The sequence below is a fragment of the Suncus etruscus genome, chromosome 5, assembly GCF_024139225.1.
Source record: "Suncus etruscus isolate mSunEtr1 chromosome 5, mSunEtr1.pri.cur, whole genome shotgun sequence".
NCBI classification, from domain to species: Eukaryota; Metazoa; Chordata; class Mammalia; order Eulipotyphla; family Soricidae; genus Suncus; species Suncus etruscus.
Genome location: NC_064852.1, coordinates 21347209 through 21413345, shown reverse-complemented (window position 1 = coordinate 21413345; position 66137 = coordinate 21347209). Strand labels below are relative to the sequence as shown.

Here is a 66137-nt window from a genome sequence, read left to right as displayed (position 1 = left end):
AGGGGCCGGAGAGATAGCATGGAGGTAGCGCGTTTACCTTGCATGCAGAAGGAAAGTGGTTCGTATCCCAGCAGCCCATATGGTCCCCCAAGCCTGCCAGGAGCAATTTCTGAGCATAGACCCAGGAGTACCCCTGAGGGCTGCTGGATCTGACCCCAAAACAAAAAAACAAACAAAACAAAGAGTCTTTTAAGTCAATTACCACCAAAGGTCAGGCTTTTGGAATCACTGCAGGGGAGAGAAGGCCAGGTTGAAGGGTTTTCATAGTTGCATTAACAGCCAGGTTGGAGGATTCCCATATGCATTAACAGCTCTTAAATACAGATACTCCTCGCTTAATGACCACGTTCCATTAGGTAGTTAAGCGAATTGGTTGTTAAGCGAGGAACTTCATGTACTGTATACAGTAGTACAGTATATGCATAGTACTTGACAATAAAGTATTCTGAATAAGTAAAATAATGAGAAAGATCAAACTGAAAACTCCCACTTGTTTTAATTTGCATAGGTTGTGTAATTTACACACGGTACTGCAATGTATAACAGAATATAAAGTTATTAAAGTAGGTACATTAAAGCACCAAAACCCGGGCCCGGAGAGATAGCACAGCGGCCAACCCAGGACCAAAGGTGGTTGGTTCGAGTCCCGGTGTTCCATATGGTGCCCCATGCCTGCCAGGAGCTATTTCTGAGCAGACAGCCAGGAGTAACCCCTGAGCAATGCCGGGTGTGACCCAAAAACAAAACAAACAAACAAACAAACAAAGCACCAAAACCCACAGTACTGTACTGTAGAGTGTACAAGATGGAAAAAGAATATTTAAAATGAAATAATGGTGAAGAGATGGTCATATGTGTGAGCGGTCGCTAAGCAGGTAGGTCGTAAGCAAGGAGTATCTGTACACTAGAAGTGCCCACCTACCTCACTTCTTTTGGATGACAAAAACAGAAAAATTGCAGTCAGAAATTTATGTCTCAATGTGTCCCAAATTAAACTGCTCCTCTACCAAGTTTGTTACCACCTCTAATTTTGTATTGTTCATGGACCATCATATGGGTACATTGGAATTCCATTAGATGGGGATAGATGATGAGCACTGCACCCCAACAGCCCTAATCACAAAGGCAAAACCTCTGAGCTAGTGGCCTGGGAGGGGACTGGGCACGAAATGTGGTACTCATCCCCCATTGTCTGTGCAAATTGTGGCCCAGAGAAATTGCTCTGTATGGTAGCAAAGTAGCTTGCTGGTCTTCAGGGCCAATGCATTTCAGCCACCATGAACTTTGTCATATAGAGGATGAAGACAAAACACCACCTATTTCCTCCAGGCCATAAGATATATCTTTCAAGGCCCAACTACAGGGCCAGTGTTGTAATGATATCACAGAGACCTCTGTGCCTGTATCAGACATACCTTTAAATTTCTTGCCTCTAATCTCAAGACTTAACATTTGTTGTTCTTCTTATGTAACCTTAGCAATAAAGGCTATTAAAGGGGGGCCGGGTGGTGGCGCTGGAGGTAAGGTGCCTGCCTTGCCTGCGCTAGCTTAGGACGGACCGCGGTTCGATCCCCCGGCGTCCCATATGGTCCCCCAAGAAGCCAGGAGCAACTTCTGAGCGCATAGCCAGGAGTAACCCCTGAGCGTCACAGGGTGTGGCCCAAAAACCAAAAAAAAAAAAAAAAAAGGCTATTAAAGGGTTAACAGAAGCATGGGGATTTGTACTTTCAAATCATTGACCCTAATTGATCAGAAATGCTAGGCGTAAAAAAATGAAGTCATAATATCTGAACTATGTTCTCTTCTTTTTCAAAAGCCCAAACTGTCAGCATGTAAATAACAAGTATTATTTCTCCAACATAATAAGAGTCTATAATTCCTAGGTGAACAGAAATACCTTTGATAGTCAGACTGTTTCTCCCCATTAGCAAGCATACAGTGCCTGGAGTAATTGCCCTTTTATGTCAGATCTAAACTTGTGAGAACACTGGGCTAGTTTTATAGTTACAGTTTCAGGGCAGGGTGTATCTAATGCATAGGTCCTCTTAATAGCAGGTTTTAATGAGTCTGTTGATTGCATGTCTCTTGGCCTTGGCGAGGAAGCAGAATTATTGATGGCAATGTTCTTTGGTTTTATGGGCCTGGGATTGGCCCCTCACCAGTTTCCTGAGAAAAGGAAAGGTAAGGTATTGTGAGGGGGGGCCGGGCGGTGGCGCTAAAGGTAAGGTGCCTGCCTTGCCTGCGCTAACCTTGGACGGACCGCGGTTCGATCCCCCGGTGTCCCATATGGTCCCCCAAGCCAGGAGCAACTTCTGAGCACATAGCCAGGAGTAACCCCTGAGCGTTACTGGGTGTGGCCCAAAAAAAAAAAAAAAAAAAAAAAAACCAAAAAAAAGGTATTGTGAGGGGTTAGTTATAGGGAGAAGCCTGCATTCTCTATGAAAATTTCCCATATTTCTACAATTAAAACATCTGGCCTGAATTCATGAATCTGGGGTTTGACCTCTTCCCCAGTTTCTTTCTTTCTTTCTTTCTTTTTTTTTTTTTTCAATTTTTAGGCCACACCCGGTAATGCTCAGGGGTTACTCCTGGCTATGTGCTCAGAAGTTGCTCCTGGCTTGGGGGACCATATGGGACACCGGGGGATCGAACCTCGGTCCGTCCAAGGCTAGCGCAGGCAAGGCAGGCACCTTACCTTTAGCGCCACAGCCCGGCCCCTCCCAGTTTCTTTCTTTTTTTTTTTTTTTTTTATTTTTGGATTTTGGGCCACACCCAGTGATGCTCAGGGGTTACTCCTGGTTAAGCACTAAGAAATTGCTCCTGGCTTGGGGGACTATATGGGACATGGGGGAATCGAACCGCACTCCCCCAGTTTCTTGAGACATGATAAGATGAGAAACAATCCTTTGCCCAGTGAAGTCGTTTGCCATATTTCAGACAAAGTCTAGGTGGTCCTCTTTGAGGGGGTTATTTTTGGGTCCTCTGTATTCTTTTTTTTTTTTTTTTTTTTGTTTGGTTTTTGGGCCACACCCAGCGATGCTCAGGGGTTACTCCTGGCTGACTGCTCAGAAATAGCTCCTGGCAGGCACGGGGGACCATGTGGGACACCGGGATTCGAACCAACCACCTTTAGTCCTGGATCGGCTGCTTGCAAGGCAAACACCACTGTGCTATCTCTCCGGGCCCGGGTCCTCTGTATTCTTTAAAAAAAAAATAGAGGGGCCGGGCGGTGGCGCTGGAGGTAAGGTGCCTGCCTTGCCTGCGCTAACCTAGGACGGACCGCGGTTCGATCCTCCGGCGTCCCATATGGTCCCCCAAGAAGCCAGGAGCAACTTCTGAGCACATAGCCAGGAGTAACCCCTGAGCCTCACAGGGTGTGGCCCAAAAACAAAACAAACAAAAAAAATAGCCTGGTCAGTTCTGGTTCCCCCAAGTTTGCCTTTGCACGGGATAGGCCACCACAGTATTTACACATATTTGTACACTTGTCCAATGCTCAATGGATCTGACCTCCTACAAACCCACAGAAATTCCATAACATCTTCTCTTTCTCTATGAGGACATAAGATCACCTGGCAGTCCACATTGGCATTTTCAAAAGCCAACCAGTTTTTTGTTTTTGGTTTTGGTTTTGGTTTTTGGGTCACACCCAGCAGCGCTCAGGGGTTATTCCTGGTTTTATGCTAAGAAATCACTCCTGGCAGGCTCAGGGGACAATATGGGATGTCAGGATTTGAACCACTGACCTTCTGCATGTAAGGTAAAAGCCTTACCTCCATGCTATCTCTCGGGCTCCTAGCCAACCAATTTTTACCAGATACTATTGTTCTGCCTTGTTACTGATTCTACCCTAATCAATAATTGTACTACACCCTAGGGTGTGATCTGGTGATAGCATATTAGATTATCCCTTACTTGGTATTCTTCTCTCACCCTAGGGTGGGACCTGATTTTATTGACTTTGTCAAAATAAAAGCTTTGGGTCTGAGGAAAGCTGGGGCTCATTCTTTGGTCTTCTTCCACTGAGCTGTGCTCCATCTTAGGAACAGAAAGCTTTTGTGGTTTGAATTCCTTGCTTGAGCACTGGATTTCCTGAACTCATTCTTGTACCTCTTCTCTGTGTGAATTATTTCCTGCGGATCTCTGCAACTGGAACTGTTCCCCCTGCCCTAATTGGGCAGAGGAATGGGAACTGCCTTTCCTGTCTGGGAGCTCAGTGGGAATCAAACCTAAATCAATCTCCTAGAGAATGTGACTCTTCACTTCCTTTTCCTTAATCTGCCTCTGGACACATTCATTAATTTTCCAAGAAATCTGCATAAGGCTGAAAAATCTTTGTAAAACCACCTTGCATTTTTGTGGCTGCGTCAATTTTCTCCCAAGCACATAATGCAATCTCACAGATGTTCCAAAATATCACAGGGTAAAATTGCCTGCCATGGGGGTCTGAATAAGCCCTTTCCTTTATCAAAAGTTCATAGGACAGCTGAATTGGAGACATTTTTTTTGTTTTTGTTTTTTTGTTTTTGGGTCACACCCGGCCATGCTCAGGGATTACTACTGGCTCTCTACTCAGAAATCACTCTTGGCAGGCACGGGGGACCATATGAGATGCCAGGATTCAAACCACCATTCTTCCTGAATTGGCTGTGTGCAAGGCAAATAATACCCTACCACTGTGCTATCTCTCCATCCCTGAATTTGAGAAATTGACCTTCCATCATGACCTAGAGTATGAAGCTTGGTTTTAGCTTCCTCAGAAAACCACACTTTCCACTGCAAAACCTAAAAAGGCACTCAGGCATGTCTTAGTCACTGTATGAATATCCTGGGGGTCCAAAATCCAGGTAGTAAGAAATTAAATACAAAACACTGAAATTGGCCCATACTGTGAACAGTCAATTTATAATTTTTTTTGGTTTTTGGGTCACACCCCACCGTGCTCAGGGGTTACTCCTGGCTCTATGCTCAGAAATCACTCTGGCAGGCTCGGGAGACCATATGGGATGCTGGGATTCGAACCACCGTCCTTCTGCATGTAAGGCAAATGCCTTACCTTCATGCTATCTCTCTGGCCCCCAATTTATAAATTTTTAAAAAGATTTTAAATTGCCTGAGAGAGCCCATGTTCAAGCCCACATAGGCTGGGGTTTGGTTGTCTACCTGATGGGAGGGAGTGGGATAACCAGATCTCTGGCCCTCTCCAATAAGTGGTGGTGGGTATTCTTATGGTGCTGCCTCAGACCCAGTATCCTAGGAAGCTATGGTCGGCTCATTTCCTTATTTGTTTCATCCTGTGTATTATTTTCAGTAATTGTTGATTCCTTTAGTGTAGTACCAGTGGCTGGCTGTGGGTTACAAAAGCCTCAGGGCTTTTGGATCAAGTACATGTAACTACTGGGAAGGTGATTTTATTTTGAAGTTGGAAACATTTCAGAAAACTTGGCCTGTGCATTCCATAGTGCACAGTACATAAAAATTATAATGCCTACTTGGAGCACTACCCAAAAGACTAATATACAAATTATTACACCTGTATATGCTATATTGATTGTTGTAAGAAAGAAGATAGCAAGATATGTGGAAAGGGTCAGGGTCTCTCTATCCAAAGCCAAGCCATTGTCATAGCCTTGAACCAAACAGTAATTAGAGTCTTTATCCAATGTGGAATTATCTAGAGTAACTAGGAGATACACCCAGAAAACATCTCACCCATTGTTGAAGATGCCCCTGTTCATGACACCAGGTATAGTGGAAACCTCATACCCCAATCCCAGGGACATGGACCTGTAAGCAACAATGACACAGAAAATAAGCTACACAGGTTAGGAAGACAAACCAGGTTCAGGAACTTCAACACAAGCTATCTACAAAGAGGCAAAAGAGTACTGGCAGGAAGACAGGCTAATTGTGGGACAAAAGCCAGAAGTCTCTCTGACCCAAGGTCTTTATTAGGAAGTATAGGACTGTTGCAAGTCAGCCCCTGAAGAGGTTGACTGATGGATGGATGGAGGATGAGGTCTTTCTCCTCCAGCTCGGACCACACTTCTGTTACCCTGTTCAGTCGGTGGTTCTGAGGTGAATGCGGTGGGAAGAAAGCCAACAACAGGCAGTCAAGCTTCCGAAGAAAACAGCTCTTTATTCCATGAAGGGGCCGAAGCCAAAAGGCCTAAGAATAGGCCAGGAAAAAAAGCCTCCCGCCTTCCACAGACACTTGCTTTTATGCCCCAGAATCAGGTACCACCCAATGGTGGGAGCAGAATCAGGTACCACCCTAGGATGGGAGCAGAATGCCAGGTCACACCCTAGGGTAGGGCACAATCACGGCTCAAGGTAGGGTCAGTAACATAATAATCCCATGGAAATGTTTATATACACAACATAGGACTTCCCTGATGGGTGGAAAACAGGTAAGAGATAGGGGGCAATCCAGAGTTACTTCCCATCTCAGTGGGATAGGAGTTACATACAAAGAAGAATTAACCTGAATAAAGTTACTCCAACAGCAGGATATGGAGCACATCACTTACCAGGCCCATCCATCCCTGCTTTTCTTCTTGTATCTCCCTCCAGCCTAGGGATCCTCCCAACAATAGTCCTTCAGCACTCTGCCGCTCACGAGGTGTGGCTGGTCAGCTACCTGGTGCAGATCTCTCCCAAAATATCCTGTCCCAGAAGGCATCCAGAGCCAGAAGGGGATGCCCAAGTGACAGAGACACAGGACACAGGTATCACTGTGGCTGCAGGCCTAGACTCCTGAGCCAGAGATGGTACAAAGGCTGTTCTGTCTGTCATGGCAAGGACATGCCTCGGGATCTGAAGCCCTCTGATTGGTCCCAGGCAGGACAGTACAGGTGTAGCATCAGGGGCTAATGCCACAATTCCTCCTGGTATCTTGCCATAGCTCTGGGACCCCACATGTCACTAGCAAGCAAAGAACTGTTTTTACCAGCGTGTGGGCATTGTCAGTCTTCCCTCTGGTTGAAATGCAGCATGTGGGCCAGAGAGATAGCATAGCGGTAGGGCATTTTTGTCTTGCATACAGCCGACCCTGGAGGGACCCGGTTCAATTCCCGGCATCCCATATGGTCCCCAGCCTGCCAGGGCGATTTTTAAGTATAGAGCCAGGAGTGACCCCTGAGCATCACTGGGTGTGGCCCAGAGACCAATCAATCAATCAATCAATAAACTGAAAAAAAAATAAAGATTGGGGGGGCTGGGCGGTGGCGCTAGAGGTAAGGTGCCTGCCTTGCCTGCGCTAGCCTAGGACGGACCGCGGTTCGATCCCCCGGTGTCCCATATGGTCCCCCAAGCCAGGAGTGACTTCTGAGCGCATAGCCAGGAGTAACCCCTGAGCGTCAAATGGGTGTGGCCCAAAAACCAAAATAAATAAATAAATAAATAAATAAATAAATAAATAAATAAATAAATAAATAAAGATTGGGGCTGGAGTGATGGCACAGTGATAGGGCATTTGCCTTGCATGCAGCTGACCCAGGACAGATCCTAGTTCGATTTCCCAATGTCCCATATGATCCCCAAAGCCAGGAGCAATTTCTGTGCGCATAATCAGGAGTAACCCCTGAGCATCTCCAGTTGTGGCCCCCTCCCCCCAAAGAAGATGAGGGGCCAGAGAGATAGCACAGCAGTTTGTTTTGAACGCAGCCGATCCAGGACAGATGGTGATTCGAATCCCAGCATCCCATATGGTTCCCCCATTCCGTGTGCCTGCCAGCAGCAATTTCTGAGCACAGATTCAGGAGTGGCTCCTGAGCACCACTGGGTGTGGCACAAAAACAAAACAAAACAAAAGATGAAATGCGTCATGTATGGTTCAGTGCACTATGTTCCTATTTTACTGGAGGGGAGGGTTGCTGTGATCAAAATTCTTGTGTTTGTAACACAAAACCACTAATCTGAAAGGACCTATACATACCAATGTTCATGGTAGCATTTAGTCTAATAACCAAAATACGGAAACAGCCCAAGTGCAACTATCAGTGAATGGATCAAAAAGCATGATGGCTGGGGCCGGTGAGGCGGTGCTAGCCAAGGAAGGACCGCGGTTTGATCTCCCGGCATCCCATATGGTCCCCCCAAACCAGGGGCAATTTCTGAGGGCTTAGCCAGGAGTAACCCCTGAGCATCAAATGGGTGTGGCCTCCCCAAAACGAAAACAAAAAACAATACAAAACAAAAAAAAAAAGCATGATGTACGCTGACGACTCTGGGGCCTTCTCAGAATGGGTGAGGGTTGTTGCTCCTTTCTTTCTGCATGAACCACAGAAGCCCAGCGCTGTTACCTACACTCTCCAATAGAACCCAAATCCACAACTGAATCTTATCAAAATGCTAAGCCACTACATTTTTTCAAGATATCTAGGTCCTGGACTGCAGAGCTGCTTGCAGCTGTGTGACAACACCTCACATTTTCATAGTGTTGTCAGCTCAATAGGATCACAGCAAATCGACCAAGTTCAGGGAGCCTAAACAAGAATCCTACCAAGCTAAAGGAGCCTGAAGGGTAGGTAACACAGAAGCACAACTAGTACCAACCACAGTTCAGTAAATTTTTAGACACTGACTTTAGTACACCATGAAGAGAGAGAACAATTATTTCAAATTGACACTGATAGATCTAAGTTTTGATCATTCCATTTGCCTTTATGTTGCAACAGGCAATAGTACATTTATGCCCACAAGGGGGCAGGCTAGGGTGGTGAGTGAGAAATTGGGGCACTGGTGGAAGGCAGGCCACACTGTGAGATTGTTTGAACATTTAATCCTTAAAATGACCGTATTATGAACAGTTTGGTAAATCATAGTGTTTTTTATATATGTGTGTATATTATATATGTATATATAAAGTAGCATAGGGGTCAGAATTATAGTATGGTAGTGGGTAGGATGTGTGCCTTGCATGTAGTTCCATCCTGGCACCCTATAGGGTCACCTAAGCCCCATGAGGAATGACCCCTGAGCACCGAGTCAGGAATAAGTCCTGAACACTGCTGAACACAAAAACTGAACACAAAAACCAAAATTAAAAAGTGTTGGTCACAAAAACCAAAAACGAAAAAAAAAGGGGGGGAGCCGGAGAGATAGCATGGAGGTAAGGTATTTGCCTTTCTTTCTTTTTTTTTTTTTTTGGCCACACCCGGTAACGCTCAGGGGTTACTCCTGGCTATGCGCTCAGAAGTCACTCTTGGCTTGGGGGGCCATATGGGACGCCGGGGGATCGAACCGCAGTCCGTCCTAGGCTAGCGCAGGCAAGCAGGCACCTTACCTCTAGTGCCACCGCCCGGCCCCAGGTATTTGCCTTTCATACAGAAGGTCATTAGTTCGTATCCCGGCGTCCCATATGGTCCCCGTCCCTGCCAGGAGCAATTTCTGAGCATGGAGCCAGGAGTATCCCCTGAGCACTGCCGGGTGTGACCCAAAAACCACACACACACACACACACAAAAGTGTTGGTGCATATACACAATGGAATACTATGCAGGTCTAAGAAAGGACAAAAATTATGAAACTTGCCCTGACATCGATGAAACTGGAGTGAGTATATTATGCTGAGTTAAGTCAGTTAGAAGGAAAGGGATAGATACAGAATGATACAGAATATAGATGGACTTAAAGACACAGAGAGAGGAAGCAACAAAGGGCCAAAGGCAACACAATAGAACTAATCTACACAACTGAGTCAGGGGGTTGAAAAATAATAGCATGAGGCCAGAGCAATAACACAGTGGTAGGGTATTTGCCTTGCACACAGCCGGCCTGCGAAGGACCAGGTTCGGTTCCCGGCATTACATAGGTCTCCAGAGCCTGCCAGGAGCGATTTCTGAGCAGTGAGCCAGGAGTAACCCAAGTGCCACCGGGATGTAGCCCAAAATCCAAACAACAACAACAACAACAATAGTAACAGCATTGAGGGCTCTAGGGGATCTAAGTGGGTACACTGATAATGAGTGAGGTACTGAAATTATGTACAAACCATCATTAATAATACTGTAAATCAGGGGGCCAGAGAGGTAGCATAGCAAGGCATTTGCCCTGCACGTGCTCGACCTGGAACAGACCTGGGTTCGATTCGCTGTAAATTCGAGCTGGAGCAATAGCGCAGCGGTAAGGCGTTTACCTTGCACGCAACCAACACAGGATGGATGGTGGTTCGAATCCCAGCATCCCATATGGTCCCCGAGCCTGCGAGGGGTGATTTCTGAGCACTGAGCCAGGAGTAACCCCCGAGCACCGCTGGGTGTGACCCAAAAACCAAAATAATAATAATAATAATAATAATAATAATAATAATAATAATAATAATAATAGTGTAAATCAGTACTTTACTAATAGTGGGGCTAAAGAACTAGTACAGTGCGTAGAGCTATTGTCCTGCACACAGCGAACCTGAGTTCGATCCCTGGCATCCCATCTGATCTTCCAAACTTTCCAGAAGTGATTTCTGAGTACAGGAGTCAGAAGTTCTGAGGTTACTCCTGAAATGTTGGGGTTATTCCTGGCTCTTTGTGCAGAAATTGATGTGGAACCATATGGGATGCTGGGGATGGAGCCTGGACCCAGGTCGGCTTTGTGGAAGGCAAGCACCTTACCCACTGTGCCACCTTGACAACTCCACAAAAGTAAAATTTATTGTGCTACGGGACTGGAGCGATATAGCATAGCGGGGAGGGCGCTCGTCTCGGGTTTGATCCCCTCATGCGATAGAGTCCCAGGAGCATCGCATGATTTCTGAGCTCAGAGCCAGGAGTAACCCCTGAGGACATTTTTAGGGTGCGGCTTAAAAATGAAGTCGTTTTGATAAGTTTACGTTTTTCTTCTCTCCAATGCTTCAGCACTAGGAAACCCGCGTCCCTCAACCCCTAAATCCCAAGCCCCCAGGGCCCGGAGAGATAGCACAGCGGCATTTGCCTTGCAAACAGCCGATCCAGGACCAAAGGTGGTTGGTTCAAATCCCGGCGTCCCATATGGTCCCCCGTGCCTGCCAGGAGCTATTTCTGAGCAGACAGCCAGGAGTAACCCCTGAGCACTGCCGGGTGTGGCCCAAAAACCAAAAAAAAAAAAAAAAATCCCAAGCCCCCAAACCCCCAAATCCTGGCCAGGCCCGCGCCATCAGGTTCCTGCACAGAGGCCTCAGTATCGCGACTTGCCCCGTAGAGGCACCGTCTGGCCCCGCCCCTCCACTGATAACCACGCCCCGTTTGTGTAGCCACGCCCTCGTCCTATAGCCCCGCCCTCCCCGGCTCGTCCGCTCAAACAATGTGCCCCGCCCTACCTCGCTCGCTCCGCCCACCCCCGGCTCTTTCCGACCTAGCTCCCGACCACTCGGCCCACCTCTCTTAAATAACCACGCCCTCCTTCGATAGCCCCGCCCCATACTCAGAAAGCCCCGCCCCTCTCGACATCACTCCTGCAGCATCTGCCCCGCCCTACCTCGAAAGCCCCGCCCATCCCCTGATCTTTTCCGACCTCGCTCCGAATCGCCCCGCCCCTCACCGGATTGCCCCGCCCGTCCTCGCCTATTGGTTCCACGAAACAGGAAGTACCCGCCCCTCGGCCCTCGCGACCAATGATCGGCGGGAGGAGGAGCTCCTGGGGCGCCGGAAGCGACGAGAGACGTCGAGTCGCCGCGCCGGGTACTCAGTAGCAGCCGCGGAGCCGCCGGACGGACCGCCCCGCCCCGCCATGGCCGAGAGCGACTGGGACACGGTGACGGTGCTGCGCAAGAAGGGCCCCACGGCCGCGCAGGCCAAGTCCAAGCAGGTGTGAGGCGGGGGCGCGGCCCGGGGGCGTGGGGGCCCAGGTGTGTGTGTGCGATCGCCTCCCGCGCCGCGCTGACAGGTGGTGTCCGCGGGCGGCGGGGAATGTCCAGGCGCCCCGCGAAGGGCCGAAGGCAGGCTGGGCCCAGGCAGAGGGGCCAGGACGGAGACGGAGCCGCCCGGGTTGCCCACCGCACCGCGCGCTTCTGCAGGCTGGGAGTGCAGTGGGCCTGCGATTGCTCCGGAGCGCCTCGGGGTGCTGGGAACTGATGGGAGGAGCTTGGGGTTCGTCTGTGATGTGGGTTGTGATCCGGGCGTCACCACCCCCGCTGACCCGCAGCCAGCGATCGCCCCCCGCGGTTCCTACATCATGTGCACGGAAACCCCGGTTTTCTCTCTTGCATACTTGTTTTTGTTTCTTGGGTCACACCCGGCAGCGCCCAAGGGTTCCTCCTGGTTCTACGCTCAGAAATCCCTCCTGGCAGACACAGGGGACCATATGGGAGGCCGGGATTCGAACCACCGTCCTTCTGTATGCAAGGCTTACCTCCATGCTATCTCTCCAGTCCCCTCACTTATTCATTTTTTTATTTTGGGGGGAGGCTGGGGAGCTGAGGCAAGAGCTCAGCACCTCAATGCCCTGTTCCCCCCCACTTTCCCGCACCGACGGGCACAGCCTTCCTTCACCTTTCCCAAGGCGCTGGGGAATGTGGCTTAGGGCACTTGCTTGCTTTGCGTGTGTGAGGCGATGGGGACAGTCCCAAGAAGAGTGACATTTTGGTAAAAAGAAATGCCATAGGGGCCGGGGAGATAGCATGGAGGAAGTGTTTGCCTTGCATGCAGAAGGTTGGTGATTCGAATCCCAGCATCCCATATGGTCACCTGAGACTGCCAGGAGCGATTTCTGAGCGTAGAGCCAGGAGGAACCCCTTTGCGCTTCTGGGTGTGACAAAAAAAATAAATAAATAAATAAATAAATAAAAAATAAAAAAGTCACAGCTATAATCTCTGAGACCATAGTTGGTCACACTTGTAGATGTCCCATGGTCTGGTCATATCTCTGAAGGAGCATCTGGGAGGACTTTATGGTCGGATCTGTCAGTGATATAGCTAACAGGAATTATATGGTTATCAGTGATGGGGCCCAGCTGAGAACACAAGGCCTGACCCTTGGCCTAGGCTGCTCAAGGGACTGACCCAAGCAGGAATTCCAGAAGTCCGTCAGCCCAGCCCAGCCCAGCTCAGGGCCCAGGAAGTTGCTCAGCAGTAAAATCAGTTGCCTTACGTATATGAGGCCCTGAGTTCTGTCACTAGCACTGTGAAAGATGATTTTCTTTTTCTTTGGCTGGGGGCCCACAGCTGGTGGTGCGCAGGGATCACTCCTGGCAGGGAGTGTATCCATTGGGATACTAGAGATTGTATCTGGGTGGGATGCTGTTCAATCTCTGTGGATCCTGAAATAAAATTTTAAGGAAGGAGCCCCGGGCTGCAGAGATAGCAGGGAAGGTGGCTAGCCCGGGTTCAATCCCTAGCACTCATTGGGTTTCCTGAGCACCTCTGGATTTCACCACACCCAAAACCCAAAACAAAATCCCGTGTATGACTGGGCAGTGCTTGATGACAGTTGATGAGGGCACATGCTTGCTGATGGGGGGACTTTCAGTGAAGTGTGGGTGCCTCACCAGCCACGTTGCAAAGAGGGTTCCCGGGCCAGTCCCCCAGCTCCTCACCAAAGCACATTTTCCTGCTTTTCAGGCCATCTTAGCAGCCCAGAGACGAGGAGAAGATGTGGAGACATCTAAGAAATGTAGGTTCTCTGTTCCCTCTGCCAAGCGAGGGTATTTGTACGTGTGTGTGTGTGTGTGTGTGTGTGTGTGTGTGTGTGTGTGTGAGATTGGGGTTCTAACTGGGAGTGCATATGTGTATGAGTGAGATTGGGGTTATAACTGGGGTGTGTGTGTGTGTGTGTGTGTGTGTGTGAGATTGGGGTTGTGACTAGGGTGTGTGTGTGTGTGTGTAGGGAGAGACAATCCCGCGTGCCCTGTTGTCTTGTCCTGAGATGCCTGAGATGCTTCCTGGGCTGGGCACATGTAGGGGCAGCAGGCCAGAACAAGCAGCACTCCATCACCAAGAACACGGCCAAGCTAGACCGAGAGACGGAGGAGCTGCACCATGACCGGGTGACCCTGGAGGTGGGCAAAGTCATCCAGCAGGGCCGGCAGAGCAAGGGGCTGACCCAGAAGGACCTGGCCACGGTGAGTGTGGTCTGGGGCTCTAGGGATGCCTGCTTTACAGCTGGGGTGAATGTATGGGTCAGGGCACCGAGGACGCCTGTCTTAGAGTTAGGGTGAGTATGTGGGCAAGGCTGATGTAGAGGAGGTTCTTCTGTCCTTCAGAAAATCAACGAGAAGCCACAGGTGATCGCTGACTATGAGAGTGGACGGGCCATTCCCAATAACCAGGTTCTCGGCAAGATCGAGAGGGCTATCGGTGAGTCTTGAGGGGCGAGGAGGGGGCAACTCCCTGTGCCAGCCTGCACTCCACACATGGGCCTCCCCGAGGGACAGCTCTGAGATGGGGTGATGGGAGCAGCCAGGAGAAGGTGCTGAACCGCTCTGCTCCTTCCAGGCCTCAAGCTCCGGGGGAAGGACATCGGGAAGCCCATCGAGAAGGGACCAAAGGCAAAATGAACACAAAGCCTCGGAGTCAGCACGTTCCGGCTGATCTCGTCTGGCTGGTGGCCCCTGACCACCACTGCCAGCATGGCTCCTTTGGGGGCTGAGTGGAACAAGGGTGGCAATGCCACCAGGGACCCTTCTGTCTTGTCCCTTTGTCCAACATACACACTAAAATCTTGGAAAGCACCTGTTTCTCTGTTCCCTTCCTTCTCCGGGGCCCCGCAGAAGCGTAGACCTTCCTCTTCTTAGTATCTGCCTGCACTGGGGGCCTGGGGCCTGCAGAGCTGCCTTATGTGAGCGTCTGGACTGGTTCATAGGTATGGGTTAGGCTGGCACGGCCACACCTCTGGCCTCACAGCTGCGCCAATCTGTACCCCACCCCAGGGGTCGAGCCAGGAGTAGTTCCATGGTGTCAGGGTTTGGGGGCAGCATCAGCCTCTTACGGCCTGTGGGTTCAGGGGCCTGGGTCTGGTCTCCTTGGGGGTGTCTTGGTGGCTTCTGTTGAGACTGTGTTGGCTGTGTGTTGGGGAGCAGGGACAGGGAACTGGGACGTCTGTAGTGTCTTCTTTAGTGACAGGGTGGGGCCTGGGGAGCCTGAATGGGAGTTTCCAGACCAGCTGCCCCGACTGAGCCTTGCTGGTCCCCCTAACCTTTGAGCTGTGGGTGGGGCAGACCTGGTTGGCTCCATCTGCATGGCCTGTTTGTTTACAGTCCCTGGAGCTACAGAGATCAGCCCCTTGGGCAGGACAGCAGGACATGAAGCAGGACACAGAATGGGGCAGAGTGTTTATTGTGACGACTGTAGGGGTGAGGGTGGCTAGAAGGTGAGTCTGCTCCTACGTGTTGTGGGACTGGCCTGTGCTGAGTGCTCCTGGGAGGGAGACATGGTCCTGCAAGGAATAGCAGCCTTAGGGCTTTTGGCCCATGGGCGGACATCAGAGTCTTTGCACCAGGTCCCATCTGGGCTCCTACCTCATTGAAGAGGACGTTGTCAAAGCCAGGGGCTGTGGCTGCCATGTTGCCCCCAGGCAGGCTGCCACCTCTCCGCTGTAGCCAGCGCCAGCTCACAACCCCCAGAAGTGCCAGGAGCAGGATAAGGGCACCGCCAACCACAACTGGGACCAATATAGGTGTGGCCCTGTCCCCTATGGGTCGAATATATGTAAAGTTCCTGCCTTGGCCAGTCAGCTCCTAGGCATCTCTTGTTCTTTCTCAGTGGCCTAGTTAGCCTTTTTCTGTCCCTTCCCAATCCATCCATTCTTTCCCATCTGTCTGACATCTGTCCCTTTCCAGTGGCCTGCCTGGCCCCCCTCTGTCCATCCCTTCCCAGCTGCTGGGCCTCTGTCCAGACCTTCCTACTGGGCTTCCAGGCCTTCATCTGTCCCTTCCTAGCAGGCTGCCGGGCTTCAGTCTATTCCTTCCAACATGCTGCTGGGCTTCCACCTGTTACTTCCCAGCTTTGGGCCTCCCCTGTTCCTAGCAAGCTGCTAAGTCTCTGTCTATTCCTTCTCAGCGGGCTGCCAGGTCTCCCTCCATCCCTCAGGATTTCAGGCAGGGCAACAGCTGCTGCTCGCTGGTGGTCATGGGCCCCACTCTTCTCTGTAGGCCTCCAAGGGGTACAAATGCAGACCCAGGAACCAGGGACAGCCTTGCCCAATGAGACAATTGCTGGTCACAGCTTACCCTGGCTGGGGGCAGGCAGTTGGCAGTGCTGTCCGGGCACATACTCGATGTCATCCAGTGCAATGGGCCCCAAAGCCGGTTGGCCACTTATAGTGGCTTCAAACACGATCTGTCCGGGGGAGAAAAGGCTACTAGGCCCCAAGAGGGATGCCATCCCCCAAGCCCTGAGTGTCCCTGTCTGGGCTGGAACTCTACCTGAAACTCTTCAGTACTGGCCAAATCCACCGAGCCCTGCAGCCACTGGTGCCGATGGTGCCCGCCTGTGCTCCACAGGGTCAGTGAGCCCTGGGCACTGAGCAGAAGCACCTGCAGCCGGCCCTTGTCTGGGAGCAAGGTGAGATGTCAACCTCGTGCCCCTGGGGCCCAGGGCCCACCTGGCTAGGCAACGTTACCCAGGCCTACTTACAGAAATGCTCAGGGAAGGCCATGTGGTACCAGAAACGGAGACAGGAGGCTGGGGTTGCAGGCAGGGGCTGACTTCGCAGCCCAGCAGTCAGGCCCCCAGGGCCCAGCACGCCCGTTTGGAAGAGTACAAAGTGGCCTGGGAATAAGAGTAAGTTAAGTGGGTGGCGGGGTGACCCACCACTGTGGTCCCTGGGGATGTGGCCATGGGGGTCCTGGTCCTGCTCAGACCCACCTGCCCCTGTGCCCAGGGTGTGGTCCACAGGGGGCTGCAGGTCATGGGACGGCGTGTTCCCACTGCTCCAGTCCCAGCTGTACCCTCCAGAGTCCGGCCATGGCATGTGGCTCCAGCCGCACAGGCCGGCCTCAAAGTCACAGGAACCTGCAAGGGGCCTTGGCTGTGAGATTCCAACACCCACCAGCACCTTCCCAGACCTCTTGGCAGAGAGGTACCAACCCCCTCCTAACCTCCCAAGGGACCTCAGCAGTTAGGTGCCATCCCCCTAATACCTCACCAGAACCCTCGGCCATGAGGTGCCAACCCCATCCCAGCACCTCTCCAGGGCCTGGCTGAACTCCAGGATATACCCCTACCCAGGGGCATCTGTCTTGGGGTTGGTCAGAGCTGCTACCACCCAGTTGCCCAGATGAGCCACCCAGGCCGAGACCCAGGCCCACCTGGCTGAGGGCAGGGCCCATCCTGGAGACTCAGGTCATCCAGGGCCACATAAGAGTGCTCCACACCTACTGCTGCCGCCTGAAACACCACCTGCAGGAGGGGCGGGAGGGGCATCTGAGTCTAGTGAGTAGCACTGGGCTGTGGGAGCTCCTTTGTCCCACTTCACTCACCCTCCATGCTTGCTGGGCCCCCACATCCACGCTGCCCAGGCGCCAGGCCAGGCCTCCATGTTCTCGGATGTTCAGTACCCCTCCATGCTGGGCCTCATCCACACGCACCTGCAGCACGCCTGGGGGAGGAGGGACAGGAGCAGCTGGCAGGCAGGGCACCCACAGTGGGGATGGGCAGCTGACAGCCCGGGCGCCCTGTGGCGGGCACAGACAGGCACCACACTCCAGCCCCTCAGTGGCTCTCACCTGGGTTCCAGGGGCTCAGGTGGTACCAGAAGGTGAGGCATGCAGGCCGGGCCAGTGGGCCGTACTCCTCTGAGGTCAGAGAGGCTACATGGCCACTGGGCAGAGTCTCTGGGCTAGTGTCCACCACCATGTAATACCCTGCAATTCTGGTGTCAGTCCACCTTGCTGGGCCCAGCCTCAGCTGTGGTTCCCAATCTGCCCCACCCTCTCCCTACCCCAAGAGCCACACCCTGGGCTGTCTGGGTGGTGTGGTCCACGCGGGGGCCCCTGATGGCCTGGCCTGTGGCATTCTGGCGCTTCCAGAAGGTCCAGTCCCCAGTGAAGCCGCACTCGGAGTCTTCAAAGGAGCAGTGCTGGGGAGCCCAGCAACGGCCGGGGCGCACAGCCACATCGTCCAGTGCCATGGTGCCATGGAAGCCATTCCGGAGACCCTCAAACAGGAGCTGGGGGTACAGGATGTTGGGTGGGGCCAGCGCCGGTTGCTCCCGTCCCTCTGCCCTGGGGCCTCACCTGGTACTTAGCATCCAAGTTGGGCTGGTGAGGGAGGGTGGCCCAGGCCCGATGCCAGCGGTTGCCCTGGGTGCCTGAACGGGACCACAGCGTGGTGGTCTGGGCCTTGCCTTCCCATCTTATAGCCAGGCGCAGCGTGCCTGCAGTGTGGGGTGGGCCAGATACTCCTCTAGAGCCACCAAAGAAGACAGCAGGGTCCCTGTGACTCTCTCTGATACATTCCAACACACTGTCCATTTCAAGGGCCTCACCTATCTGGGGTCCGGACATGCGGTACCAGAAAGACAGACACTGGAGAGAAGATGCGGGAACCTGGGGCTGCGTGAGCAGGTGGGCACCAGGGCCCCGAGCCAGTGGGTTGCTTGGATCAAGGAGCATCAGGTAGCCTGTGGGGGAGGGCATGGGCTGGGTGGGGACAGTGGTCAGAGGAAGGCAGCCGTCTGGCCTGTCTGGCACCCTCATCTTAGAACTCTGGCCCCTTGCCCTGGGACTCTCCTACCTTGGCCCGTAGTGTGGTCGTACTCGGGGCCCCGGCTCTGGAGCCACTGCCAGTGGGCATCTGTGAAGTGCCCGGGGTGCCAGCCGCACATGTCCCGCTCAAAGTTACAGGAGAGCTCTGAGGAGTAGCAGGGATCAGCACACCCAGCCAGACTTGTATGGGCCAAGTTTGGGCCTGGGGGAAGTTTGGGACTGATGGTTAGGGGGGTGGGATGGCACAGCACAGGAACCTGTATCCTTGGTGCTGGCTGTTGTCGGGCTGCAGTTCCTCAGGGCCACCTTTGTCACCTCCGCACCCTGCTGGCTGGGCCCATCCAGGTTGAGCAGGCTGAGTAGCTCCAACTGTGTGGATGAAGAGAGGGGAGACTGAGGCAGAGCCAGCCACCATCCCCCCCTCCCCGTCCCTCCTGCCTCCTCCTTACCCTGAAGCGCTGGCTGCGGGCCCCAAGTGGAACTACAGCCACTTCCCAGGCCTGGCTGCTTCCCGGGGCCTGCCACACCAGCTCACGGCTGCCGCCTTCCACCACAACCAGTGCCAGGAAACCTAGCAAGGGGCATTGTGCTCAGAGTTCTCTGCCCCACTGCAGGGGAGCCCGTCCCCATGATGGCCATACCTTGGGGGTGACTCTGAAAGTGATAGGTCAGATACAGCTCACAGCTGGGGCCCGAGGGTCCCAGGAGTGGTGTGAGGGCTCGGGCCCTGGCTGCCAGCTGTCCCCAGGCCCTCTGGATGACTAAGGTGAACCCTGGAAGAGAAGAGGGCATCTTGAGCACACAGGCCCATGCTGAAGTGGACCCAGCTGCCCTGCTTGCCTGCGTGGTCCACTGGCCTCACCTGCTGCAGGGCTCAATTCTGGTGCTGGGCGCCACACCCACTGTAGCCGCCCCACACTGGCATCTTCCCAGCCGCCGGCTGAGGGGTCGTCTGGGCCAATGGAGCCTGTAAAGGGGGCCCTGAGTGCCTGGCCCCTGCCTGCCCTCCCGGCTGCCCATTCCCGGGCCTTACCACAGCCCTGCTCGTCCTCAGCCTCTGCGCACTGTGGCTGGAAGTCACACAGCTGCTCCGGTGGTACACAAAGGTCCCCACATGACAAGTGTCCCAGCTCACAGCTGGCCTCAGGGACAGGCTCAGGGGCCTCAGGGCCCCGGGGCCAAGGAGACAAGTGGGGTCTGTCTGTGGGGGATACTGGTTAGGAAGGGTGTCTGAAGGGACACTGGTCAGGAGGGTGTTTCTGGTCAGGTGACCTCATAGCTCACCTGGGACAGGCTTGCAGTGCTCTGACAGGATGAGGTCATCCAGGCCCACGACACCCTCTGGACCCGTGTGCCCAGACAGGAGGATCTAGGGATGAAGGTGCTCAGAAGGGCCTCACCCTTTTTTGGTGCTCTGGACCTTCCCCGTGTTCCTGTCCCCTTCGGTCCACACCTGCACCATCCCCTGAAGCTGATACTGCCCAATGTCACTGGCTTTAGTCCTTGGGGCACAAAGATGCTCCTTTAGGAGCCCCCTGCTGATGGCCTGTCACACCCACCCACCACTACCCTCACAGCCTCACTCGGAAGGGGTATGGGCTCCGAATATCCACCCGGTCTCGAACCCAGGCGGCCCCCAGGTCCCCACGACGCCTGCGCAGCAGGAGTGGGGCCCCAGTGTTGTTGGGGGTTTCAGGCTGCAGAAGGAGCTGCAGGGAGCCGATCTCAGAGCCATGTAGGAAGAGGTAGAAGGTGAGCTGCAAGGAGAGGAGGGCATGTCAGGGTTGCCCCAAGGCAGATGCTGAGCAGCACCCCATGTCCCCCACCTGTCTCACCGAGCAGTTGTGGAACTCCAAGGCTTGAAACTGGGGGCTGGAGAGCAGAGCTGGGGCACTGGGCGAGGCCTGGGTGACCAAGAAGGAGCCTGTGGGGAGATTGTGAGTAGGGGGGGACTAGCCAGGTGTGGGCTGGGGGCAGCATATAAGGAGCCTCACCCTTGGCACTGTTCCGGCTGTGGTCACGGTGCGGCCATAAGGGGTGCTGGGGCCCTCCTGCACTGTGGTTCCGGGACCAGCCCTCAGAGCGGTTCCATAGCCCCAGGCCCATCTCAAAGTCTGTGGTGGTGTGTTTGCCTGAGGGAAAACGTGCTCAGAAGGGCCCAGTTCTGGTGTTCCCAGTTCCTGGAGTTGAGGGTGCATGGACTCACTGCAGACAGCAGGTGCCTCATCTGAGCTGTCCCCACAGTCGGCCTCCCCGTCACACAGCAGCAGTGGCTCCACACAGGCCCCATTCCCACAGCGGTGATGGCCCAGAGGACAGTGTGCCTGGGGGGCTATGGGGACAGTCAGCCTGGCCTGGCCCCATGGAAGGGTCCACCCTGAGGGACTGTGCTAGGGATGCCCCAATGCATCCTAGGCCTTACCCAGCAGCCCACAGTCCCGGAAGGCCACATCATCCACGGCCACGGTGCCCCTGTGTGTGGCATTGCGGGTGGCAGACAAGGTGACCTGAAGGGCAAAAGAACCTTAAGACTGGGTGGGCTCAGTCAGTCCACAGGCCCTGTGACCCAACAACCCTCATCATCCCTGCCACCCCAACAACCACCGGAAGCTCACCCAGAAGCTGCCCTGTATGCGGCCTGTGGCAACCACCAGCTCCTGCCAGCCAGGGCCCCCGGGGCCTACCCTCTGCCACAGAGTCAGGGTCTCAGAACTATGGGTCAGCTCTAGCCGGAGTTCTGCAGCATCTGTGAATGGAACATTCATGGGTCATTTCCACTCTCCCTGCTGCACCCCCCAGTACCCCATTCCTCAGGTCCAGGCCATACCTCCAAAGCCCACGTGGTACCAGAGCCTCAGCTCACAGGCAGGTGAGGCCTCATGCAGAACTGGGGAGCGTAGGACTGCTGTGGCCTCTTCCTTCCCACGGTGTGTGCCCACAGCTATATACCAGCCTGGCCAGGCCAAACGACAAGTCAGGGGATAACAGGACAGGCGGGGTGGGGGGATACAAGGACACCGCCGGGGCCTCACCTAGGTCGGTGCCCCGAGTGTGGTCTGTGTGTGGCCCTGGGCTGTCCAGTGCAGCCCCAGCCCGGTCCCTCAGCCATCTGTAGCCTGATGTGCTGATGTCACGCCAGCCGCATGCGTCCTGCTCAAAGTCACAGACGAATGGGCCGCCTGGGGCTGCTCCATGGTAGCCTAGGCAAGGAGGGTCTGTTTGCCTGGGGTAGCCCTGCCTGCTACCTACTGGACACTGGACAGGGTCCCTGAGGCCCAGGCCAGCCCTACCCGAGGCCCCATGCCCCGCTCACCACACTGGTCTTCGTCGGCACAGTTCTGGCAGTCACACAAGAAGTCACACATGGCCTTGCCAGGGGCCTCGCAGTGGTGGGGGGCCCAGGCCCAGCCAGGGGACGCAGCTGTCCAGACAGCAGGTGAACATGGTAGCTGACCGTGCATCCCCCACTTGCCCGGGATACAGCAGTCCCTCAAGCCCCGACCATTGGTCACATGGTGAGAGACTGTTAGGTCCAGGACAGCTCCACAGGGCGAGAGGGGCAACCTCAGGGTGCTGACTGTGGTCCCCTCCCTGCAGCCCTCTCTGCTGAGCAGCAGACTTACCCAGGAGCAGTAGTAGCAGTGGGTATGGACACATGGTCTGGCAGGGGAGCAGTTCCTGCAAGGATCTGCTGGGCTTGAAACCAGCGATTAAGTGTGGCTGGGGCGGACCCTGTACCCAGGCCTCTTTGGGCCCCGACTAAGTGCATCTGGAGGGGGCAGCGCCTCCTGTACCCCGGCCCCTTGGGGCCTCATCTGGGCTAAGTCTGGGTTGTAAAACTCCCCTGGGGCCCCTGCCCTGGGTGGGCTCCAGGGCGAAGTTCAATTCTGATGCCCCGCCCAGGCCTAAGGCAGATGAGTGCCCACATGAGCACCTGGTGAGAGCCCTCAAGGGTATTGAGTGTGCCTATAAGGGCCCAGAGAGGTAACACAGCGGAGTTTGCCTTACAAGCAGCCGATCCAGGACCAAAGGTGGTTGGTTCGAATCCCGGTGTCCCATATGGTTCCCCGTGCCTGCCAGGAGCTATTTCTGAGCAGACAGCCAGGAGTAACCCCTGAGCACCGCCAGGTGTGGCCCAAAACCAAAAAAAAAAAAAAAAGAGTGTGTCTATAAATAACCGGTGAGTGCCCTCATGAGCTTTCTGGTAGTGTCCCCATGAGCATTCTGGTGAGTCTCCATAAGCACCTGGAGAAAGCTGCCATGAGCAGCTGGTGAGCACCCACTGCTTTTTTTTTTTTTTTTTTTTTTTTTGGGTTTTTGGGACACACCTGGTAACGCTCAGGGGTTACTCCTGGTTATGGGCTCAGAAATCGCTCCTGGCTTGGGGGACTATATGGGATGCCTGGGGAACAAAACACAGTCCATCCTAGACCAAGGCAAACGCCCTACCACTTGGGTCACTGCTTTGGCCCCCCCGCACTGCTTTCTGGCATTTGCTGACTACTGATTGCTCACCTGGGTCTGGCCTGGTCCGCATTGGAGGGTCCTGGCCAGGTCTGCTGGGGGTACCTGGGGTGACTAGGGAAGCCTGACTGAGCCTTGGTTTCCTCATTTATACCAGGTCCCTGGAGAGGGCTCTGAGACTTCCAGTGAATTGTGCTGGGCCGTCCCTTGGGTCTGCCCTTGGATTCCCCAGCCCTGTATGGGAAGAAGGGCGCCAAGATTGGCTCTTTGCTGCAGCGTGCCCCTTCTGCTCACCCTGAACATGGCTGCAAGGGGCTTTGCTGGCACCACCCTCTTGGCCCCACACTGAGGTTTGCCTCCCAGTGCTCCTTGCTGGAGTCCTGAGTACTCCTGACGAGGGAGAGAGGTGCAATCGGGCCATAAACAGCGGGTTTCTTATCAGGGCCCGAGAACTGAGTGTGCATTCCAGAAGGGGCACCCCGGGGCAGGAAGACAAGACACAGAACCAAAGGCCAAGGGAGCAGACTTTAATTCCAGGGTACAGGGACCAGGGTGCACTGTCGCTGCGGTCTGACTCAGTGCCACATGGTGCAGCAGCCCGCGAGAGGGTCCTGAGGGCAGAGTCCAGCAGTGGCTGGGGCTAGGCCGACTTAGTAGCCGTCATCGGCCCAGGTGACCTCGTACCCTGGGTACATGGCTTTGATCTTCTCGCAGGAGATGGAGTGCTGGGCTCGGCCGAAGCCCTGCAGAAAAGCAAAAAACGCTGCCTTTTAACAACTTGGTCCTGCCGGGTCTTGCTCCAGGATGGCCCTGGGCAGGTCAGTTGTAGGGGACTGAGGAGGGGGTGAGGTTGGCTGGGTGTCAAAGACAGGCGGAAACTGGACCTCCCCAGTCCAGCTTCAGGGCACGTCTCCATCTCCTCCACGGGGGTCCCACACTTTGCAAGCGGGGACTCTACCGGCCTCCGCATCCCATCTTAGGGTTTGTTTGCAGTGTCGGGCTTGGGCGCTTCTCACCATGGAGTAGCCGTACACGTGGATCTTCTTGTCCTGGCACTGGTGGGAGATGCGCCCGCCGCCCAGGCACTCGCATTCGAAGCCCTTCTTCTGCAGCTCGTCTGAAACCTTGTCGTAGATGTCGGCTGCGGGGTAGGAGCGGCTCAGCGGGGGCTGCAAGGTCCTCAAATTCCCAGCTGCCGCCTCCGCGGGACCGGGTGCAATTTCCCCATTGGGGTCCACCCCGGTGGGCTGGAGGGGGACCGGGGCATGCGGGGAGGCAGGTCGATCCCCTTGCCCAGGCCTGGGGCAAGCCCCCGAAGTACCCCGAGTCTCCTCGGTGCTCCCAGGGCCCGCCACGCCCCACGACCTCATCCCGCCCATTGGCCCGGCCTGGGCCCGCCCCGCCCAGGGAGCGCCTCACCGTGGTATTCCGCCCACTTGTAGCCCCGCACGATCTCCTTCTCGGCCGGGGCCCCGGCAGGATCCGCCGCGTGGACACGAATCAGGACGTACTTAAAGACGCCATCGGGGTCAATGTCCACTTCGGGGATCTGGGCGAGACCCGCCGCGGCCGCCATGGTCTCGCCGGCATGCGTGGCTCGGGCCCTGCTGTAGGGCCCGTGAGCCTTGACCAATCCCGCGAGGCGCCAATGACGAGGAGGCGGGCTCTGAGAGCTACATGACCAATCATGCAGGGCGCCTAACGAGCGGGAGGCGGGCTCTGAGAGCTACATGGCCAATCCGTGCAGGGTACCAGCAAGCAGGAGGCGGGTTCTGAGAGAGACGTAACCAATCGCGCAGGGCACCGACGAGCGGGAGGCGGGCTCTGAAAGCTTACGTGACCAATCCGCGCAATGCGCCAGCAAGCAGAAGGCGGGGTCTGAGAGAGACGTGGCCAATCGCGCAAGGCCCCCAACGTGTGGGAGGCGGGGCTCTGAGAGATGTGACTGCCAGGAATCTTAGCCAATCGTGGTAAGCCAGGCGGAGCCATTGACCAATCGCAATCTGGCTCCTGTGCAGCTGGGAAGAGCACCGGGTCTCTTTTGGTGGAGGGGACAGGAAGGTGAGGACCAGTTCAAAGGAGACGAGTTCGGTCCCTAGTTCCACACATCTGTGATCCGGTGAGCTCTCGCTGCGTGTGGGTCACGATACCAGCAAACGAATTCTGGCTTTACAGCCATAAAAAATGTGCAGCGCCATCACAATGGTGCAACCCGCTAGGTCTCCTGCACCGCAGGTGCAAGTGTCAGTGACAGGGCCAATCGGAACAGCTCTGCAGCACCCGGGAGAGCACAACCCGAAACTTGTGTGCCTTTAACAAAGCGCACGTATTCACCGTTACTAACGGGCCAGCAGGGCAACTACCTGATGTGCAGCCAGCCTCACGCATAGAGCTGCTAAAGGAAAAACCCAAAACGCGCAGTACCACGGTCAGGCGCGGGCCCAGTCCCGGCCTGCGCCACAAAGTCCTCAATGGGGGGGGGGGGGGGGGCGGGGCGGAGAGATAGCATGGAGGTAAGGCGTTTGCCTTTCATGCAGAAGGTCATCGGTTTGAATCCTGGCGTCCCATATGGTCCCCCGGACCTGCCAGGAGCAATTTCTGAGCCTGGAGCCAGGAATAACCCCTGAGCACTGCCGGTTGTGACCCCCCCCCAAAAAAAAAGTCCTCAATAGGGAAGGCAATAAAAATAAAAGCCTGGGAGGCGGAGAGATAGCACAGTGGTAAGATGTTTGCCTTGTGTGCAGCCGATCCAGGATGGACGATGGCTCGAATCCCGACATCCCATATGGTCCCCCATGTCTGCCAGGAGCGACCTATGAGTGCAGAGCCAGGAGTAACCTCTGAGCACCTCCGGGTCTGACCCCAAAACCAAAAAATAAAAAAATAAAAACCTAGGGCCAGAGCGATTAGCACAGTGAGTAGAGCATTTGCCTTGCACACAGCAGAGCCTATTCGATTCTCGGCATCGCATATGGTCCCCTGAGCCTGCCAGGAGCTATTTCTGAGCGTAGAGCCAGGAATAAACAACTCCTGTGGGGCCGGATAGATAGCATGGAGGTAAGGCATGTTTGCCTTTCATGCAGAAGGTCGGTGGTTCGAATCCTGGCATTCCATATGGTCCCCCAAGCCTGCCAGCAGCGATTTCTGAGCATAGAGCCAGGAGTAACCCCTGAGCGCTGCCGGGTGTGACCCCAAAACAAACAAACAAACAAAAAACAATCCCTGAGTGCTGCCCGGTGTGGCCAAAAAGAAAGGGGGGGGCTTTCTAATGGGGTCGGAGTTGGGAGGTGTTTGCCTTTTTTGCGGCAATCAAAGGTTCAATTCTCATTATCCCATATGGTACATCTAGTGTGCCAGAAATGATTTGTGAGCGCAGAGCTTCGCCGGGTGTGGCCCAAACTCCCCCCCCCCCAAACAAACAAGGCCTTTCTGGAAACACAACTGCAGCAGCTGGGACAGGGAGCTTGGTTTGCACCGACTCCTTGGGGCTCAAGGCTCTCTCCTTCCACCGCTGCCACCTCCTCCCAGGTATCCTCCTCTCCACCCCGCCTTGCCCCGCACAATCAGGCTCGGAAGGCGACTTTGAGATTTCGTTTACTCAGTGGAAAGTGCTCTTCTCTGGAAACTCAGCATTGGGGCAGGCGAGGGCCAGAAGGCGGAGACCCTCTGCAGGGGCGCACGCATCGAGAGCACAAGGCAGGCTAATGCGGGGCGCTTTGGGGCGGGGGCTTCGACAATTTATTTCAGTCGCGGCCCCTGTGCCCCTGCAGAAGCTCCAGGGGCCCTGGCGGGTAAGGGCGGAGGGTCGACCTCGATCAGGCTCGCCTCTCCCCCAGCTGCAGGGCAGTGTCAGGGTGAGCGAGTAGGGCGGTCCTTTGTCCCCCCCCCCCCCCCGCTTCGAACTGGGCACGCCCCTTCCAAGTGCCCACCCGCGCCTCCCAGGCCCGCAGCTCGGAGCCTCTGGGGTCCTCGGACCACTTCTCGCCTCTGTGCTTGCCTGTGCTCTACCCACCCCGGGCATCATCGTGTGTGCTGAGGGTCTTAGGCCGCTCCACCTAGGCCCTCCCCTCTAGTGCAGAGCCCCAACCCCACCTGCGGGGCCCAGGCCAGGGTAACCTGAGGTGAGCTGGCAGCAAGGTCAAGTATACCCGCACTGAGAGGGGCCCTACTGCTGGCCGGGCAAAACTCCCAAAGGCCAACCAGGGGGCTCTTACAAGGAAGGCAAGCACTGCACCATGAACCGGACACAACCTAGTCTCCTGGGAGGCAAGGGTGGGTAGGCACATGGTTGAAAGGATAGGCAGGGTCAGCTGGGGCAGGGTTGGGGAGACTCGGATCCGCAGACCCGTTCTGCACCACGGAGCCTGCAGGACTGACGCATCCACATGAAGGTAGAGCCAGGCGGTCCTCAGACCCACCCCGCCTCCCAGCGGGGAGCACCAAACGGCCGAGGACCGAGTGCGGGGAGGGCGAGCGAGCGAGCGAGCAGGGAGGCCGGGCTGGTGTAGGGGCCTTCGGAGAAGGGTGAGCGAAAGGTGCAGGCAGTGGGGAGGGAGGATGGAGCTTGTGGCTACCAGCGAGGATCTGGCGGTGGGAAGAGGCTGGAGGGGCAGGCGCAGGGTCTGAACTGCTTAGGGAGAGAGGTTGGAGCGTGCTGGGCTGGGCTGGGACGGACTAATACCTAGGTGAGCTGGTTGGGGGCTCAAGAGTGAGTGGGCCGGGCCTGATCGGATTTATGAATGGCCCGAGTGTCTGGGCGAGGCTGTTTTGGTGGGCGTGGCCTGACTTGGTGGGAGGGGCTACGTTGCAAGTAGGAGGAGCCCAATAAGGTAGGCGTGGCCTGAGAAGTGGGGCAGGCTGTTGACAGTTTGACGGGGCGGGGCTTTGCTCGGTGGGCGGAGCCCGAGGGGGCTGGGCGGGGCTCTCGGTTCGGTAGGCTACTTTGCTTGGGTAGATGGGCGGGGCCCAATGCTAAGGGGCGGGGCTACAGGCCACACGGGCGGGTTTTCAGAGCGCGTGGGCGGGGCTCTCGGTTGGGTCGCTTGGGCCCGAGACAGCAGCTGGAGCCGCAGATGCCAGGCAAGTGGGCGCAGCCTGAGACGGCGAATCGGGGCTGTCGGTCCGGTGGAAGGGGATGTTGTTTTTGTGGCCGGGTCCCCCGCGGCTCACATGAGGTCGTCCAGCAGATTGGCGCTGGCCACCCAGTCGAGCGTGCGTGGCTCGGACGCGGCCATGATCATGCACATGAAGGGGCGGCCGGTGCGGCGATCGGTGGGGTAGATCGTGGTGGGCGTGAAGCGCCGGTTGTCCTCCACGAAGGCGCACAGCTGCTCGTACACTCGCGGGAACTCGTGCCGCAGGAAGACGCCGCGTAGCCGCAGCTCGCGCTGAATGTGGATGAAGGCCACTTCGCGCGCGCGCCGGCCCGCCTCGCCCTCCTGGTCCAGCCCCGCCGTGCCTGGCGGCGGCGTCAGGATCAACGTCTCCATGTCGGGCTCGCAACCCCGGACTGGGTTCGGCCGCGCGGGGCTGCCGGCCGCCAGTGCCACCTTGGCGAATTTGCGCACCGTGGGCGCGGGGCTGCGGGGCGCGGGTGTGGGCCGGGCCGAGGTGGCCGGGGGCGCGGCGGGCCCAGGGCCCACGGCCACGGATACGCTGAGCAGAAAGCACTCGGCCGGCTCGTACAGACGCCCCGCGGCCGCCAGCTCGCGCGCGTAACTGCCCAGGGGCGCGGCATGGGCCGCCAGCTCTCGCAGCGATAGGTAGGTGGGCGACAGCAGCAGGCCCTCCAGGCCGAATCGCAAGAAGTTGTCGGCAGATCCCGGGCTCGGGAAGCCCAGGAAGAGCACCCCGCGGCCGCGGGACAGGAAGCCGACACGCGCGATGCGCGAGAAGGCGCGGTGCACGGGGCTGCTGTCGCGGCAGAACTGCAGCACATGACGGCACACGCTGCCCACGCGGCCGTACACGCAGCGCGCCTTGTGCGCGTCCCAGTCCTCGCGGCGACACAGGCGCGAGCAGTAGAAGGTGTAGCAGCTGTGGCAGGACTTGAAGTAGAGGCAGGCATTGAACATGGTCTCGGTACGCCGGCAGCGCGCATTGGAGCAGGTCATCAGGTCGTCCTCGTCGGCGCTGGGCTCCGGGGATGCGTCGGCCGTCGTCGTGCCCGCGCCTGTAGGATCCTCAGCGGTGCTGCCGGCTGACGCGGGGGGCGAGCGGGGTCGGGAGTCGAGCAGGCGACGGAGCTGTCGACCCAGACCTGGAGCGGCGGCGTCCGTGGCGTGCCCATCGACTGGGCCCGAGTCGATGACCAGGTCTGTGATGAGCTCGTCCAGCTGCTCCAGGCTGCGCTGGCGGCCCGCAGTCGAGCCCTCGTGGGCAGCTGAGATCGGCGGCGGTGGTTGCTGCGGTGCAGGTGCGTGCACCCCAGGTAACTCCCAGCCTCTAGTGCTGGGGCGGTCGGCCCTGCGCAGGTCATTGTCGGTGATGGTGATCTCGGGGGTCACGTACCAGTTACGCCCCAGGCCCTCCCCGGCGCGCCCCTTCTCCGACAGCGACGTCTCGGACAGCGACAGAGCGGCATAGCGGCGGGGTGAGGTGGACAGGTTGACCACGACCGGTGGCCTCCGGCCCTCGGGGGATGAGCCCCTAGGCTCCCTTCCTAGCAGGTTTTCGTAGCTGCGACCTCGACCCAAAGGGTCATCCCGGCGCTGCCCCGGCGGAGGCGCCAGGATGTTGTCCCAGGAGCGCGAGTAGTGGCGGCTGTCGGTGCCCAGCCGCGGTGGGCTGGTGCCAGTGCCACCGTGCCACGAGGACAGCAGCGGGCCGAGGTCCGAGGGCGGTGCCACTTGCAGGCTTCTGTAAGGTCTGGGGCCCCAGTCGGCCCAAGCCTGGCTGCTTCGTGGGTGTGGGTAGGTCCGGGCCATGGCTTCGCGGTGGTCTCGGTAGCGCCCAAAGTCCTCGGTGTAGTAGGGCCGGGCGGCTGGGTGGATGCGGGCATCTTCGTGGCCGTAGCGCGCCCCCGAGCCCCCGAACGGGGCGTAGCCCCGAGGGTCCTCCCCGTAGTAGGAGCGTGAGGGTGCATCCAGCACCGGGTAGGTGCGTGAGTCCCCAGCATAGTAGCTGCCGCCCCGACGCCTGGGGCTGGGCCCCTGGGGCTCCTCAGGTAGGAAGGGTCTGGGGTAATAGCCGTCGAAGGAGGGCCCAGGACTCCCCACAAAGCCCCCGAGGTGGCTTTCGGGCTCCTCGGTATAAAAGAACTGGGTGGGAATGGGTGGAGTGGTGAAAGGTAGGTGGCGACGCTCGGTGAAGTCGCGGGGCCCTGGCAGCGGCCCATCGCAGTACAGTGCCCTGGCGTCCAGACAGTAGGAGTCACTGGGGGTCGGGGTGCGTGACAGCGCCACGTGCCGAGGGCCGGGCACTGTGAGGCCGTAGAGCTGTGGGCCGGGCCGGGCCCAGGGCATGGTGTCAGAGGGCCCGTAGGATCGTGAGACCCGGGCTGCGTGCTGAAGCACCGCGTCGTCGGGTTTGATGTCCAGGCGGCAACGGACGTGGGGCGCGGGCCCCGGGGGCGGCTCCAGCGGTGCGCAGCGGCCAGAGGTGGCGCACAGAGGCGCGATGCGGCCGGGCCCGCCTCTCTGGGGCTGCAACTTGATGGGGTGCAGCTCGTTGGCGAGCGCGCGCATAGCCGGGTAGGTGGGCTCTCGGCGCGGCGACGTCTCCACGCGCGCCGTCCTCTGCATCTCGCGGCTCCGGCGCGGTTGCACCGGCGGGGAGGCGGGCGCAGGTGCCAGGCCCGGGGGCGCACGGGGCGCGCTCTTGGAGCGAGCGCGGCGCCTGGACTCACCGTCGCGGGGCCGGGAGCGCGGCGCGGCGGGCTCCGGCATCGGCGGCGGCTCGTGACAGGCTTCCATGGCCTCCCCGTCCAGTGCCTCCAGGTAGTCGAAGCTGCGGCAGTGGCGCTTGTTGAACTTAGCGGGCGCTGCTGGCCGGGTCTCGGCGCGCTCACATGGCAGCCGCCTGGACGCGGGCCCTGGGGCCGCCACTTTGATATCCTGGTACACGGTCGACACCAGCAGGTCCGGCGGGTCCGTGCGGGTCATCTTAAAAGAGGTCCCCAGACTGGCGGCTGCAGTCACTCGACCTTGCGGGGCTTCCACCCTGCGAGGATACCTAGGTCAGCGCGGCTCCTCCGGGGACGCCCATCCCGTCCCACCGCCTCCCCAAGCTTACCTGGGGCGCAGCGGGTGGTGCAACCCTGGCTGCCGGCTTGGGTTGCTCCATGCAATTGCTCCATGGCGTGCGGTTGCTCCATGGAGGCTGGAAGCACCTGCGGGAGAAACCCAGAGGGCCTGACCTCTGACCTAGACCACCCTTTCTGGAACATTCCCCTGGACAGGGTACCGGCCGCGGGATGTTGGATTCTGGCTTGCACCCTCCGAGTGGCCCAGAGGGGGTCGCTGGTGGCAAGGTTGTGCTCACTTAGGGGTTCCTGTGTAGCTCTGGAATGGCCCTGTGGGTCCTGTCTATCCTGACCTCTGACAATGGCCTGAGTGAGACCGTTGCCGTGGCACGGGGGACCCACGAGCGCCTCTGCCCAGACACCAGCCCTGCACACCCCGCACCCCATGGACCCTGTCAGCTGTGTCATGTCCATTGTGGCCTTGAACTATGTTCCCCTCCTTGTATCCCCGCCTGGTGACTCGGCCCAGATGGACCCAGCAGAGCACCCCCTCCCTGAGCGCGCGCTGCTGGGGCGGGGCGGCTGCGATTCAGCACCCCGCGGGCTGCTCGGTGTGCGCAGCAGGACCACGTGGGGCCATGTGAGGCATGAGCTCAGGGGAGGCGGGGCGGCGGCGTGCGGGGAAGCCCCCCACTGCTGCGGAGGGGAAAGGCCCACCCTACCCCCACCCCCACCCGAATCCCCATCATCATCGGCAGCAGCTCTGAGCTCCATGGAAACCCGGGCCGACTCCTGAGCCGCTGCCGCTGTCATTGCTACCGCCACCGCCACCGCCGGCGCGCGCCCGGCCCGCCCCTCGGCATCAGCTGGGTTCCTCGGTGCTGCCCAGGCCTGGCCAGGCAGCCCTGTGGCTCAGCAGGGGCTCCGGGGGCGCGGGCAGGATTGGGACTGTGACAGCGGCCACTCCCCGTGCAGGAGCTCCAGTGGGGGCGGCTGATCCAGTGCACGGAGGTTTCTTGCCCACGAGGCTGCTCTTTTGGGTCACGGTCTCTGGGGTACAGGATCGGCTTCCTCCCATCCCCTTCTCCGCGCAGAGCCAGAAGACGGGGGGGCGGGGAAGAGGCCCCGCCCAGGGAGGTGACCAGCGGCCCCGAGAGCAGACATGACAAGCCCCTCTGGGCCCAGGCAAGGGGTGCACCACCCACTCCCGGGTACAGGGTCTGGCGCGCGGCCCTCCCAGCCTGCAGCTTGCAGCCCACAGGTCGGCCCTTGCCCGGTGTTCCGACGCCGAGGGTCCCTTGGGCTGCCCACCCTTGAGGGGCAGCAGCCCAATTCCTTACCTGCATGCCGAGTCCCCGCCGGGTGTGGTGGTATGTGCAGGCCCTGCCCCCGCCCCGCCGCTCCCTGTCCAGTGCTAGTGCCCCCAGCTCCACCGTGGCCCAGGCTCCCGCGGCAGAAGCTTCCAGGAGCGGCGCGATGCGAACCGATGGCTCGGTGCTGCCGCCAGTGGTGGCCGGTGAAGCTGTCCTTAAAGGGGCCGCTCCAGCTCACGTGGCCGGCGGTCTGGGGGTTGGGGTCTACTTAGGGCCCCCAGCTCACATGGCCCGTGGTCTGGGGGTGGGACTACTTCGGGTCCTGGGCCACCAGATCTGTCCCGGTGCCCCCAGGTGCCAGCTCCTAGCGCTGAAAAACTAGCTGAGGACAGCTGGTAGGGCAGGATGAACCCCAGGAGCCAGGTCAGAGCAGATGGCCTGCCCCCCCCCCCCCCACGCACGCGATGCCAAGCTCTGGGCAGCTACCTGGGGCCAGCAATCCCTGGTGTCCGCACCTGGCCCCTTGCCCACGTGTGTACATCGCTGAGTCCCCAGCTGGCCGACCCCGCCCCAGGTGCTGAGATGAGCAGGAATGTCCCAACCTGGATAAATCCAAGGGCACAGACTCCCAGGGAGGGCCCTGAGGTAGACAGTCTGCTGGGTAACTGAGCCAGGCGTGCAGATAGAGGGAACCTCAGAGGAGGCGGAGGGGGTTCTTGGGCACGTCAGACCCCCACATACTGGTGCTTACACACATGCAGGCACAGGTACACACGCAGGCAGGCATACAAGTAAGTGCATTATGCACTTGCACACACAAGTGGGTCAGCAGGGAGCTGCACACGGGCTGTAGCATTAAAACAGGAGAACTTTATGGGGTGGAGTGTCAGAGTACGCAAGACACGAGCTGAGCCCCTGGCTACCCCTCTGGGCACAGGTGCCTGGGTGCCCGGCAGACTTCTTCCAGGAGAAGGGTCTCATTGCCCGGCCCTGGCCCGACCCCTGTAAACTGCCTCAGGCCTCCACGGCCGCAGTCCCATCCCTGAGAAGCACTGGGGCTAGCTGCCCGCAGAGCCCTGCCACTGACGCTAGAGCTCCTCATAGTCGCCACCGCCGTGGGGCTGGCTGCCCGCTGATCCGCCACCCAGAAAAGCCTCCAGTTCGTCCAGCGCCGTCTTCTCTGGGGCCCGTGGCCGTCTTCGTTTCCGCTCGTCCTTGTCCTTGTCTTTGTCCTTGTCCTTGCCCTTCTTGTGCTTGCTCTTCTTCTTGGTAGTCTTGTCTTCCTCCTGGGGGACATGGGGCAGTCAAGGGGAGGGCCAAAAGGCCCAGTAGCCTACCTCCCCACCCCCACCCAGGGTCCCAGAAGTACCTCTTTGTCCTTCTTCTTCCTTCTCCTCTTCTCATCCTTGGCAGGGGCATGGCCCTCCTTATCTGCACAGAAGAAGCTGTCTCAGGCCTCTGCAGTGCCCTGGCCCAACATGGTCCCAGGGACTCAGGACCCAGTACTCATGCTACCTTCCTCACTGCTCTCCTTGCGGCCCGATGCCTCCAGCCCCAGCCCAAAGAGATCTGAGCTGTTCTGCAGCCGGAATGCGGGGGACTTGGGTGGGGGCTGAGCCAGGCCACTGTCTTCACGGTGTTCCTCATCAGACATATCCGAAGGGTCCTCTCGCACTGGAAACTCGCCCTAGAGGAGTAGGTGGGTGGGGTTACACAGGGCCTCCACCCTCCACCCCCAGCGGGCACTCCTAGGCCCTCACCACACTCTGGCGGGCCTCTGCGTCGCTCTCAAAATCGGGGTCATCCATGACAAAGGACAACATCTGAGCTGCAATAGGTCCCTCAGGGTCGCTCTCAGATGACATGGCTGGCTCCTCTGGGCCCTCCCCGCGACCTAATGATGTGCCCCTGCTGGGGAGGGGCATGCTCCTGGGGGGCTTGGAGGCCTTTGCAGAGACCCTTCAGGGACAAGGAAGCTCAGGGAGTTGCCCACATCCTGGGTGCATGTCCACCCACCCCTGCTCCACAGTCCCAAGTACCGTTTGGCCTCTGGCTCAGAGCTCCTCTGAGGGACCGAAGTTGCAGCTGCAGGGCGTGGGGGCTGTTGCTCCTCATCAGGTGGCTGGTCCTCCAGGTCTACATCATCCTGGAAACCTGCCACCATGGGGTTCCCTCCTGGGACCGCCTCATCACTGCTGGGAAGAGCAGGATGGTCAGAGGCAGAAAGAACAGTGGCCCTGGTGTCTGACCTCCAACCCTGAGATGCCACTCGGTCACCTCACTGTACCTGTCACTATCCTGTGCAGCAGGGGATGCAGCTACTGGCAGCTTGTCCTTTGGGGGGCCTGTGTCTTCCAGGAAGTGGCGGTCAAGGCCATCTTCAGGGATGAAGTCCTCTACGTTCTGGACCTTGGGGGGCTCTGCAGCCAGGGCAGGCTCTGTGGATAGTGCTGTTGGGTTCACTGACCCCACCCAAGGCTGTGTGCCCACTGGGGGAGGGGTAAGTGGGTGCCAACTGGGCTCTGAACACTCTGCAGGGCTCCACAAGGCCTACCTGGGGGCAGGGAGGCTACTTCAGTCGTTGCAGAGCTGGACCCGAACAGTCGGGAGATGATACTGCGCCGTGTGGGGGCTAGGGGTGCCTCCAAGGGGGACGGTGGGGATGGCCCAGCCGCAGGTGCCTGAGTCGGTATGACTGGGGTGGGCTGTGGTGTGCTGGGGCTGGAGCCTGGGGCCACCACTGGGGACTGGGAGCCAGAAGATGGGCTCTGCCCATTGGCCGTGAGGGGGGCCATGTGGCCGCCACGACCACGTGCCTCCATCATTTCCAGGAAGCTGCAGGCACAGTGGGGGAGGGGTGTGGAATAGTGATGAGGGCTGTGTGCTGGGCCAGGGGCTTCAGGCACAGGGGAAAGCCCAGCTCCTCTGACCCCAGGGGCTGCTTCACAAACCTGGGCTGTGCTAGGCCCATCTGGGGCTGTGGTGCCCCTTCCTGGCAGACACCTTAAAACAGGGTGAGAGGCCCCAAACCTCTGGCTCAATTCTCAGCCCACCTGTCCCCTTTTCTAGTACCCACTGTGCCCCATCCTGGGCAGCACACACTGGCCACCTCCCAGGACAATGCTTAGGCTCTGCACAGAGTGATCCTGGGTGCTGTCTCCAGCACCCACACATGCAGCTGAGGGTTCCCAGGTATCCTCCACCCTCGCCCAAGTGGAGTCTTCTGTCTTCTGCCCCAGCGCCCTGGGACGCACATGTCATAGTTCTGCTCCTCCGTCTCCTGCTGAAGCGACAGCTCCTCCAGCGTTGCGTCCACATCAAGCTGGTTGGTCTCCAGCTGTCGCAGCAGTGTCTCCCTCTGGGGGATAGAGACCTCAGTGGTGGGTGGGTGACAGCCATGTATATAGAGGCTCGAGGGGCAGGCTGACTCAGTTGAGGTAAGGCATGAGCCTCCAAAGAGGGGTCAGCATACAGTTAAGTGGGTTTGTGGCCTGGGTCTCCACTGCCCCTGTCCCTGCTGCTTCTAGCTGAGCACGACTCAGCGAGGACAGACACTCTCATCTTCCCAGAGATGGTCCAGAAAGATGAGGGGCCAGGGTGTGGCTCAAAAGGCTGAACACAGATTCCAGAATCGTAGCTCCATCCCAGCACTACAGAGGCGCTGCACCAAGGGGAGCAAATCCTGAGCACTGCTAGGGGTAACCCCAAACTAAGAAGTAACAAAGCTCGTGAACAGACAATGGCCATTAAAAACAAACCCTTGGTCTTTGGCCTCAAAACAAGGGGAGTGGGTGGGGGAGACCAGAGTAGTAATACTGCAGAGAAGGCACTGGCCTTGCTCTGCCAAAAGTGATCCCTGAGTGCAGAGCCAGGAGTAAGCACTGAGTACCACCAGGCGTGGCCCCAAAACAACAATAATAGAGGCTGGGGCGGTGGCGCTAGAGGTAAGGTGTCTGCCTTGCCAGTGCTAGCCTAGGACGGACCGTGGTTCAATCCCCCGGCGTCCCATATGGTCCCCCAAGCCAGGAGTGACTTCTGAGTGCACAGCCAGGAGTAACCCCTGAGTGTCACCGGGTGTGGCCCAAAAACAAAAACAAAACCCCCAACAATAATAAAAACATAAAACCAAAACAAATGGAAAAATGGAAGGAGCAGAGAAATGACATGGGGGTAGGGATGATGGGCTTGTTTCAGAAGCAGCTGCTGGTGTCCAGGTGGCTTTCCTGGCTCTGAAATAAGTGCATAGTGTACGGGGCCAGAGACAGGTCTGGGCCATGCACTTATCCTGCACAAGGCCACACATGGAGCCAGGAGATCCCTGAGCACAGAACCAGAAATAAGCCCTGAGCACTGTTGCTTGTGGATCCCCTAAACACAAAGACCAGAGACACAGCTGATGAAGCTGATGCTGTGGAGGGGCCATTGGCTGCCTGTCCTGCCTTTGCAGATGTAGCCCACAGCCAACTAGGGGCCTTGCTGAGAGTCCTGCCTGGAGTCCTATCCCAGCTTGGCTCACCTGGAGCTGCAGGAAAGGAATGTTGAAGAATTTATGCAGGTACTTGAGGCCAAAGCTATTCTTCATGGAGGACTCAGCATAGCGAAAGTAGGAAGCGCCGGGAGGTCTGTTTCAGGAAGAACCTCGGTGAGTCCTAGGGTCTGGGTTCCAAGCCCACGCCCCAGGGGGGTAGTCCCCACCTGTTCAGGCTGTCGATGAAGTGGCGCACGTCGTCAGGCAGGATGACTCGATGCGCACCCATGTCGCGATAGTTGCCCAGCACGCACACAGGCACATGGTTGGGCACCTTGGGGAGCTCACGCATGATGTAGTTGAAGGTCCTGGGCAGAGCAAGTGAGAGCAGGGCTATGGCTCAGTGCCAACCAGGACATCCCTGCCTGGCCACGTGCAGTCCCACAGTAATGGCTCTAGGGGCAGGGGTTGGGCTGCCCTACTTCCTGGGGCACAGCCTGCACCCACCCACCTGCCTGCCTGCCTGCCCACAGACCTCTCAATAGCACAGCAGGGAGGGTGTCTGCCTTGTACACAGCTGACCGCTTTTGATCCCTGGCAACCCATAGGATTCCCTGGGCCTGCCAGGAGTAATTTCTGAGCGCAGAGCCAGAAATGACCTCTGAGCACCGACGGGTGGAGCCCAAAACCAAACCAAAATAGAAGGCCCCTCAGTCCACCCCTGCCCAGACTGAATATCCTCACAGTGATAGCAGGACAGAGGCACCTGGGTCATACCAGGAACCAGCAGCTTTGATGCTTGGACACTGTCAATGGGGCCCCAAACCCTTACCACTGCTTGGTGATGTCGAACATCATCACCACCCCATTGCAGTTCTTGTACACGTCCAGGAACTCGGCATCCAGGGCCAGCTCGGACTCCGCCTGGGGAAGCGACATGCTAGGGCAGGCCCTTGGGAACAGTAGCCCAGAGCTGGGGACTCAGGATCGAGGCTGAACTGTAGCAGCTCCAGCACGTGAGGGACACTAGCGCAGGGCAGTGGACTCCCTGAGCAGTAAGAGTAAGGCAGGACCCCTGAGTACCCTCCTGTGCTGCATGTGGCTCCAGCTTCTCCCTCACCTCCTGGGGGTCGTTCTCCATCTTGAGGCCATCGCTGCGCTTCTTGCTCTTTCCTGACCAATAAACAGCAAAGGCCTGAGCTGAGAGCATCCAACCCCTGCCTTGGGCCCTCCACCAAATCCCAGTGGGCCGCACACTATACCTCAAAACTAGTCCCCAACCCCGCTCAGGCGGCACCAGGACCTGAGCCCACTCACTCACTTACCCTTGTCCACCACGTCCCACACCTCCACCTTCACAATGTCGTCGGTGGCTGGAGCAGGGAAGCACCAAGGTCAGCCAGGTGGCGTCGGCCCCTCCTCTGTGGGGGCCATAAAGGTTCCCGCGGAACCCCCCAACCCTCTGAGGCCCGAACCCGTCCCATTGCCCCCCAGAAGTAGGCTGCCCTGACTGAGGTCTGCAGGGAGCGGATGGCACCTGCTGCCCAGTCTTCTGCCCAGATGTCCTCCTGGCTGTCTGCCCTAGGGGATGCAGTATTTCTGCTCTGGGAACACACCGGACAAAGCCCAGGAAACTACTCAGTAGGAACCGTGAACTCCTTCCTCTGGGGGAAGATTAGATGCACCATCCCCATGAGAACCTGTCCTGGCTGGGGGATCTCGTGCCCCTGGGGCATCTCTGCAACCTCAGACCCCAGAGCTGTCGACAGGAGCCCCAGCCCACCATGCTCAGGCACTGCACAGTCTCCATAGTGACGCTCGTGTGGGGGAGCAGCTTGGGGAAGGGGCCCCTGGCTCCGCTCACTCCTGTATCTTCATTTCAGTGTGGGGGAGCCCCCCAGGAAGCGCTCTGCTCACTCTTGTAGCTCCAGTGGATGCTGGTGACACGGATCTCCTGTGTGGGGATGTACTCCTCCACAAACGCCTTCCCCTGCAGCCGGTGCCACAACGCTGTCTTGCCCGTGTTCCGGTCCCCACGGATCACAATCTTCACTGCAGGGAAGGGAGGGGCGCACATCAGGGACCCAGTGTAAGTACACAGCGCCCCACAGACCCCGCAGGCAACCCCCAGGCTGTCAAAACAGATCAGGACTAGATTGTAGCACTGGCTGTCTCCTCCACAGATACGGGGCCATTACTGGTGGTGCCTGGGGGACCCCACTCAGGCGTCACTTGTGCAGCTTGTGCTCCTGCCTCTTTGCTCTCTCCAGGCCCCTTCTCAGACTTTACCATGTATAAAGACTTTTCCATGAGGAAGCTCAGTACGACGTCACCATGGCTGGGTGGTCCCTTCCTGCCTTACTGTACCAGGCCCTGCAGCTGCTGCAGCACAGGCTTAGCAAAAGACCCCAATACACATGAGCAAGACAGGAAGGGATGGGGAAGAGAGGCCCCATGACAGGCCCCTCAGTTGTGTAGGGGGAGAGAGGCAACCAATCCAGGCCCACAGTCCCTGTCACCTTCCACAGGTGCTCACACCCCATCTGACCAGGAACCCAGCGGGCACTTACAGTCCATTTTCTCTCTCTCTCTCTCTCTCTCTCTCTCTCTCTCTCTCTCTCTCTCTCTCTCTCTCTCTCTCTCTCTCTCTCTCCTCTCCTCTCTCCCTCCCTCCCTCCCTCCCTCCCTCCCTCCCTCTCTCTCTCTCTCTCTCTCTCTCTCTCTCTCTCTCTCTCTCTCTCTCTCTCTTTTTTGGTTTTTGGGCCACACCCAGCGGTGCTCAGAGGTTACTCCTGGCTGTCTGCTCAGAAATAGGTCCAGGCAGGCACGGGGGACCATATGGGACACCAGGACTCGAACCAACCATCTTAGGTCCTGGATCAGCTGCTTGCAAGGCAAACACCGCTGTGCTATCTCTCCGGGCCCTTACATTCCATTTTCTGACCACACCTAGCAGTGATCATGGGTTACTCCTGGCTCTGCACTCAGAAATCATACTTCGCATGCTTAGAGGACCATATGGAATGTGGGGAACCAACCAGGTCTGCCACATGCAAGGTAAATGCCCTCTCCACTATACACTATTACTCTGGGGACCCTCTGTTCTTTTGCTTTTCATGCAACATGTTTACTCTGCAGAGACTTGCTTGGTGGTGCTCAGGAGCCCGCAGAACTGGGCAGGGCTAGGCAGGGCTGGGCAGAGCTGAGGTAGCTGTGGCTCACCTGCTGGGTCCTCAGTAGAGCAGGACAGGCTTCTCTGAGTTCTATGGGGTCTCAGAATATAAGACTGTGATGGGGAGTGAGATGAGTAGGGGCTGGGGCAGAGGTGGATTGTGGACACACTCCATCTTCCTCTCTAGCCTTTTAGCCTGGCACTTTTCTTTTTCTTTCTTTCTTTTTTGAGTCACACCTGGCAGTGCTCAGGGGTTCCTCCTGGCTCTTTGCTCAGAAATCACTCCTGGCAGGGTCGGAGAACCATATGGGATGCCGGGATTCGAACCATCGTCCTTCTGCATGCAAGGCAAACGCCCTATCACTATGCTATCTCTCTGGCCCCCAAGAATCATTGCTGGAGGTGAGGTATTGGCCCCAGACCTGCAACTTCAGCTCAGTCCTGAATCCATGTACCAGGAGCAGCCCAAGGGTACAAACCTGTATGGCCCAAACCCAACACCAGCAAAATGAACAAAACAACTCCAGAAAATTCCTACAATGTGGTGAAAACAACATACATTATTTTATTTGTTTTGGTTTGGGGACCACATCTGGCGGTGCTCAGGGCTTATTCCAGACTCTAAACTCAGGAATCACTCCTGGCGCGGCTCTGGGTGATCACATGGGATGCCGGGGACCCAACTGGGTTGAGGGTTTGCAGGGCTAGCACTCTCACTCACCACTGTACTATCACTCTGGCCCCACGATACATATTCTTTATAGAATTTTAAAGAGGTGGAGAAATCAAAGAAAAATGCAAAGACCCCAAATGCCCCCCAAATACAGGCACGGAAAACCCAAAACTCGGGAGTGTCACAAGGAATCTGGGAGCTAGTCCAGCAGTCAGGGTACCCTAGCGTGGCCCCCTTGAAAGCTACCTTCAAGAATACCTGGGATGGCCTGGAGATTCTGACCCAGGCCCTCCTCCCCCATTTTGGCCAGACTGCAATAGAGGGATCCCACTCAGGGGCAGAGCTGCAGCACAGTGGGGGAGAGCATTTCCTTTACATGCTAAAGATACAAGTTTCACCCCCAGCATCCCTATGGTTCCCTGAGCAGTTCCAAGACTGAGTCATGAGTACAGCTGGGTGTGGCCCCCAAACCAACTGACCAAACAACAAAAGGGCCTCACTCCACAGGAAGGAACTTCCAGGCTCACGCAGGGGATGGTGCATCATCAAGGTTCTGCATGTACAGAGGTCCCACCATAAGGGACATGGTGCTCACACCGACGACAGGCAGGACCCCGCACAGAGGGTTAGGGGCACAGTTGTGAAGCCCCAGGGCCATAGAGGCCCCAGCTTAGCGCTCAGCTTTCTGTGTTACCCCCACCATAGGCCACGAGGAACCAACCAGCCAAGCTGAGTGAATTATTTATGGCCTTTATGATACTGATCCAGCCTTGTGGTCCTGGAGCCCAACATTGGGTTGGAGGACACTGGCTTGGGGGTAGGTGACCTGACCAGGCAGGGCCAAAGGATCCCTTAAATCAGGGCTTTCTTGCTCCCGAAAGGTCTGGCGGATCTCTCTGTCTGGGGACCAGAGTAGGACAGTGGGCAGGACACTTACCTTGTAGGCAAATGCCCTGTGTGTAGCAGATATGGCTTCAAACTCCTGAAGCCCATATAGTGTCTAGGTCCTGCTAGAAGTGGTTCCTGAACAGTTCCTAGTGCACACTGGACCCCATGGTCCCTTCCCAGAGAAACCCTTCCAAGATTCCTTTCTGGCTTAAACCCAGCAATATGAATTGTGGTTACTTCTTAAGGTGGTAGGGAGTGAATTCTCAAAAGGCACCACATGCTTCAGGGTTGCTATGGTGACTTTCCACATGAACTCAACGAGCAAAGAATGTCCTGATGGGGGTGGGGGTGTTCCTTCTTCAGCCTAACCCCCATTCACAGAGCTGAGAGTATAGCTGGCCCTCTCATGGTTCGTACTCCCCACCGTCACCCACACGGCAGCCTGTGGCCGTTGCCTCCACCCACATGACATGTGCTGTGTCTTCTCAGTACAGCCCAGCTGCCTGTCCTGATACATCTAACAGTTCTGCAAAGTATCCAGGAGTTGGGGGCCCGGAGTGATAGTATAGCTATAGGGCATTTGCCTTGCACATGACTGACTGGGGACAGACTCCAATTTGATTCTTGGCATCCAATATGGTCCCCCGAGCCTGCCCAGGAGTGATTTCTGTAGTAACCCCTGAGCATGGCTGTGTGTGGCCCAAAACAAACAAACAAAACAAACAAAAAATAGTACCCAGGGGTTCCCACTTGCCCACCAGACAGTGCCTCTGCCTCCCACCTGCACCCTGGCCAGCTGTGCCTTTCTCCGGTTGACTCACATGTGGCGGGATGTTGAGGGCCTTCAGTGCAACAGGCTTGATGCAAACCCACACAGAAGGGCCAAGATTCAGTCTGTCTGCACCCACCCAACTACTCCTGAGCTCCCTACTGCCTCTGGGTTGTCTTCCTGCAGGACTGCTATGAGGAGCCAGCTATTAGAAACAGTTTGCTGTATCTAGAAGGATTTTCCTCCCTCCATGGGCCAGACAGAAAGCACAGTGGTAGGGGATTCGCCTTGTACGTGATGGACCCAGGACCTACACGATATCCCATCTGGTCTCCTGAACCTGTCAGGGGTGATTTTGAGCACAGAGCCAGGAGTAACCCCTGAGCGTCACCATGTGTGAACCAAAAAAAAAAAAAAAAAAAAAAGGATTTTCCTCCTTCCAGGCTGCAAGTCTCTGGAGTTTCCCAGTATGTGCTGGTACTTCATCCTAAGAAAGAATGGGTCTTCTCGGCCTCCCTCTGCCCATTTTGCCCTCCAGAGCAGGCTCAGCTGTGGCAGAAAGGTGCTGCACAGGGTCCACAGCATTCTGGGGATTCCAGGAGGGGTACCCTGCTTCTGAGTTGGCAGCACATTCTGGGGCTGGTGCTACTGAGACCATGGGGACAGCCCAAGCCTGCAACACGGCTCATAGGCAGCATCTTGGATACGTAGGGCTCAGAGGCTCTGGGGGAGGTCCTCCTCTATACTGCAGGGCTCCCTTGTTGCCACGTGCTCCCCAAAACCTGGCAAGGGCAGCATAGTCAATTCAGAGCAGGTTCAGAGATGGGGAGACAGGAAATGCACTCTCAGAAACCATAGGTGCGCCCTATTTAGTTTTTAGTCACCCATTTCCCTCTATCTCATCTCCCAAGGGTTTCTGTCCCCACATAGCTCCTGCTCTGTGCCCAGTCCAGCTCCCAGCCACCCCTTCACAGGTCCCCTAAACTGTTTCTGCATCTTCTCTGCTCCCCATGGGCCTCCCGACAATAAAGCTGAATAAATATTTGCTCAGGAAATAAGAGCTCTCAAGCGGGAATTCTATGAGCCAGCCCTTAGGGCAGAGGCCAGAAAACCTATGAGAATTCTGGCCTGGCCATATACATCAAAGCATTTGCCAAATCCAAACTCAGAGAGAGAAAGAAGAGCAAACCCTAGACCCTTCTTCAGGGGATTCTACTGAAAGTTCAACAGGGTAGCCTCAGCAAAGTTCTAGGTTGTTACCCCAACTCATCCCAAGGGCCAGTGCCATGTGGACTCCCGGTGTCAAAGAATAGGTACTACCAACGTTAAGGCTGCCACGACAACCTGTGCAGTGGTGTGATGGTGGGGTATGCAGAAGGGGTCAGTGAGAACATGGAGTACATCAGTGGTCACTGGGAAAGTAGGGTACAGGATAGGACTAACTGGGACATTGTAGGGTATAAGACAGGAGTCACCTCATGCCATCTTTGCACTCTGAAGTGCCAAACATGAACCTTAGGAGGCCAACACTTAGGAGGCTGTAACACGCCGCTCTGGGCAGGAAGGGAAGCGAAGTTTCCAAATGGTTTTTTTATCCACGTCAGGGATACCCATATGCTAATTCCTGACTGTTGCCTTTCTACAGTCCTGAAGGTGAGCCACTGGCCCTAGATCTCTGTCTAGCCCACAGCCCATAGGAGAGGGTTGCCAGTCCACAGGACCCATGATAAGGCCCAGGTGCAGAGGGTGAGGCTTTTGTGAATGATTCTTCCGATTGCCTGTTGTCTTAGAATGAGAATAAGTACATCTGTGAGTCCTTTCCAACACCAGAGCCATAGGACAAGTAGGAAGATGCCTGCTTTGCACTCCCAGACAGGGTTCCATCCTCAGCACCTCGGATGGTCCCTTCCTGGAGGGAGCTCTGAGCACTGTCGCTCACCAGGTGTAACTCAAGAACAAATAAATGGTAAAATACTTTACAAACATACGGAAAAGTGTAACTGGTTAACATCTTAATATCCCACAATCTGGAGCTGGAATGATAGCATAGCAGTAGGGCGTTTGCCTTGCATGTGGCCAACCCGGGATGGACCCAGGTTCGATACCTTGCATCCCATATGGTCCCCGGAGCCTGCCAGGGCGATTCCTGAGCACTGCTGCGCTGCCGACGGGTGTGACAAAAATTATACAATCTAACTGCATGAGCTGTGAAGCTGGCAGGCTCCCTTCAAAGGGGGCTTGATGGGAGTACTAAAGCCTACAGCGGAGCAGAGACCACCCTGGGGAGGGAATGGTTTTCAAGCCGAGACCCACCCAGGGCACCAGGCACGAAGCCAGGAGAAAAGAGGCCAGACGAAGCCTCTCCAGCTCCAGAGAGCCCAAGCAGCCGCTGGCGGCGGGCCGCGCACTTTGCATCATTTATAACCCAGACTTCATGATGGGGCCAGAGAGATAGAATGGAGGTAGGGCATTTGCCTTGAATGCAGAAAGACGGTGGTTTCAATCCCGGCATCCCATATGGTCCCCCGAGCCTCCCAGGAGGGATTTCTGAGCGTAGAGCCAGGAGTAACTCCTGAGCGCTGCCGGGTGTGAACCTCCCGCCCCCAAATAACCCAGACTTCATGAAACCTTCCAAGGGCTTCGGTTCTGCAGATGCCCAATTCCTGGGTGGGACACACCCGCCTCCCGCAGTTGAAGTGAGCCCTCAGTCATATAATCCAGCGAGGCTGAGATTCCCCCCCCCCCCCCCCCCCCCCCCGCAAGCCTGCAACCTGCTGTTTGTTTTGTTTTTGTTTTTTGGGTCACACCCGGCAGCGCTCAGAAATCGCTCCTGGCAGGCTCTCGGGGTGGGGGAACCATCCCATCTGGATGCCGGGATTCGAACCACTGCACTGTCCTTCTGCATGCAAGGCAAACGCCCTGCCTCCGCGCTATCTTTCCGGCCCCAAGCCTGCAACTTGCAAGTTAACTAACCGTGCACCAAGTGTGCCAAGAAAGCCAGCCCCTTGGAGAAGCCAGGCCTCGGGGGGTGGGGTGGGTTGGACCCTGCCTAGGCGGGACGTTGGCACTCCTCGGGGGTCCAACCCCGGGCTCCTCGAGGGGCCCCTCTGGGCTCGCCCAATTTTGCAGCCTCGCTTGTGCAGGAAAAAACCAAACAACTTCGTCGCGGGACTCGAACCCCGGAGTCCCGAGTGCGCTGCGGGGAAAGGCGACTCACTGTTGTACTGCACCCCCTTGGCGAAGCGCCTCTGCAGGGTCTGGTTCATGGACTGCAGCCCGGCGGGGATGTTCTTGTCGCGGCCCGGAGCCTGCTCCGAGCCCACCAGCTTCTTGAGCGCCGAAAACATCTTCCCCGCCCGACGGCCGGGCCCGGCGCGGCCCGGGAGAGCTCAGCGGCGGCGGCGGTGGCGCAGCGGCGTGCAACGGCGCACCATGTCCCGGCGGCTCGGCGGAACCGAGCTAGGCGCAGACAGGCCCGGGTGGTGGCGCCCGGGCGCCCGCCTAGGAGGCTCCAGGCCTCAGCCGCGGAGGCCCCGCTTCCCGCTCGTCAGCGCCGCCATCTTGGTGCCGGCGCGGCGCGGGGCGGAGCGCGCGGCTACGGGGCACCGCGAGGGTCAGTCACGCGTCGCTACGGGGCGCCGCGAGGGTCAGGAAAGCTTCGGTTGCTCGCGCAGCTAAGAAAAATAGCACGGGAATCTGAGACTATTCCTGCGGCTACGGGGCGCCGCGAGGGTCATAAAATCTCTCGGTTGTGCGCGCAGCTAGGAAGTATCACGGGAATTTGAGGCAGTTCGCTCGGCTACGGGACGCCGCGAGGGTCACGAAGCCGCGAGAGTCACGGGAATGAGGCAGTTCGCGCGACTACGGGGCGCCGCGAGGGTCATGCTTGTGGCTATGTCCCGCCCAGGGCCCGCGTCTCTCCATCGGCCGCCCCTTGTACTTATAGCCCTCCTGCTAAAGGCCCGGTCCATTCCATCCCCGGACCCGCCCTGCGGAATGTCTCTTTGCCATCTTGCATCTAGGCCTCGAGCCGACCTGAAAAACTTTTTATTTGTGTAATGGAGCCGGGAGTGGGGTGGGGTGGAGGCGATCCCCGAGATCACTTCTTCCTCTTGAACCCCCGCTGTCTCAGCACCTGCACCTGATTCTTGATCTCAGACCTCGACGGCACGTAGCTCTGCTCCATGTCGCTGAATTGGAAGGTTTCTGGAAGGCAGGGGACACGCCTCGCATTTGAGGGAGCCCTCTGTGATACTGGTACAAGGGCTTGGAGACACCCAAGGCCGCCCCCCCTGAGAACCCCTGTTGTGAGCAGCATTGGGTTTCTGGCTTACCCCTTCAGCAAGTCACCCCAGTTGGTCCAAGCAGCCCTGACCACCGGACCCGAATAGTCTGCATCCCCCAAGGCCTCAGGGCGACCCTTAGAACCACCCCCACCCAAGCTATTTCGGCCCCCAAATCCCCAGTGCTCCCAACTCCTGTCACCCCAATGCTCCCACTCATCAAAGGCACCAGCTTTTCCAGGGCCTTGCAAAGTCACCCCCAGAGCCCCCACTGTCCCTTGCATTGACGCCAATCCCAGCCCCAGCCCAGCAGCCAGCCAGGACCTATCATGTCTTCGTCGTCCTCGAAGTCCTTGAAGTGGATCCTGTAGTTAAGTTTCTCCCTAGTGACGGAGGATTCCAGGGCATCCCTCACCTTCTCGTCGATCTGCATTGGGGTGATGGGGGTCAGCACCACCGGGTTGGAGGGTGGGTGTGGCAGGCGCCCACTCCCCACTCGGGGCTACCTCCTCCGTCCAGGTCAGCTTCTGTGTCCTGCTGGCCAGCTGTAGGAGCTGTTCCTCACAGGATGCCAGTTTGTCAAATAGATCCAGTGGCTTTGTGGGCAGTGCAACTTTCTGAAACTGGGCTGGGGCTCTCTCCCACAGGGGAGCCCCGGGACCCCGCTTTTGTATTGCTACAGGCAGCGTGGCTCCCTTGAGCTGGAGATAGAGGTTGTCGATGCCCATCTCCACAGTCAGCAGCATCTGCTGCCCCTTGACCATGCTGGCATAGGCCACGCGGCGCCGTTCCTGCTCGTCCCTCAACATCTCCTGAATTCTCCCCTCTATGGACTTGAAGCTGCCAGGTGAGGATGGAGGGAGTGAGGGAGGGGAGGTGGCACAGACAGATGCCTCTGCTGAAATCCAGGGGCTCCAGAATGTGAGTGAGGCTGGGAGGAGTCTCAATGCCCTCACCACCCTGGGACATGCAGGGTTGGAGGCTCCTGGGCTACCTGACTAAGTCGGGGACCTGGTGGAACTTGAGTGCGTTTTCCTCCAGTTTTAGCTGCTGCATCTGCTTTTGCAGCTCCGCCTGCTTCTTCCCACACTCCAGGATCTGCACCTCTAGGTTCTCCTCCGTGTTCTTCTGAGCCGTGAAACGGCTCGTGATGTCCTAGGGCCAGTGGACAGGCATGAGGCTTCTTTGGACCCCCTTCCTGCCCAGACATTGGGGGGGGAGTTGGAATAATGGCCAATGGTACATCACCCCATCACCCCCCTGCCCAGCTGAGTTGGCCTCTGCCCAGGACGGTGTGTCTCTGTGGCTGGTTCTCGGGCAGACCAGCTCGGCAGGGCCGGGTGGGAGCTAGTTGGGAAAGTGCCAGGCAACTTTGCTAAGGCCCGGATCTGGTGAGAAGTGTAGGGAAGCCCCTAGCGCAGGGAAGGGGCCTGGACCCTGGTTGTGGTGAGGTGGCCATACCCAGAGGTGCGAGCACTGCACGGAGCTCTTGACCTGCTCCACCAGTGACCTCACGATGTCCTGATATTGGCTGGGCACCCACCAGGGCGATTTCTGCTGTGCTGCAGGACAGAGGGAAAGGGCCACTTAAAGGGCTGCCATCCTCTCCTGTCCCTTGCCCGGGGTGCAGGAGGCATGCACTCACCCCATATGATCTCTTCTTGTAAGTCAGAGGAGTGTCTGTCCTTCTGGTCCTAGGCAGGGATTGTGCAGTGAGCAGTGCCCTCTGGAACACCCACTTCAGGACCCCTGGGCTCACCTGGTGGCGATAGCCAGTGTCCTTGGAACGGATCCTGTCAATTAGCTTCTTCTGCTGGCTGAGGAGCTGTTCCCGCCCCCGGCGCTCCTCCAGGAATGTTGTCTCCACGTTCTTTAGGTTCTTCTGCAGACAGGTGGCCTCTCGGAATCTGGTCCTAACCCAAGCCCAGGCCTGGGCTCTGGAAGGCACTCCTGGCTCTGCCCACCCCCACGGGCACCTTCCAGACCCCTGCACTTTCACTCCAGGCTCCACTCCACTTAGCACCCACTTCTCCACTTCCTGTGATCTCCTGCTGCTCCTCCTCCAAGTCCTCATCATTCTGCTCCTAGTTCTCCTCCTAGTCCTTTTGCTGCTGCTGCTGCTGCTCTTTGTTTTCCTGCCTCCTGCTTCTCCCAGTCCTTATGCTCCTCCCCTTCTGGGCCTTTCCCAGCAAGTAGGCGCCCTAAATATTGTTGCTGTGTCCACACTAAGCTGTCACCAGATCCTACAGGAACCTTTTTTTAAGGTTTTCTAGCTGTTTCTTCTACAGTTTGCCCTTCTGTGTTGTTTAGGGCCCAGCTCCATTCTCCTGGTGGCCCAGGGAGTGCCCGAAGTGTAGCAGTCAGTCCCTCCTCCTTCCCCTGGCTGAGCTAATTCCTGCGCTGACTCCAGAGCAGGGCCTGGGAGGACTCGAGGAGTGCCTGTACCCTGCACCTTGCATCTGCCAGGCTGGGGTGTCTAGAAGCTACTAGGCTACTAGGCTACTGACCTTCACATGATCTGTGATCTTCACTGCATCATGGGACAGGGTCTTCATGTGTGCCAGTTCCAGGCAGTAGTCATTGACCTTGCTTTGCATCTTGTCCAGCAGTGTGGGGTACCTATACAGCATCTGGGGAGAGCAGAGGAGCAGGACCTGCACCTTACCACCATGGCCACACAGGTGCTGCCACCCAGACTTGCTGTGACCCTTTGCAGGCTCTTTGTCCTTTTGTTCATGGGCCACACACAATGGTGCTCATGGCTCATCCCTGGCCTTGCACTCAGTGATCATTCCTGGGGGAGGGGGTGGTTTGGAGGACCCTGCATGGTACCAGGAATGGAACTGGGTTGACCCTGTTCTGTACCCTAGAGTGGATAACCAAGCACCAACAGGTGGGTCTTCACAGAAGCTCTAGGCTCAGCTGGGCCCTAAGGTGAGAGGAAGAATTTCCGTTCCAGAAGTCTGTACTGATAGCCGTGTGGGGGTGCCTCTGAGCTAGGAATGGGGACACCAACTGCTTCTGAAGTGAAGTGGGGACTAGAAGCTCAGGCTCAAGGTCCAGCCCACTGACTGTCGGCCTGCACCCCTCCCTTGGAGCCCCAATCCTCACCTCGCCTGAAGGACTATTCTGGAAAGGTGACGGGTGCTGGGCCCTAAGGCCATGGGAGCAGGAATGCTCAGGAGCAGCCCAGGGTGGGAGGCAGGGCAACAAGCAGAGCCCCATAGCCCCTATACACCTTTTTTTGGGGGGGGGGGTTTGGGCCACACTCAGCGATGCTCAGGGGTTACTCCTGGCTGTCTGCTCAGAAATAGCTCCTGGCAGGCACGGGGGACCATATGGGAAACCGGGATTCGAACCAACCACCTTAGGTCCTGGATCGGCTGCTTGCAAGGCAAACACCGATGTGCTATCTCTCTGGCCCCCCCTATACACCTTCTGATGCTTCCTTATACTCAAGCTCTCTGGCCTGTCCTCTGCTCCTGGGCCCTGGGCCCTGCACCCACTCATGTACTGAGGCCAGAAGGATCAAGCGAGGATACACCTGGGGAAGACTGTGGTGCCAGAATATGCTCTAGCTGGTGATGTCCTTGTTGCCCTTGGATAGAGTTTTGCCCTGGGTGAGCCAGTGCCCACTTCTGTCTGGCATTCCACCCTGCCCTCCTGGTCCTGGGGTGCTGCTCTGTGCCCTCACAGGGTCTCACTTTCTTGAGGTGCTCCCGCAGATGCTCATAGAGCGAGTGGATATTCTTAGTTGCAGTGATGAGGACCATCTTCTTCTCGATGTTGTTCTCCAGCTGCCGGATGACCTGATGGTGGGTCAGCCCCCCCCCACACTGAGCTGCTGGCAGCCTGAGGGTAGGCCAGATATGACCTGGGGTAGGCCAGGGGCCTTACTGGGGGCCTGAGGGTGAATCAGTGGCTCCTATAAGCTGCCAGTCATCTGGGGGTGGGCCAGGGTACCAGCTGTTGGGGGTCTGGGACAGGAGATGGATTTCTCTCATAAGGTGGCATGCCCCCCCCCCCCGGGTCCTGTCCAGCACCTGCAGCTGCTCCTGGGCCTCCTTGGAGGCGACTGCCTGGCCCTGTACTGCCACCAGCTCTTGCTGCAGTGACTCCAGTGTAAGCCTACGGCGTCGAGCCAGGTGCAGCAGCACATTGTGCACATTCACGCGGTCCAAGACGTATTTGCAGAGCTTCTCTTGCACCACCTGATTTGGGGAAGGCACAGCCCATAGACCATGAGGGGATGGGCCTGGGGGTGTGAGCCAGTGGTGATCCACACACTGGGATCTCCCAGTGTGTTCTCCCTCCCGGCCACTTACGTCTATCGTGCTGTGGCACAGAGCTAGTTTCAAGGGCACATCCTTTTGGCAGGCCTTGGAGATGATCTGTTGGTCAGACTGGAGGGAGCAGTGCTGCTTAGTGGCAGGTCAGGCTCCCCCAGGCCTTCCACCTGCACACCCAGTGCCAGTCCAGCAGCAAGAACCACTGCAATGAGCAGGTGGGAGCTACAGGGTTCATTCCAGGACACAGTAGCTTAGGAGTGATGGGACCAGAGGAGGCCCCAAGTTTTCACTCAAGGTTAGACTTAGAACCTCTGGGCAGATGATGGCTGGCTCCTTAGTCATGCCGTACGTGCCCCCCCCAAATCAAGCCCTGGGACCCCCAATCAAGCTCCTGGGACCTCAATAAAACTCCAGGACCCTTAATCAAACCCTGGAGATCCCATTCCAGCCCTGGGACTACTGTCAATCCCTGGGATCTCCAATCCCCATTTCCCCAGTCAAGCCCCAGGATCCCCTATCAACCCTGGGCCCAGCCCTCAGATAGGTAACAGGAGAGCTCATGAGCTGAGGCTTACAGCAGTGGCCTTGTGCACAGCCCTAGTGAGGCACAACCCTGTGCCTCAGGGTAGGTGGGGTGTGTGTGTGTGCCTGTGGGAGTTAGCCGTGTCCCGCCCTGTGCCCTACAGTGCTCACTTTCTGGGCCAGCGCCCACTCCTGCTTCCCACGGCGGATGTCCTGGTGTAGCTGTGCCAGTGTGCCCATATTCTTCTCAGTGTTCTCCCGCAATGACTGCAGCTGCAGCGCCTGGCACTGTTCTGGAGGAATGCAGGCAGCTGCAACCTGTCCTTTACCACTTCGGACCCTGCTCTAGCCTCCAGCCCCTGGGTCTCACTGTTGCTGCCCAGAACTGCCCAGCCTTGTGGGGCTGGAGTGGTAGCACAGTGGTAGAGCATTTGCTTTGCACACAGGATGGATGTGGCATCCGCCTTGGCATCCATATGGTCCCCCAAGCCAGGAGCAATTTTTGAGCACTGAGCAGAAGTAATCCCTGAGCGGCGCTGGGTATGTCCCCAAAACAAAACAAAACAAAACAAACAGAACTGCCAGCCCCACCACGGGGCTCACCCTGGAGCCTAGTGATAGTTCTGAGCTCCTGGATCTGCTCATCCAAGCTGGAAGCCTTATTTGCCTCCATAATAGTGCTTGGGGCCTCTCAGGGAACCCCCTCTCCTCTCTGGCCCTAGAGAACCAGGGGGTCCATGGAATGCTTGGCCTTTGTGGCTCAGGGTTCTGAGTGCCAAAGGAGCCCTGGAACTCCTCACGTTGCTCAGGGCTAGCTCCCATCCCCAAAGACAGTCTGTATGTGTGTATAGAGGGGGGGAGAGAGGAGAAATGGAAAGGAGAGGGAGGGAGAGAGAGAGAGAGAGAGGGAAGGAGGGAGGGAGGGAAGGAGGGAGGGAGGGAGGGAGAAACAACACAGGCCCAGACTGCTAGTCTCAGCAGCAGCATTTATTCTCATAGCCCTGCAGGCTGAGTCCACAACCACTGGCAGGCAGGGCTGGCTATGCCTTACCACTGGGGTGTCCCTCTGTGGCTATGCCAATCTGCTTGGAGGAGGGCCTGGCCTCATTCTAACTTGGTCACCTCTCCAAGGTCCCAGGAGGTCAGGACTCCCCCTGATATACCCATCATCCATTTTCTTCTGTGATCCTGAACACTCGGCTTTAAAGGGGAGGAGTGTGCGGCCAGAAACAGCAGTAGGGATGGTTCTGATACAGCATATCTGGGTTCTATCCCCAGGGTCCTATATAATCTCATTTTTTTTCCTTCCCGCCCCCGCTCGCTACCCCCATCCCTATATAATCTCTTAAGCACCACCAGGAGTGATACTTGAGAGAAGAGTTGGGAGTAACCCCTGAGCACCAATGGATATGGCCTCTAAAAAAATAAAACATAGAAGAAGCCCTTCAGGCCCGAGCGATAGCACAACGGGGAGGTATTTGCTTTACATGCAGTCGACCTGGGTTCAATTCTCAGCTCCTATATAGTCCCGAGTCTGCCAGGAATGATTCTTTAGTGCAGAGCCAGGAACAACCCCCTGAGCATCACCATGAGTGGCCCTAAAACCAACAGGTTAAGGGAGGAACTTTTAGCCTGGAGTGATATAGAGGGGAGGGTGTTTGCCTGCCATATAGAGGATAGGTATTCATTTCCTGGTTCCATAACATACATGATCTCCAAACACCACCAAGAATGATTTCTGAGCAGAGTCAGGAGTAAGCTCCAAGCACAGCCAGATGTGGCCTCCAAAAGAAAAGCAAAAAATGGAAGACCCATTGGAAACGTGGGGCCTCTCTAGACCCAGGCCTCACCCTCAGGGGCTGGCCTAACCCTTCCTGCTTCTGCCTGGCCAGAGAAAGTGCTGGCAGGAGCCTTGTTCAGAACTGAGAGACCCAGGCACCAGGTGCTCAGGATACAGCCAAGCACTGTTCTTCATGATACCTGGCCCAGTGGGTGGAAATGGAAGTAATGAGGGCCGGGTGGTGGCGCTGGAGGTAAGGTGCCTGCCTTGCCTGCGCTAGCCTAGGACGGACTGCGGTTCGATCCCCCGGTGTCCCATATGGTCCCCCAAGAAGCCAGGAGCAACTTCTGAGTGCATAGCCAGGAGTAACCCCTGAGTGTCACAGGGTGTGGCCCAAAAACCAAAAAAAAAAAAAAAAAAGGAAGTAATGAGTGGCCTGACCTTCCTCCTCCCTTGTCTCTCTTCTCTCCTGTCATTTTTTTTGTTGTTGTTGTTTTTGTTTTTGTTTGTTTGTTTGTTTTGGGACCTCACCCAGAATATGGGATACCAAGGATCAAACTGTGTTGGCCGGTTATGAGGCAAAGTGCAAGTGCCTTACTATCCATTTCCCCCACCCCTGGACTCTTTCCTCCTCCTGCCCTTCTTTCCACTGTTTGCTCTTCTCCCTTATGCCTAAGGGAGTAACTTCGGAGCTGGGGCAGCCTTCTGGAACTGTGCTGTGGACCTGGAGGTGCCACAATCTAATGTGCAGTAGCCCAGAGCCTATGATCCAGCATCTCCAGGGTGGAAGCTGTGCCATGCCTGTCTGGGCTTTTGCCACTTGGCATTTGACAGCTCCCTCAGTACCCAGCGGCCTTCAGCTGATGTTCTATAAAAGTGCTAGGCCACATCCTGTCCTGCCACATGCCGGGCTGTACGGAGCAGCCAGCACAGACAGAAGCAATGGGATTTGGAGGGGAAGGTGGACAGCAGGGGCCTCGAATGCATGATCCAGGGTTAGAAGTCCCAGGCATGTTTTCCTGTAGCAGCAGGACAGTACTAAAGGGACATTTCTCTGGAACTTCCTGATGGGTTGGACTTGCTTTGAGTCAGCTTTGGACTCAGGAGGGAGAGGATAAACATTTATTAGTGTTGGCCCCAGGGGCATCTGCCACTGTGCTGCAGTGTGGGATGAGTCCAGGCTAGGAGCACAGGTGAAGTGCACAAGCGGGGACAATGAGGCTTCTCGTAGGATGGCAGAGGGCAGTGGAGGCTGGACAGATCCAGATCTTCCTCACCGGGCAACGGCTTGCCTAGTCGTGTTACCTGCAAGAAGGGGCAAATGGTATCTGTGATAAGAGACAGAAGAGGTGTGGCCACACCTAGGCGTTGAGTGGGGCAGGTCCTCTGGGTGGCATGGTCAGGCCTGACTGCACACACTGGTGCATACATCTCTTTCCTTGGCTCACCCTTCTTTCAGGGCTCCCTCCCACAAATCCAGCCCCCAACTCTACTGACCTGGGTGGCAATACCTGTGCCATTCCTCACCTGCACCCTTGTCTTCGGGGAGCTGCCCTGTCTCCAGGAAAAGCCAGAGAACACTGCACTTTTGAGACTCCACTCGGGTCACATAGTAGCTGGCCACTGAGCCTGAAACTGAGAGGCAGGGTTTGTGGGTGTGTGTGTGTGGGTGCTTCCTTTTAAGTGGAATGGGATGGGGACCCACCCAGAGGTGGGGAGGGGTGGGCAGACCTGCCTGGACTTGCATTTAGTGGCCCCGGCAGCATGATGACAGCATACTCACCCACGGCCACGAGCACTTGCCACTTGAAGGGGTACAGAAGCTTCTTTTTAAGGACAGTCTGCAGGGTGAAAGTGGCCCCGGTGCCTGCAAGGGCCACAGTACCAGTCAGTCCCCCACGCATTCTTGCACCCCATGGTATCCGAGGCACACAAGTGGAAAATTTGGCGTCACCTGCTGGCAGAGGGAGGCATCTGCGCCCAATCCCCGGGCGAGCCCCACTTACCTGTCACCCAGGCGAAAAGGCCCTTTACGAAAGCCGCCGACTGGCATGTGGCGTATTCACCAAGGCCCTAGGGCAAGGACAGGATCCCTCGGAGCTGACCACGCTAAGCCACGTCCCCCCTCCTGTCCACATCCCTGTCCCAGGGCTCCCTCCCTCACCTACCCCTGTCCTGGGGCATCCCACCTGTCCCCGTCCCTGTCCTGTCCCAGGGCACCCCCACCTGTCCCTGCCTGGGGTACCCCACCTGTCCTGTCCCTGTCCTGTCCCAGGGCACCCCCACCTGTCCCTGCCTGGGGTACCCCACCTGTCCTGTCCCAGGGCACCTCCACCTGTCCTGTCTCTGTCCCGTCCCAGGGAACCCCTACCTGTCCCTGCCCTGCTCAGGTGGGCCGGCTCGGTGTCCCGGGCTGCATCCTCACCGGATGTTTAGCGGCTACGGCGTCATCCACTCGGGAAAGGCCCAGGTTGACCATGACGGAGATGCAGCGGGAGCCCAGCGCGCAAGCCCAGAAACTGTCTGACCCCCAAGGGGGCGGGGCCAGGCGCCCTCGCTAGCGAAGGGGCAGGGCCTGAACGGAGAGGCTGGAGCGGGCGGGCGCGCCTGCGCAGAAATGCAAGCGGAAGAGGGGCGGGCCTCACTCCATGGGCGGGACTACGTCCCTTTATTTTTACTAGGTTCTTATCGGCTAAAGGGAAATAATTATAGTTATTATTAAGAAGCGATAGTGCAGCAGGGAAGGCGCTTGCCTTACCCGTGACCGACCCAGGTTCCATCCTCGGCATCCCATATGGCTCACTGATTCCTGCCAGGAGAATGTCTGTGTGCACAGCCAAAATATATACGATTATGATTTCTATTATTTGGGAGTTAATCTCTTGAAAACACCAAGGAGTAGTAATATATCAAAAGATTATTTGACAATTTAACTCCAGAACTACTAGGACACTAGTGTTTGGTGCCAGTTCTGTGCTAGGGGTTGGGTTCTATGTAGGAGTCAGAACCAGCACACAGAGCTTATGCCAGGCCGGAGAGACAGCACGGAGGTAGCACGTTTGCCTTGCATGCAGAAGGTCGGTGGTTTGAATCCCGGCATCCCGTATGGTTCCCTGAGCCTGCCAGGAGCGATTTCTGAAAGTAGAGCCAGGAGTAACCCCTGAGCGATTCCAGGTGTGACCCAAAACCCAACCCCTCCACCCCCAAAAATAGAGCTTGTGCTAAGGGCACACAGGGAACCCATCCTAGGATAAAGATAGAATAGAGTGGGGTTTTGCCCAGGGGCACACAGAGAATCCATCCTGGGATACAGACAGAATTGGGAGGAGTTATATCCTCAAAGGGAAAATTAGGGCAGAAGTTCCAGCTAGCAACTCTGTAGTGAAATCTGAGCAGGCCTAAGTAAGTTCTTTCCAGAAGATTCCAGAGGTCTATGTGATGTAGACCAGGTGAGGGAGGGGTGCACTATGTGACCAGAATGGTCTTTAATGGGGTGGGAAGAATGGGCTTCATATGAGGCAGACTAAGAGGTTTTCAGGGGCCGGGCGGTGGCGCTGGAGGTAAGGTGCCTGCCTTGCCTGCGCTAGCCTAGGACGGACCGCGGTTCGATCCCCCGGCTCCCATATGGTCCCCCAAGAAGCCAGGAGCAACTTCTGAGCGCATAGCCAGGAGTAACCCCTGAGCGTCACAGGGTGTGGCCCAAAAACCAAAAAAAAAAAAAAAAAGTTTTCAAAGCTTTAATTTGATGCTTTTTTGGGGCGAGGGGTGTGAGATGGGGTTGGGGACTGAGTCACACATGCTGTGCTTAGGGATCACGCCTGGTGGTGCTCAGGAGAGTAGGTACAAAGTGTGGGATAGAACATGGGTCACCCTGGGGCCGGAGAGATGGCATGGAGGTAGGGCGTTTGCCTTTCATGCAGAAGGATGGTGGTTCGAATCCCAGCATCCCATATGGTCCCCTGAGCCTGCCAGGAGCGATTTCTGAGCGTGGAGCCAGGAGGAACCCCTGAGCGCTGCCAGGTGTGACCCCCCCAAAAAAAATACATGGGTCACCCTGTGGAAGTAAACCCCTTACACTCTGGGCTACCTCTCTCCTCCCCCTTCAAGCTTAAGTCTGGAGTGTTCAGTCTGGATTTGGGGCATAAGGCCTTTGCAAGATGTGTTTTGTACGTGGTTCTCTGGAAAGGATTTTTGTTGGTCCTCAGTGTAACTGGTGTCCATGGCTATTCAGTAGTTGTTGTGTATGTAAATATTTTGGGGGATTACTATGTTGATCACCTAATCAGATTAGGGTGAGCAACATAGTAATCCCCCAAAATATTTACATTTAAATGAGGAATAGCAAGTGTAGCAGGTCAGCCCCTGAAGAGGTTGACTGATGGAGGGATGGAGAATGAGGCCCTTTTCTTCCAGCTCGGAGCACGCCTCTGCCACCCTGTCTAGCCCACGGTTCTGAGGTGAAACGGCGGGTAAACAGCTCGCAGACAATCAGGCTCGTGGAAATATTTGCTTTATTCGGATGGACAAAACTGAAGTCCAAAGACTCAGATTCAGTTCCAGCCAGCAAAAAGCCCCTCGCCTTCCACAGACCCTTGCTCTTATACTCCAGAGTCAGGTCCCACCCAATGGTGGGATCAGATACCAACCAATGGTGGAAGCAGAATCAGGTCCTACCCTAGGGTGGGGGCATAATGCCAGGTCACACCCTAGGGTAGGGCACAGATTAGGGTGAGCAATATAGTAATCCCCCAAAATATTTACATACACAACAATTCCCCCTTTTGTTTTTAGTAAACAAACAATATTGTCTACAATTATTAAAAGAAAAATTAGTCAATAATAAAAGAGCGGCTGTTTGCATAAGCGCATCACAGGAAAATGTAAAGAAAAACTTCTAACCTAAGCACAGGGTGTCTAAAACCAGAAACATGTATCAAGGAATCAACTACAAGCTCCTGAGAAGACAAATCTAAGACGTACATAGATCTTTCGAAGAGACACCAGAAAGGTTGTGTAGCAGGCAAGAAGAAGCACCTTTTCTTTATTTGTTGTTGTTGTTGGTGGTGGTGGTGGTCGTTTTTGGGTCACACCTGGCAGTGCTCAGGAGTTACTCCTGACTCCACGTTCAGAAATCGCTCCTGGCAGATACCGGCATTTGAACCAATGACCTTCTGCATGAAAGGCCAATGCCTCACCTCCATGTTCGGCCTCCATGCTATCTCTCCAGCTCCATTTTCATTCAAGTTCAGGTAGACCAGAAAGCCCATCTTTGAGGGCATTGAACTAGGCCTTTATTTCGGAAGAAGAGGCACATACACCCTCTGCACAGTGGGGAGCCACTGCAATGATGATCAATAGGTATCTGAACTTAGTCCAAGTTCTTAATCCAGTCTGAAGTCCATAAGATGTCTGAAATTGATGTCGACTATTTATAGATGGGAGCTTAAGTCACAAACCAAAACAAAATGTTTAAGGCAGAGACCCTCCCTGTGTAAATAAACAACTTGAGGGTCCATCCAAATATGGAACCTTCTATAAACCTAGTATTTTGCCTATGATGCGCCCACGCAAAAAACCCTGAGAACAGACAAAAATATCATTTGGGAAATTATAGACAATAATATATAACTCACAAACCTAAAGTCAAGAAAGCAAAACCTTAATGTAATACAACATCGATTCCTAATATTAAAAACTAAAATAGAAAAACATTAATTACGATAGTCAAAAGAAGTGTAGTACCAAACATAACTTCAAAGGATTACAGTTATAGGAAAAACAACAGATGTGATTTCTACAGAGTTCAATACCAATCTGTAAATATGAGGGGTCTGGAACTCCAAAAAGACCGGCAGAAGACACTTGATGGGTCTGGAAAAGCGGGTTGAAGCCTTGTACAGGAGATAACATCAAGCTGAATGAAGAAGGAAGGCCAGTATAGTCATCCATGTGTTGGGGCATCCCCAAGCGTTACATCATTACATCATAAGTTGGTTGGGCTTCTGTATTTCCTTTGGGATCGGTGCAATCTTGGGGTAGCCATTGTAGAAACGGTCAACAATAGCATTTTGTATGTGGATGGAAAACCAGAAATTCAGATAGCACAGTTTAACTGGGATCCAGAGACTGTGAGTCTTGTCCATGGATCTTTTCTCTGGTGTTACATTGTGACACAAATCCCAGGTGGCTTCATTTCCAACAAGTTTGCAGCATATATGGTGTAAAACTCCAACAGTCATGGATTTCTTCTTCCCGCCGAGATCAGGAAGCTTGTAGTTGTGGGTGAAGGAGATGGGTTGCACATGTGAAATCCTGAAAATTAAAATGTTAAGGACTAGGAAGAGAGAAGGAAGGATAAGGAAGACTAATTTGGGGAAGATAAAGTTAGGAAAAAGGAAACTATATACAAAATATGCAGAACAGACAGACACTAAACAAGACATACATACACAGACTTCACAAAAAATATGGCCATAACACTCACTCATACTAAAAAATATTTGTTGGAAAGGATCCAAAATAGAGCAAAAGAAAAGAGAATTCAGCTGAATCAATTAAAAGCTCCTTGAAATGTAATAGCTGGCAATTGTTTAGATAAATCATTTCAAATTCACTAAAAAAAATTTTTTTTTTTGCCTAGCAGATCTGAAAGAGAATTTCATGCGTAATACAAACATGGACAACTCTACTATACGTGTATATCAGTATATATACAAAGTTATTGTATAACAGTAACTTTATGATAATCAATCATAGGCAAGAAGCACTGTGAAGAAAGTCCACCTAAAATTATCATTATGTAAGCGTCTTAAAACCTAAATTGAGGGAAATAAAGCAATGATGTTAAAATAAAAAGAGTGAAAGTCGTTAAATGAGTATACCTAGAAAGAAAAACAACATTAATATGATGAGAAATTTCTCTTTCAGGTGAACCTTGACTAAATTAATTTGTAAAATTTCATGATTAACTGAGACCTAGAGCAATAATGAAATTAAGACATAAATCCATCCTACAAGGAAACACATTGGGGATTCATGATTTTCAATCTATATTCATTGATCATGCCTGTGGAAAGAATCCTAGAGCATTAATAGCAACTGATAAGGAAGTAAAATGATTATCTGGTGTTCATTGTAGATCTTTAAGAAGTATAAAACAGGATGTATGCTGCTGTGGATTTCACCAATGTATTAGGGACTTTTTTGATCTTCTTGTCATCAAAATTGATCCAGTGTTGTTTTGCAGCAATTTTACAGTATGAAGTACAGTGTCCATAGTGAACTTTACCATAATGGTTTGACACCGATGATAAGTTGTATTTCTTAATCTTGCTTTTATTCTCTGAAGTGAATTCCTCTAGATTGAGGTCTTCTAAAGGAAAATCTACATAAGTATGCAATTTTTTTATTTGTTTGCCATCCAAAGCAAAACGTTTCAAGTGTATTATAAGTACTGGTGGCAGTTTCCATAAGTACGTTTTCTTTGAAAAATCCCTTCTATTTTTGCAACTGTTGCACAGAACTTTGTTGTCATTTCTTAATTCTTCTTCTTTAAAAAATTCAGAGAGGCATTCCTGTAATGTACATTTATCTGTAGATGTAACAGCCAAAGACAAATGAACAAATGTCTCATAAACCTCAGACTTTTGGTGGCAAGTGAGACACTGGAGTATAGATTTGAATTGTCCTTGAAAGAGATCATAAATAATAGATTTATGAGCCTTTTGGTGTTCTGGACTAAATTGTTCATAATTTTCATTTCCCATGAGATGTGTAGTTTTGTCTGTCATTAGATTTACAGTAAGCAAGTCCTGATGTAATCCCTCTATTAGGAACATCAGTAGTTCGTGAGGATCCTGCTGATTGTGTCCAGCAAACTGGTCATTAAGTAAACCAATTGTTACTTTGAAGCTTTCAGGGTTAATATATCTATGAAATCCATTTCCCATGGTTTTGATGAGCCGACCAAATTCTTCGGCTAATTTACCTTCATGCCCCATCGGATTTTTCTTGTTAATATCCTTTTTATAATGATCTTTATAAAAATACTGAGTTAAGTCTGAAATATTATACAAGCATTGCAATATTGAGTTCATGTAGCAAGAGTTTCCTATATTTTGGAGCCCAGTTAAGACAGTTTCCTGTCTTTCCTTTTGCATCTCGGAGTGTAAGGGTTTATCACTACCATCAGTCTCACTCATTGTATGGTGTGTGACAGCTAAATCGTTCCCTGCCCCAGAGACCTTAGTAATATTACTGCTGTTAGTGTCTGAAGTATTCTGTTTTTTCTCTGAAGGGGAGTTTGTAGTCTGAACCTGATCATTTGTGCTAGCCCGATTTCTAACAAGACGTAATGGAACCCAAAATTTCTTGGGAGGGTCATCATTTATAGAAACATAGGCATAACCCCTTCCTCTTAGGAGAAGATAGCCAGCTATCCATTTTTCATCCTCCTTGATCCAAATAGGTTTATGGGTTGTTTCTTGTCTCTGAATATCTTCTTTAAAATGTCTTTCCGCTGCAGTGTAGCTTTCCCCTTGGGGTAAGTTAAAGTAATTTAGTGTGATAAGAGTCAAAGACAGCAAATCCGTTGGTGGTAAACCTCTTTTTCTATTTTTTTGCAATTGAGTTTTTAAGGTTCTGTGAGTCCTTTCTACAATGGCCTGTCCCCTACAATTGTAAGGAATTCCTCTGAGATGTCTTATCTGCCATTCCTTACAAAAAAATTCAAAAGTTTTGCTAACATAGGCTGGCCCATTATCAGTTTTTATAGAATATGGAATACCCATCACAGAGAAACATTGTAAAAGAAAACTACAAGCAGCCTTAGATTTTTGAGAAGACATGGGAATTGCCCACATAAACCGAGAATAAGTGTCCACCACAACATGAAGATAAGGTTTCCTTGGAAATAAATCTGTTTGAGTTATATCCATTTGCCAAAGTTCGTTAGACTGTAAGCCTCTTGGGTTTGCTCCTGCTATGTGAGTCTTTTTTGTTAACGGTGCACATACGTTGCAGTTTTCTACGATTTCTCTAGCTTGCCTCCATGGAATTTGGTAATTCACATGTAAACGGCGAGCATTTGTGTGTAGGGCTGAATGTTCCTCTATAGGTGATTTAAATATAGGCATTGCTAGCAAGTCAGCAGTTTTATTTCCTTGAGCCATAGGTCCTGGAAGACCTGAGTGGGCTCTAATATGTGTGATGAAGATGCCTCAGTTCGTTTTTGAAGAAGCTGCTGTAATTGTTTAAGTAAGTCCTGTATGATTGGGTTATTAGCATTAAGGGATGCAGTGGCTATCACATGACATAAATTTACCACATACAAAGAATCAGAAACTATATTCATGGCTTCAGATACATTTTCTAATAGGTAAATTAACGTTGCTAATTCAACTTTCTGTGCAGATTTATATTTGGTATCTATGGTCATATTAATGTTGTCTCCAGTTATTCCTCCTTTTCCATTTTGGGATCCATCAATGTAAAAAACCTTGGCATTGGGGATAGGGGAATCCCGAACAATTGAAGAAATAACAAACTGAGTTTTCTTTAAAAAGTCCCAAATTTTTCCTGCTGGATAATGGGAGGATATTTCTCCTGTGAAATCTGAGAGGGCCCTTTGTAGAGATTCATTAATTGGCAATATTGACTCAATTTCCTTTTTTGGTACTGGCAAAACTATTATATCTGGATCAAAACCTAGTAAAGATATAGATCTGAGTCTTGCCTTGATAATAATCTCTGAAATCAGTTGTAAGTAGGGGACAACTGAGCGAGGTTGTTTGTTATGTAAATACACCCATTCCAAAGGTCCTGACTGTTGCATCAAGGCCCCTGTGGGGGTTTCTATAGTAGGGAAGATTAACAGTAATACCTTTTCTCCTGGGATGAATCTTGAGAGAAACGATTTTTGTAATCTGCTCAAGAAGATGTCCAATTCATTTTTTGCAGCTGTTGTTAAATTTCTCGGGCTATCTAAAGCAGGATCACCCTCCAACGTTTTAAACAGATTAGATAACTCTGCATTTGGGATTCCTAGTGCAGGGCGGAGCCAATTTACGTCACCTAAAAGTCTCTGAAAATCATTAAGCGTTCTGAGGTTTTCTTTTTTGATAGAAAATTTTTGTGGACGTATAGACGTCCGGTCCAAAATAAAACCCAAATATTGATACGGTGGCATTATCTGTATTTTTTCTAAAGCTATTTTCAGTCCTGATGTTTGTAAACAGTCAGTAACATAAGAGTATAATTCCTGTAAATCTGTTTCGTTGTTCATTGTGAGCAAGATATCATCTGTATAATGAAATATCATGGCTTGAGGAAATTTTTCACGAGCAGGGCTCAAAACCTTATCTACAAAAAACTGACACATGGTTGGGGAATTCAGCATGCCTTGGGGGAGAACAGTCCATTGGAAACGTCTGCAGGGATGGGTATTATTGAGAGAAGGAACTGAGAATGCAAAACGTTTTTTATCATCTGGGTGGATAGGAATATGGTAGAAGCAGTCTTTCAGATCAATTATAATTAGTGGCCATTCCTTTGGAATAACTACAGGTGATGGTAAACCAGTCTGCAATTTGCCCATAGGTATCATGGATAAATTTATAGCTCTAAGATCCATCAAAAGTCTCCATTTACCGGATTTCTTTTTTATAGTGAATATAGGTGAATTCCATTGAGAAAAAGATGGTTCAATATGTCCTAAACTTAGCTGTTCCTCCACTAATTCTGTCAGCACCTTTAATTTATCAGTTTTAAGGGGCCACTGACCTGTCCAAATTGGTTCATCAGATTTCCATTTTATTTTTATTGGTGCTGGTGTTTTTACGGCAGTGGCCCCCACTAAAAATTTTTGGTTTTTAAATCAAAAGAAGGTTCGGGCTCTTCTGGAGCTAATGGGATGTGGAATTCTGCTTTCCACTGTTTGTGTAGGTCATGGCCCCACAGGGATGGTGAAAATGGGCCCACGTGAGGTCTGATTATTGCTTTTTTATTTTCTGGGCTGTAAAATAGTATAGTCCTCGTACTCAACAGACAGGAACTCAGGCCTCCTATTCCTTCTAGGGAATACGGGATTTCCTGAAGAGGCCAATTTTCTGGCCATTCTTTATCAGAAATTACGGTAACCTGAGCACCCGTATCTATCATTCCATCAAAGGGTTTGCCTTCCAAGTGAAGTTTGATCATTGGGTGTTCATCTTTACATTTAGTAACCAGAGCCACGATTGGGTTTTGAGCAGCATCCGGATCTGTGCTTCCAAAACCTCCAATTCTAGTCTTATCTGAAGTCCCAAATTTGACATAAGGCACTATTACTATCTGGGCAATCGCTTCTCCTTTTTTAAAGGTCCATGTAACTGGTACAGTAATAACTACAATGATTTCTCCCATAGAATCTGAGTCAATGACACCAGTGATTACTGATATACCCTTTATGTTGAGGGAACTTCTGCCAAGAATCAAACCCATGGTATCTGGGGGTGGCGGGCCTACAATGCCAGTTTCTAACATGTAAGGGCATGCTCCTGGGTAAATTGTAATGTCCTCTGGGCATAATATGTCTAATCCGGCACTCCCTGAAGTAGAGTGGATTAATTCTCTTATCGTGATGAATTTTCTTGGGCTGGGCTTGGAAGGATTATTGTCTGTGAACTTTGCCCCTGATTTGGAAGGGCCTGGGGGGAGGCCCTGTGGGCGTTTCCCTGCATCTTGTATGTGTGTTCTTGGGGAGCTGAATTTATAAGGAGACGACAATTTCTTTTGATATGTCCCTGTTTTCCACAATGGTAGCAGGCGATTTGCCTCCTGGGGACTGTGTTGAAAACTCTACTTAGGTTATTATTAATGAGGTTTCTGGATCTGCAATCTTTCGCCCAGTGGCGACCCCTTTTGCATTTTGGGCAAAGACCTGGTTTCCGGAAAGTGTTCTGTCCCCGAGGGGAGTAAGGCATTGTTCCCTTGGTAACTGGGAAGGTTTGTACTGAGTCTGAGTGGGGTGGGGGTTGGGGTTCCACATAGACATTCCGGCAGGCATAAAGGTAATCATTCAGATCTGACTTTTCATTTAATGTATTCAATACTAATCTACAGGCTGAATTTGCATTATGATAGGCCAAAGATTTTACTAGGAAGTTTCTAATCTCCTCATCTTCCACCTGTAACTTCAGAGCATCTTTTTTTTTTTTTTGTGGTTTTTGGGTCACACCCGGCAGTGCTCAGGGGTTATTCCTGGCTCCAGGCTCAGAAATTGCTCCTGGCAGGCACGGGGGACCATATGGGACGCCGGGATTCGAACCGATGACCTCCTGCATGAAAGGCAAACACCTTACCTCCATGCTATCTCTCCGGCCCCTTCAGAGCATCTTTAATCTTACCTACAAACTCTGCAAATGACTCATAAGGCCCTTGGGTAATTTTTAAAAAGTTTCCTCTACCAATGCTGTTAGAATCAATTTTTTCCCATGCTGACAATGCAATCTCCCTGATTAAATTTAAGATTTCCTTAGGTAAAGCTGCTTGTGTCTGAATATTTGCAAATTGATTTTCTGCCATCAATAATTCATACGATAGAGTAACACCTGCCACTTGCTTTTTCATACCATCCGGACTATATAATTTAGCTTTTACGCCTTCTGAATAGTACATTTCCCATTCAGTTCGCTGTTTAGACGACAGGCATGTTTCAGCGATTCTTTTAAAATCATACAAA

General features: G+C 54.8%; 7 protein-coding genes across 11 annotated transcripts; 1 reads left to right on the top strand and 6 right to left on the bottom strand.

Annotated features, from left to right (window-relative positions):
- Positions 1-11642: 11642 nt before the first annotated feature.
- On the top strand, positions 11643-14641 carry EDF1 (endothelial differentiation related factor 1). The gene is made up of 5 exons (XM_049773732.1): positions 11643-11781; positions 13533-13584; positions 13872-14032; positions 14174-14267; positions 14406-14641. Exons 1-5 carry the CDS (start codon positions 11704-11706, stop codon positions 14465-14467), a joined length of 447 nt encoding a protein of 148 aa, XP_049629689.1. The 5' UTR covers positions 11643-11703; the 3' UTR covers positions 14468-14641.
- A 588-nt stretch (positions 14642-15229) lies between these two features.
- MAMDC4 (MAM domain containing 4) lies at positions 15230-22077 on the bottom strand. The gene is made up of 28 exons (XM_049772833.1): positions 21930-22077; positions 21649-21816; positions 21444-21569; positions 21232-21362; positions 21039-21123; positions 20823-20948; positions 20611-20748; positions 20452-20540; positions 20200-20373; positions 19901-19985; positions 19650-19817; positions 19516-19583; positions 19258-19468; positions 19066-19187; positions 18874-18985; positions 18645-18761; positions 18397-18531; positions 18146-18285; positions 17865-18078; positions 17636-17773; positions 17390-17508; positions 17219-17309; positions 16776-16922; positions 16545-16679; positions 16334-16461; positions 16139-16247; positions 15428-15600; positions 15230-15345 (listed from the first exon to the last, which is right to left on the bottom strand). Exons 1-28 carry the CDS (start codon positions 22075-22077, stop codon positions 15292-15294), a joined length of 3651 nt encoding a protein of 1216 aa, XP_049628790.1. The 3' UTR covers positions 15230-15291.
- A 1514-nt stretch (positions 22078-23591) lies between these two features.
- PHPT1 (phosphohistidine phosphatase 1) lies at positions 23592-24722 on the bottom strand. Its single transcript, XM_049773738.1, has 3 exons — positions 24500-24722; positions 24097-24221; positions 23592-23823 (listed from the first exon to the last, which is right to left on the bottom strand). Exons 1-3 carry the CDS (start codon positions 24654-24656, stop codon positions 23731-23733), a joined length of 375 nt encoding a protein of 124 aa, XP_049629695.1. The 5' UTR covers positions 24657-24722; the 3' UTR covers positions 23592-23730.
- A 3429-nt stretch (positions 24723-28151) lies between these two features.
- Positions 28152-33005, bottom strand: AJM1 (apical junction component 1 homolog). Its single transcript, XM_049773628.1, has 3 exons — positions 32603-33005; positions 31313-31409; positions 28152-31240 (listed from the first exon to the last, which is right to left on the bottom strand). Exon 3 carries the CDS (start codon positions 31180-31182, stop codon positions 28246-28248), a length of 2937 nt encoding a protein of 978 aa, XP_049629585.1. The 5' UTR covers positions 31183-31240; positions 31313-31409; positions 32603-33005; the 3' UTR covers positions 28152-28245.
- Positions 33006-33425: 420 nt separating this feature from the next.
- Positions 33426-46163, bottom strand: RABL6 (RAB, member RAS oncogene family like 6). 4 transcript variants are annotated; one of them, XM_049773642.1, is made up of 15 exons: positions 45763-46163; positions 38961-39095; positions 38369-38416; positions 38164-38216; positions 37876-37967; positions 37271-37411; positions 37092-37197; positions 35830-35933; positions 35130-35410; positions 34863-35025; positions 34615-34770; positions 34336-34534; positions 34091-34262; positions 33945-34006; positions 33426-33861 (listed from the first exon to the last, which is right to left on the bottom strand). In XM_049773642.1, exons 1-15 carry the CDS (start codon positions 45890-45892, stop codon positions 33664-33666), a joined length of 2040 nt encoding a protein of 679 aa, XP_049629599.1. In that variant the 5' UTR covers positions 45893-46163; the 3' UTR covers positions 33426-33663. The 4 variants fall into 4 exon arrangements, with proteins under 4 accessions (XP_049629599.1, XP_049629600.1, XP_049629601.1 ...); XM_049773643.1 differs by having other exon boundaries at positions 34615-34767; XM_049773644.1 differs by having other exon boundaries at positions 34863-35013.
- Positions 46164-46574: 411 nt separating this feature from the next.
- Positions 46575-52366, bottom strand: CCDC183 (coiled-coil domain containing 183). The gene is given in 12 exon segments (XM_049773758.1): positions 46575-46751; positions 47153-47255; positions 47335-47668; positions 47823-47983; positions 48290-48358; positions 48360-48710; positions 49336-49458; positions 50533-50637; positions 50872-51039; positions 51154-51231; positions 51811-51932; positions 52243-52366. Coding segments are annotated over 12 exon segments (1791 nt in total). The 5' UTR covers positions 52313-52366; the 3' UTR covers positions 46575-46644.
- Positions 52367-54675: 2309 nt separating this feature from the next.
- TMEM141 (transmembrane protein 141) lies at positions 54676-55948 on the bottom strand. Of its 2 annotated transcripts, XM_049773741.1 has the most exons (5): positions 55845-55947; positions 55426-55492; positions 55203-55286; positions 54947-55054; positions 54676-54724 (listed from the first exon to the last, which is right to left on the bottom strand). In XM_049773741.1, exons 1-5 carry the CDS (start codon positions 55896-55898, stop codon positions 54693-54695), a joined length of 345 nt encoding a protein of 114 aa, XP_049629698.1. In that variant the 5' UTR covers positions 55899-55947; the 3' UTR covers positions 54676-54692. The 2 variants fall into 2 exon arrangements, with proteins under 2 accessions (XP_049629698.1, XP_049629697.1); XM_049773740.1 differs by lacking the exon at positions 54676-54724 and having other exon boundaries at positions 54731-55054; positions 55845-55948.
- Between the last annotated feature and the right edge of the window lie 10189 nt (positions 55949-66137).

What these genes read in the sequence shown, in the direction of transcription:
- PHPT1 (XM_049773738.1), bottom strand. Translation starts at nt 24,656, where the DNA reads ATGGCGGCCGCGGCGGGTCTCGCCCAGATCCCCGAAGTGGACATTGAC. An exon ending in CAAGTGGGCGGAATACCACG is followed by an intron (nt 24,222 to 24,499) that starts GTGAGGCGCTCC and finishes CCTACCCCGCAG; the next exon opens with CCGACATCTACGACAAGGTT. An exon ending in ACGTGTACGGCTACTCCATG is followed by an intron (nt 23,824 to 24,096) that starts GTGAGAAGCGCC and finishes GCTTTTCTGCAG; the next exon opens with GGCTTCGGCCGAGCCCAGCA.
- EDF1 (XM_049773732.1), top strand. Translation starts at nt 11,704, where the DNA reads ATGGCCGAGAGCGACTGGGACACGGTGACGGTGCTGCGCAAGAAGGGC. An exon ending in TGTGGAGACATCTAAGAAAT is followed by an intron (nt 13,585 to 13,871) that starts GTAGGTTCTCTG and finishes GGGCACATGTAG; the next exon opens with GGGCAGCAGGCCAGAACAAG. An exon ending in CCCAGAAGGACCTGGCCACG is followed by an intron (nt 14,033 to 14,173) that starts GTGAGTGTGGTC and finishes TCTGTCCTTCAG; the next exon opens with AAAATCAACGAGAAGCCACA.
- TMEM141 (XM_049773740.1), bottom strand. Translation starts at nt 55,898, where the DNA reads ATGGTCAACCTGGGCCTTTCCCGAGTGGATGACGCCGTAGCCGCTAAA. An exon ending in CCTTTTCGCCTGGGTGACAG is followed by an intron (nt 55,287 to 55,425) that starts GTAAGTGGGGCT and finishes TGGCCCTTGCAG; the next exon opens with GCACCGGGGCCACTTTCACC. An exon ending in GCAAGTGCTCGTGGCCGTGG is followed by an intron (nt 55,055 to 55,202) that starts GTGAGTATGCTG and finishes CCTGCCTCTCAG; the next exon opens with TTTCAGGCTCAGTGGCCAGC.
- MAMDC4 (XM_049772833.1), bottom strand. Translation starts at nt 22,077, where the DNA reads ATGCACGGTCAGCTACCATGTTCACCTGCTGTCTGGACAGCTGCGTCC. An exon ending in TGCCGACGAAGACCAGTGTG is followed by an intron (nt 21,817 to 21,929) that starts GTGAGCGGGGCA and finishes CTCCTTGCCTAG; the next exon opens with GCTACCATGGAGCAGCCCCA. An exon ending in AGCCAGCACCAAGGATACAG is followed by an intron (nt 18,762 to 18,873) that starts GTTCCTGTGCTG and finishes GCTACTCCTCAG; the next exon opens with AGCTCTCCTGTAACTTTGAG.
- AJM1 (XM_049773628.1), bottom strand. Translation starts at nt 31,182, where the DNA reads ATGACCCGCACGGACCCGCCGGACCTGCTGGTGTCGACCGTGTACCAG.
- RABL6 (XM_049773642.1), bottom strand. Translation starts at nt 45,892, where the DNA reads ATGTTTTCGGCGCTCAAGAAGCTGGTGGGCTCGGAGCAGGCTCCGGGC. An exon ending in CAAGGGGGTGCAGTACAACA is followed by an intron (nt 39,096 to 45,762) that starts GTGAGTCGCCTT and finishes CCTTCCCTGCAG; the next exon opens with TGAAGATTGTGATCCGTGGG. An exon ending in GAGGAGCAGAACTATGACAT is followed by an intron (nt 35,411 to 35,829) that starts GTGCGTCCCAGG and finishes CTGTGCCTGCAG; the next exon opens with CTTCCTGGAAATGATGGAGG.